This window comes from Homarus americanus, unplaced genomic scaffold (assembly GCF_018991925.1).
Source record: "Homarus americanus isolate GMGI-L3 unplaced genomic scaffold, GMGI_Hamer_2.0 scaffold26351, whole genome shotgun sequence".
NCBI classification, from domain to species: Eukaryota; Metazoa; Arthropoda; class Malacostraca; order Decapoda; family Nephropidae; genus Homarus; species Homarus americanus.
This window is the reverse complement of record NW_024724368.1, coordinates 1,827,498-1,889,108: the sequence shown is the minus strand read 5'-3', so window position 1 is coordinate 1,889,108 and position 61,611 is coordinate 1,827,498. Positions and strand designations below refer to the sequence as shown.

Here is a 61,611-nt window from a genome sequence, read left to right as displayed (position 1 = left end):
CTGTATCTCACGGCTAACTTAATGAAGAAAATGTTCGTTTGTTCTTCAGTTATATTCCGTGAACACCAACCTGGTATTAATTTGACCGAATTGTTTCGAGAGCCGAGCGAGTCCTGAATATTATATGAATTACAAATCGATGAATAACTCTTTGTACTTTAGATATAGTGTAGCCTTCCCGAAAATGAAAACCGCAGTAACGTGGCATTCACTGAGGTCATACAAGGTCAAGAGGTGACACCCACGTCTCGGGTAGACGTAAGATAGAGTGAATCTATGACACTTATTAAGTTTGACTCCTCTGACACTCCAGAGTAAAAATAACATTATGCACTTAACATCACCAACAAATTAAATACATTGAATAAGAGAGAACTGTCATCACTCACACGTACTCTCTAAATCACGAGAAACCATTTTCGTGTTCACTTTTTTTCCTCAGCCACCAGATTTCGCCGCCCAAACCATTAAGGAGACCCCCTACACCGCCTGTATCACCGCCCAGATTACCACTATCGACTCACTCCCCGAGATTTGCTTCAGGGACTACACAAGAACAAAGACAATTTACTTTGCTATTATTCATATCTACCCCAAAGACATCCAGTCACTGCTAGTTTCATTAGATAGGGGTAGTCTGAATAGTTACGGTAGTTTGGATAGTTACGGTAGTTTGGATAGTTACGGTAGTTTGGATAGTTACGGTAGTTTGGATAGTTAGTAGTTTGAACAGTTAAACTGCAGGTAAGTCATCACTCCAGAAATTCATAGTTTATTATTTACTCCTAATTATTATAGATCGTGTTATATTGTACATGGATATCTTATTCTAATTAATAAGTCCTATATCATTCTTAATTTTGATATCCACTATGACAAAGGTATTAACCCCCCCACCCAAGATATTCTTCTGCCACAGCTTTATATGGGATATTTTCTTGTTGAATTAACTTAGTTTCCTATTTTTTCTCTATATTTTCTAAGTATTATTTTACATGTATCTATCTATCTATCTATCTACCACTAGGTACATAATAAACCCTTAAATGCTTGAGTCACTCATTAAAAATTTAGTTTTTTTTCGTTCTTTCTGAGTTTCCGTCTACAGATCATTTTTTTAGGCTCTGCTTTTCAATACGCGATTTTTCGTTTAGTTCATTATTTCTTTCAGTATTATTGAATTTAATAAGCAACATTTAATTTTTTACACTGCACTGAATATTCTGATGGTGCTGAGACTTCTTGGTTGCTAAGCATAACTTAATGATGAACTTCCTTGGGCTAGTTTCTGGATCGACTTACTATTTAGTACGTATTTAGCACTACAGTACTTGTATGCTCATACTGTTATGTACTGCACAAGCTGAGCCATGGTGAATTTGTATGGAGATTTTACTGAAGAAATAAGTTTTCATCTATCTATACGGACGATATTGCCAAGCCTAGCGGTAAGAGTCACTTCCCTCCTTCAAAAGTCTAATAGCGTGTGTGAAGGTTTTTAGGAAGGAGACGCAAAAGCCTAGTAAGAGTTGTGTTGCGGCCGGCGAGAAACATCCTGTACATATGACAAATCCTTCTTAACAATAAAACCAGGATATTTTATTTTCATAAGAATGGAAATCATATCCAAATGGAGCATTTCGAATTGTTCTAGATATTAATTAATGCTAGGAAATGGGGAGGAGTTACTGAATGTGGATGAGCGAGGACTAAGGGGGAGATTGTGCTGATGGAGGGAGTATCGGGGACACGGCCGAGCTGACGCGGAACTTAACGACCTTCTATTTTGAGGTCCCAACATGGATTCGGATTTAATGACGACAGAGTAAAAAATAAATTCTGGAATGAGTGAGTACAGTATCCACAAAGGATACGGAAATGCTGAACCATTACCTTTCATTGGTACTGTACATACGAAATAACTAACTAAATAAATAACTGTTATTTTCGTTAATTCACGCATTTATGTTGTTGATTAGCACATAGAATGACAAAACATACAGTAAATAAACACTAATGATGATACCATGTAGATTCAGTCAGCTATGGCACGGGGTAAGAGAACGCCTGTCAGCCAGGTTGTGATGGGTAAAGCGAGGGACGTTTTTAAAAAAGAGGACTTGATAACGCAAAGCCACCATGATGAAAAAGTCCTGCTATATTTATCATAACACTTGTCTTTCCACATGGACGGTCTTTTATCAAGGTGTAGAGAAAAACTCGTTTAGATTGAAATAAAAAATTTTTCTGGCATTAAAACTCGGTATCCTGGACTCCGAATCATTTACTTGTCCTTCGAAAAAAAGAAATTAGGCATAAAATATGTTTTCCTGACAAAAGAGACCTTTTCTTGGCATAAAAATATCTGGTGTGAGAAAGATTTCCTGGACCACAGAAACGTTTTCCTGACCTAAGAAAAGCTTCCCTGGTACACTGAACGTTTTCCTGGAAAACGAAACATCTACCTGGGATGAGAAACGTTTCGCTGGCATTGAAAGGTTTTCCTCGCATTAGAAATGCTTTCCATGCTTAGAAACGCTTTCCTGGCCTCAGACAAATGTTCATAGCCTCAGCAACATTGTCCTAGCCTCATAAACGCTTTCTTGGTTCCAGAAACGGTTTCCTAGCCTCAGCAACGTTGTCCTAGGTTCAGAAGCTTTTCTGGTCTCAGAGACGTTTTCCTCGCATCAGCAACGTTGTCATAGCCTCAGTCAAGCTTTTCTGGCCTCAGAAACGTTTTCCTAAAGTCAAAACCTTTTTCTGGCCCTAGAAACGTTTTTCTAACATCAGCAACGTTGTTCTAGCCTCAGAAACGCTTCCCTGAAAAAAGCAACGCTTTCCTACCATCGGATAAGTTGTCCTAGCCCCAAGACTGGTTTTCTGGGAGGTCTCAGATGTGTAGCTCCTGGTCTCGTTGGTTTGGACTTTTATGACGTGATTCCCTGGAGCGAGGCCGGCGGATGAGCTACAGGCAGGGGTGAGCTGGAGGGTGTAATGTGCACAGGCAATAAACTGTGATTGATGGAGGGTGGGGAGTGCCATCCCAGGTGGCATCTAGTGGCTCCCCAAGGCTTCTGCTAGGCAGGTCCTCCACGACTACTAAGCTTTTATTGGGCTCTCCACGACGACCAGGCTTTTTATGATTTCTCTACCATGACCAGGCTTTAATTAGATCCTCCATGATGACTAGGCTTTAACTGTGCCTGGGGTAAATCTCAAAAAAGTTCCGCGACCACGACTATGTTGGTGAGTCATTGTTGACCGACACAGCAGCGGGTCACGTCCCTTGAAAGTGAGTCGATGGATAAGTACCTAAGAAGAGGAATTTGCCTTCATTTTAACTGTGTTTAGTTAGTGAATATTTTTCCAGATGTGACACAATTTTTTCCCCCAGTGAGGGATTTTTATTTAATTTTTTTTATGGTCAGTTCTTGTTTATGTTTGATTTAAGGCGTTTCTTTACTAACTAGCAACCTCTTATTGTCTATCTTCCATAAGAGGAGCATTTTGTTTTTTGCGGATTTATCCGTCTTGACCTTCACGTCAGATTACTTCCTTCTTAATGTTACATTCGCGATGTTTATTTTTCTGTCGGAAGAAAATTATGATAGTTTTGCTAAGGTGATTATTATTTCTGAGTAATGTTTTCAAATTATTGATTCAGTATTTTGAAAATGTTAATACCTTAATTTCTCTCTGTACCTTTAGTGTTTTTTTTTTAATTAATGGAATTACAGTAAATGACATGATATGATGACTGTTACCTGTGTGACATGTTATATTACGACCCGAGGACAGTGAGGGTGCCAGCCTCTCCCTCTGTCTCTCACACCTGTATAGCATGACGGAGGGTGAGGACGGCAGGAGAGGCCGTCACTCCCTCTCTCCCTGACACTATGTAACATGATGGAGAGTGAAGGGAGCAGGGGAGAACATCACTCCCTCCCTCCTTCACACTATGTAACATGGTGGAGGGAGGGAGGGAGGGAGGGAGGAGCGAACATCACTCCCTCCCTCACTGGCCAGTTATCTTCCTAAGGTCAATAATTGGTGGCAGCAGCGTGAGATATATTCCCAGGCCATCACAGGAGGTTAAGTATGATTTACACCTGATGTTTCTCGCTCACTTGGCTGCCTCCTCCACCCACGTACTTTGGATCACATGAAGATTAGGCCCCCAGGATAGGATAGGATAGGATAGGTTAGGTTAGGTTGTCTGATAGTCAGGTGAAATAAGTTGGGGTACCAAGCCTTCACGTGATCCGACTGAACTTTTACAGAAAATAAAAACAATTGGTTCACGGGGTAATGAAACTAATCTCTCGGGTTTGAGGCAACTAACTGGATTCTGATATTGGCTCAAACAATAATTGGCCACAAGTAACGCGGTGAAGGACATCTCTCGGTGATGATCGTAATAATTCGCCCACGAAATGTCATCAGGTGAGGACGAAATCTGATTTACGAGATTGAAAAGGTAATAGGATAATGATGGTTACCTCACCCTCTGATCTTTTTGACCTTATGACCTTAACCTTGGACCGACTTAACCAAAATGTAAAAGGTAATCAAGAAAGTCTTCTGTAAACAAACCAAAATGAGACTTAGACACATCGAAGCTTTCATAAGTTTGACTACTACACGACAGGCAACCAGGCGGTAGATCAACACTCCTGGCCAGATATCTCGAAATATATTGTGTGTGGGTGTTTTTTTTCCTCAGTCTATCATGACCTTTCCTGCTATATTGCACGGTGGTTAAAATTAAGGATAAGCATTCACTCTCTCTATATAATGCCGTCCATTCTCTGGGGACAATATCCTCGTTACACGCTCAGTGTTGTGTTATCCTGTCACTCACGCACTCTGATGCTTCCTGGCTAACCAAACCCCTTCTCCATCTTATCATTCTCTCTTCTTCTTGGCCTTGCCCTCTTTCTCTCTTACCATCCGCCTGAATTACATAATCTTCTTATCAATCTTTCAGTACGTCTATGCTGCATTATATTACCGGGAGGCATCCAAGTGAAGTCTTTATTTGAAGGAAAGGATCTGTTTTGAAAGTATGAGTAAACAAAATGACCTTTGAGCCAATGAACGATATATCTTCAAGTTTGCAAGAGTTATTGAGACACATAAAACAACGAACGGAAAACTGACAAACAATAGATAAACTTACATATGTGGAATAGCGTTGAAGATTCGAGAAAATAAAGTTGTATAAACATACATAACCCATCAAAAATATCCGTCATACATTTAATATATGTAAGGACAAGAGGAGAGTATTTGGTATTTAAGCGATCAATAACAAATGTTGGGAAGACTTGTTGATATTGATATTGAAGCAGTTTATTTAACCAGACAAATACAGATACACAGTTGGTAATAATAACAATATTAACATGGCTGTGCCGGGTGAGAGCCTGAGCTCTCCTGGGGCACCTGATAACTGTACATTTATCTCAAGGAATTATTATATAACAATGTTATCCAGATGATACTAAATGTTATACAGTAATAACATTTAGTATCATCTGGATTACAACTTATTACATGGTGTTAGTAAATACATATTGGAATATTACCACGTTTAATACATTTAGTTTTTGTATGTATTTATTTTCATTCTATTATTTATGGTGATATATATATATATATATATATATATATATATATATATATATATATATATATATATATATATATATATATATATATATATATATATATATATATATATATATATATATATATACACTCGTATATATAACAGAGAGAGAGAGAGAGACCCCACACCAGGTACCCCTCATTATCACCTACTATGTCCCAGGGCCCACAACCAGGTAACTGTACTGTAACGAAACTAACTTCTTCTTCCTCTGGGTCTTGAAGTCACCCCTAATGTTCTCCTTCATTCTTACGGACAAAATTACTCTGCAACACACAACTCCCTTAAACCATTGAATACGAAAGACATAAACCTTGAGTATGATAAAACTCTGAGTACGATAACTTAATCCCAATAAATACGATAACTCAACCCCATAAATACGATAATCTAACCCTATAAGTACGATAGTTTAACCCCTTAGATACGAGTGATGACACCGTATTCAAGAGGTTAAGGCGAACGGTGGAACTCAACATCTACAAGTAGTACTACTGTAGACATCCTCGGCGATTGTGATGTTACCAAAAGTTCTCCGAGGAATTATTCGACAAATTTACACATTCCTTCACGGTTTACGTAATCCAGTTCTCACAGACAAGTCCCGTGAAGTGCCGTGTTATCGAATTTTTATTGGGTATCATTGTTTTGTATACCCGCACTGTTAATGTTTATTGATATTGTCTATATATATATACTGAATCAACGTAAACTTGTATGACTATCTATCTATCTACTTCAATGATTATTTTTTAATCTAAACACACACACATACACACGCAGGCACAAGTCATTCTCACCATCTCCCTCGACGGCGACAAGACACCCTCCTACTCCTCCTCCCCATGAGCTCCTCTCTCCCCCCTCCTCCCCCCTTCAACTGGATAATGATGGAAACACCTCACAACTACCTCCTGGGAAATTTGTGAAGAGGGACGTGTGTTACCGAGGTCCATGTATTTCGGAAATGTTTACAGTCTCTCTCTCTCTCTCTCTCTCTCTCTCTCTCTCTCTCTCTCTCTCGGCACACTCTATATTAGTTAGCTTTTACATAATTCTTAAGTGTGTGTGTGTGTGTGTGTGTGTGTGTGTGTGTGTGTGTGTGTGTTGGACTGAATTCGAACGCACAGTATATCCCCGAACACATAATAGGTTTAATGGACTGGTAGAATGAGAGTATCACCTGAAGAAGATTAGACATGTGAGCTTATTAGTTTAAAATACCTAACACTATCTTCGGTTGAGTTAGGTTAGGTTAGGTTAGGGTGTCTATTCTTCAGGTAATCCGAATATGATATATAGTATACTAATATGCATTTAGTATTCTGAGTAAGCTTATTAAACTAGTAAAATAAGGATAAATATCAATACGTACTTAATATTCTAAAAAAATAAGGACAGGTGTGAAGGGTTTTATTACTCTGAGAGAGAGAGAGAGAGAGAGAGAGAGAGAGAGAGAGAGAGAGAGACTATATATGTAAGGGAGATTTGGTCCTATCATAATATGGCTTTATGGGGGGACATACGTGGGGAGGAGGTGCCAGCACACAGGGTGAGGAAGAGGAGTAGGAATAGTAGTAGTAGTAGTAGTAGTAGTAAGGTAGTAGTAGTAGTAGTAGTAGTAGTAGTAGTAGTAGAGTGAGGAAGAGGAGGACGTGTGAAAACTGTGGTAGGGATGTTTGGCACCTCAGTTAGCTAGATGCTGTTTTTCTCTTCTCTCTCTCTCTCTCTCTCTCTCTTTCCTAATCTATCTCTGTCCCTGTTTCTGTCCGTTTGTCTGTCTCTCTTCCCTCATATTCTGGGTTCACACGTTATTTTAGTTAGGTTGTGGATAGGACAGGACCTGTGTGTCATAACTCAGCCCAGCAGAGGAATGTGATAACCCCAGCTGTGCCAGGATAGGACCCGTGTGTCAGTAACCCCAGCTGTGCCAGGATAGGGGACTCATAGGCAACCCAGCTGTGCCAGGATGGGAACCGTGTGTCATAACCCCAGGCTGTGCCGGGATAGGACCGTGTGTCATAAAACCCAGCTGTAGCAGGATAGGACCTGTGTCATAACCCCAGCTGTAGCAGGATAGGACCCTGGTGTGACATAACTCCAGCTGTGGCAGGATAGGACCATGTGTCATAACTCAGCTGAAGCAGGATAGGACCTGTGTGTCATAACCCCAGCTGTGCCAGGATAGGACCTGGTGTGTCATAAATCCCTGTGCGCAGGATAGGGGACCCGACTACATAATCCCAAGCTGAGTCATGTCAACAGAAACACGTCAGTATTATCGCCTTACTATCGACCCTGCCTAGAAGGTGATGAATAAAGATGGTTTGATATATAATGAGAAACGGTTGCGATAATTATTTTGAGAGAGAGAGAGAGAGAGAGAGAGAGAGAGAGAGAGAGAGAGAGAAGAACATTGTAAAAAAAAAACCACTCAAAACAGCACTGATTTGCTTACATACAACAGTATTTGACTTCCTCACATACACAAACAAAAATCCTTCCGACTGACCACTCCACGTCACTATACTCTTGGTCACAGAAAATATCCCACATTACGACTTCGAGGTATATCTCTATTCCCACTCTCTTTCTCGATGGATTGAAAACGTTTGACAATCAGAATACACTATTTATTTCTAGAAACCTGATTGGCTGAGATGTTCGTCATATGTATTGTGCATTGAGCCCTCGTATGTATCGTATCATTACAGCAGTTACGCGACAGATAATGTAATGGTGGATTTTATGTGAAATTATATAATGTTCCTCCTTGTACGAGTAGATTAGGACGTGTTGAGGTAAACATCTTTGACCCGTTGTGGAGGACAGTGAGGAGGAGAGGAGACTTGTGAAGTATGTGTGACGGAATCAGGTCATTACTTCCTCCTCCTCCTCCTCCTCCTCCTCCTCTCCTTTCTCCTCTCTCCCCACCCCTTTCCTCCCTCCTCCTCTTCCCTGCTGCTGAAATCAGTCCTTCTCCCCTCACTCACATAGGCAATGACACTCTCCTCCTCCTTTCTTCTGCCATTGGCAATCAGTTCCCCTCTCCTCTCCTCCCACAGGTAACACTGCCCTCCTCCCTCCCACAACATTGCCCCCCTTCCTCCTACCCAGGTAACATCCCCTCCTCCTCCTCCTCCTCCTCCAACAGGTAACACTGCCTCCTTCCTCTCCCCCACAGGTAACACTGCCCCCTTCCTCCTCCTCCCACAGGTAACACTGCCCTCCTCCTTCTCCCATAACACTGCCCCTTCCTCCTCCTCCCACAGGTAACACCGTCCCTCCTCCTCCTCCTCCTCCTCCTCCTACAGGTAACGTTGCTTCCCCTTCTTTTCCTTCCTCCTTTCCTCCTTCTGCCGAATGGGAATCAGCACCATCCATTTTAAAGATTTAAGGCGGCAACTGAGGTTCTGCTGACAGTGATGGTGGGAGAGGTAGTGTGGATGGTGGTGACGGAGTGGTGGTGATGACGGAGTGGTGGTGATGACGGAGTGGTGGTGATGACGGAGTGGTGGGTGAGGGTGGTGATGACGGAGCGGTGGTGATGACGGAGGTGGTGGATGACGATGGTAGGATGACGGGAGCAGGGTGATGACGGAGTGGTGGTGATGACGGAGGGTGATGACGGAGTGGTGGTGATGACGGGAGGGTGGGATGACGGAGTGGTGGTGATGACGAGTGGTGGTGAGAGTGTGGTGATGACGGAGTGGTGATGAGATGGGTGATGACGGTGGTGGATACTGAGTGGGTGGTGGTGACGAGTGGTGGGGTGACGGAGTGGGTGATGATGGAGTTATGGTGATGGAGTTATGGTGATGGAGTGGTGGTGATGGAGTTATGGTGATCGAGTTCTGGTGATGGAGTGGTGGTGATGGAGTAGGTGATGGAGTTATGGTGATGGAGTTATGGTGATGGAGTGGTGGTGATGGAGTTGTGGTGATGGAGTGGTGGTGAAGGAGTTGTGGTGACGTAGTGGTGTGGATGTAAGTCAGGTGATGGGAGGGTTATAGTGTGGTGATGGAGTGTGTGTGTGTGATGGCGATGGGTGTTACTGGGTGGGTGTTGTCAGGTGATGAGGCGCAGGTGTAACAGGTGTAACAGGTGTCATTATTTTATGTCTACCTGCTTACAATAGACACAATTAAGGAAGGATTGAGACAAGTGTGTTATATCATATGTTAGGACAGCGCCATCTATTGGTTAAGTAAAAGGTTATACTGCCAAGACTCGCCACACTGGACTGTCTTAATGTTTCGACTCATATATTCGAGGTTTGGTGTTGGATTAATCACCCGAGAACAGTCAGTCAGATTGTGGACAGTATGGTTGTCGACCATGAGTCTCGCCTCCTTCTCCTCCATAGTGATGACTACATTGTTATTTGTAATGTGTGAACTGTCTTCACTTGTGTTTTAAGTGTTCCTGCTCCAGTTAGGTTAAGTACTGTATATTGTAATTTATTTAATTGTAGGTTTATTAGTGTTGTTTTGTCACTGACTATATTCTCGACCTGAGCAAACTTTCTATTTAGTTATTTTGTCATTATTGTTTCTTGTATGCATTGTACATAGTATATATTAATTATATTGTTATTTTACTTGTTGGGTTTCCTTCACGGATATCTGAGATTAACCAGTCTTCGAAAACGTTCCATGTAAAAACAGTTATACTAGTCGAGAACCCAACACAAGGAAGAGTTAACGTAACAAGTATCAATTTTCAAGTCCTACAAATGTCCTAACTTTGGTATACTTTTTTCATAGTTTCCTACGACTTAAAGTTTGTTAGATGACTTGAAAACACATAAAAGTTATCTTTTACTTAAAGAAAGAAGGGTCCGAATGCTTTTGTTTTATATGAAAGAGGACAAACTCCTAAAACAATCACAAATCGTTCCTCGTGGTCCACATGTTGGTAATGATGAACGAAAAGCAGAGTCATGGTCTCAAAAACATAGGAATTGGTACGTTTCTTTATTACATCGGAAGAGAGAAAGTTAATCCTGTTTCATCCAGATAAATGTAAAATACTGACTATTGGTAGAACTATAGATACAGAAGTCGAGGAATGTATTACATGGAGGAGGAAGGTGAGATCAAGAGGAGGAAGACGTATCTACTGTAAGCAGTATCTATCAGTTCACCCATGTCTTCTGATGGTGTAAATGATACAGTTGATAAGACCATGGCGAACTGCGTGGGGGCTGTGATCAAGACCTTTAAAATGACGTACGTGATATATATATATATATATATATATATATATATATATATATATATATATATATATATATATATATATATATATATATATATATATATAACATCATACAGAGACAAATAAAAAGAAGCAGGATATACGGACAAACGGTATAGCCATCGTGTAGTAGTATAACGAAATAAGTTAACTAAAAGCATGACATTCCTGGCGGCAGTGATGCTTGGTAGTGGCGCCGTGTGGTGGTGAAACAGTAATGTAATTAAGATAGCAATGTGTTACTCTGAAACAAGACGATAATTGGTGGTGAGAATTAAATATCGTGGCGGGGGTTGTGTAGAGCGCCACTAGGAGTTCATTATGTGTGTGTGTCACACACACACACCACACACACACACACACACACACACACACATCGACAAACAATAAAGATGAGTCAGTTTTGTTGTGAAGGTTCAATTATTCTAACCACCAGAGGCATGTGAAAATAAAACGGTTCCTCATAGTAGTACAGAGCAGGCAGCGTCCTCGAAGGGCAAGAGCGGCAGCTCCTCAAGGTGGAGAGGCAGCGTCCTCAGAACAGAGCAGGCAGCGTCCCCAGGTGCACAACAGGCAGCGCCTCAGGGGCAAGAGAGCAGGCAGCGTCCTCTGATTGCAACAGGGCAGGCAGCTTCCAGGTGCAACAGAGCAGGCAGCGTCCTCAAGGTGCAACAGAACAGGCAGCGTCCCCAAGGGGCAAGAGGCAGGCAGCGTCCTCAAGGTGCAACAGAGCAGGCAGCGTCCTCAGGGGCAAAGAGCAGGCTGCGTCCTCAGAGTGCAACAGAGCAGGCAGCTTCCTCAGGTGCAACAGAGCAGGCAGCGTCCTCAAGGTGCAAGAGAAGGCTGCGTCCTCAAGGCAACAGAGCAGGCGCTTTCGGTGCAACAGAGCGGCAGCGTCTCAAGGTGCAACAAGGCAGCGTCTCAGGGAAGGCAGGCAGCGTCCTCAAGGTGCAACAGAGCAGGCAGCGTCCTCAAGGGCAACAGAACAGGCAGCGTCCTCAGGGGCAACAGAGCAGGCAGCGTCCTCGAAGGTGCAACAGAGCAGGCAGCGTCCTCCAAAGAGCAGAGAAGCGTTCTCAAGGTGCAACAGAGCAGCTTCCTCAAGGTGCAACAGAGCAGGCAGCGTCCTCAAGGGTGCAACAGAGCAGGCAGCGTCCTCGAGGGCGAGGCAGGCAGCGTCCTCGAAGGGGCAAGAGAGCAGGCAGCGTCCTCAAGGTGCAACAGAGCAGGCAGCGTCCTCAAGGGGCAAGAGAGCAGGCTGCGTCCTCAAGGTGCAACAGAGCAGGCAGCGTCCTCAAGGTGCAAGAGAGCAGGCAGCGTCCTCAAGGTGCAACACAGCAGGCAGCGTCCTCAAGGTGCAACACAGTAGGCACCGTCCTCACAGTGCAACACACACGGCAGGCAGCGTCCTCACAGTGCAACACACACGGCAGGCAGCGTCCTCACAGTGCAACACACACAGCAGGAAGCGTCCTCACAGTGCAACACACACAGCAGAAAGCGTCCTCACAGTGCAACACACACAGCAGGAAGCGTCCTCACAGAGCAACACAGCAGGCAGCGTGTTCATAAGTAAAGTGAATAACATAAGAGATCAGTAAAAGTGATGTTTACATAAAACTTCGGAGTGTTATTAAAGTTACAAGTATTCTTAATCTATTTGAACGTTGACTTCCCTCATCCCATTCCTCTTTATTCCCATCATTTCCCTTCTCCTCTTCTTCCTCATCCCATCTCTTCTCATTCATCCTCATTCCCATCTTCTCCCTTTCCTCTTAGCCCCCATTTTCCTCCCCTTCCTCTTTACTCTCATCTTCCTCTCTTTCCTTTTAACTCCACCTCTTTCCTCCTCATTCCCTTCTTCTTCTTCCTCCTCATCCCAATCTCTTCTCATTCCCATCTTCTCCCTTTCCTCTTAGCCCCCATTTTCCCCCTTTCTTCTTAACTCTCATAATCCTCTCTTTCCTTTTAACCCCATCCCTCCCCTTCCTCTTCATTCCCATCCTCCTTCCCTTCCCCCTTCTTCTTCCCCTCCTCTTTTCCCCCCATCTCCTCCCCCCTTCTACCTATCCACCATCCTTCCTCCCGTCCCCGTCACCATAAAACGAGGAAGAATGTAATTATGAGACGAAGGTGAAGGTGTGGCGGGATTCCTTCGTCAGCAACATAAAGTGAATCATCCATCAGTTTTATTCAGGTGTTCGTATTTATTGTATTAATTATAGTAAGATATTGAATACCCTTTAGTAGACTCTTTTTCACATAATCAATCAATATCACATCTATTAATCATTACTATGTATATTCGTTTTACTGATGATAATTACTGAAGAAAATATAAAGCACACACACAAACATAATTTTCATATTTGGTTTGTTCGTTTTACATAACAAGCCCGTAAGTAACTGGTCGGTGGTTTATGAATTTGTTACTGTAATGAATTCAACAGCATCCTCTTTATCACATTACTTAATCATGAATTATGTAAACGTCGGAGAGCTGTCAGCCTCCTGACGCGTGGTGATGTGAGCCGCCCCTTTAGGGCTTCTGTTTTATCACACTTGTTTCTCCCTACCTGATACAGAAAACGAGCATTACCATTGTTCATAGAAAGTGGGTATACAATAACACACAGAAGATGGGAACTTATGGGTTGACACTTATTGATATGGATATTTTGATTCTTTTTATGTTTGAGTGTTGTAGAACTTGACATGTTAGCTGCATAAGATTGTCTTAGAAGGTCCCATTTTCCAGTTGATTTCTAGTGTAGTGAGTGTTTGTTTGTAAACGTTTGTGGTGTGTGGTGTTGGTGGGGTGGGTGTAGTATCGACCAGGGAGCGTGTGCGGAGCTGCCGTCAGTGAGTCAGTGTGTGGTGCCCAGCTCGGACGGCAGCCCGCACCCTCCATCCTCCGCCACGCTGTCTCACACTCGTTCAGCCTCCTCCTCCTCCTCCTCCTCCTCCTCTCCTCTTTCTTCTTTTTCTTCTCCTCTTTCTTTCTTTTCCTCCTTTCCTTCTTCTCTTTTACCACTTACTAAGTCTTATCAACTTGTTCCTACTTCTTGTCCTTTACCTCCGACGTCACCTGAGGCAGCAGGTTCCTCCTCTGTCAGGAGTTCTAGGCAGCCGGCATCCGCGTGGTTGAGTGAGTCATCGGTATCCCCGGATAAGGCTCTGTCTCCACCCCTCACTACCTCGCCCTTCAAATCCAATCCCCGGAAATTGTGCCCGTCGGAATCATCCCCGGACAAACGTCCCCGGAGTGCCTCTATCCCCCAGTCGCCCTCGATCTGCCTGTCTTGGAGTGCCAGTGCACCTGAGATCATCACGGAGCGCTTCCCTCGGAGTGTGTCGCTCCCGGATTCGTCCCTTGAGGAGCAACTTTGGCCGGACTCAGTGCCTGACTCGCCCTCGGGTAAGGCCACCCCCTGGACTAGGCTCCTACCTCGGACGCACTCGTCCCTGGTCTCGCTCTCGGGGTCACCTTCTTACGTGTCCCTGGACTCGAGTCCACCGTCGTCGCCGCCGTCCTCGCCCCCAGGTCACGGAGGGTTCAACATGCCGCGACCCCTGGCACAGAGCGCCCTCATGAGGCCATTCGTGGCCCTGGCGCTGCCCGGGATGTACCTCGTCTATAAGTATAACCAGTACAAGAGGCAGCAGCAAGAAGCCAACCGACGCAAAGCAGCAGAGAGGGAACTTGTGCAGCTCAACCACAAAATCGTAAGTACCCTCGCTGGTCCCTTACTGGCACTGTGTCTCTTATTATGGTGCCCGATGACCTGATGTCACTCTCACTTTATGGCACCGATCCTCGTACTGTGATGCCTGTCACTTCTCCACCAGTTGCCTCCGTACTTTACTATCTTTGTGTTGCCGAGAAACCTGCTGTGGTTTATGTTTTATACAAAAATCTCCAGCATAAACGAGACCTCTGTACATTCTGCGGTGACACAACTGCGGTGACGAGAAGCATTTCAGATCGACAATATTTTACCTATACTGTATATACACTTCATTGCAAGTGTGTGTGTGTATGTGTGTGTGTGTGTATCTGTGTGTGTATTTGTGTGTGTGTGTGTGTGTGTGTGTGTGTGTGTGTGTGTGTGTGTGTGTGTGTGTGTGTGTGTGTGTGTGTGTGTGTGTGTGTGTGTGCATGCATCGCCGTTGGATGACGTGTAGACACAAAGTCAACAGACGGGTATATTTCAAGGTCAGGAGCTACGTCGTTACTCGGTAAATCTCACACCTTATCTTTTTACACCACTCTGGAATTTTTACCGTAAATATTAAGTCATTACTTCTTCAGCAGCAAAAACTGTTTCTCTAAAATCTGTGAGTTTCACTTTTAATTATGCAGCTCATACGACTCTGAGCTATAAATGAGGAGGTAGTAATGTAGCAGCAAGAGGATTAAGCTCGGTGCGTGTGTCGGGGCAGTGTGGTGAGCGGGGGCCACGACGTCTAGTCCCCAGGGCCATGTCAAGCCAACAGCTCAGGTCGCTAAGGAGTGCTCCTGGCACCCTCTTACAGTGAACCATTGTACAAGTTAAGAAAAAACAACAACGTAAATTGCTGAAATATCTTTACCAATTATACCAGAATTAGTGACGCAGTAGTAAAACAGTTATTACGAAGGCTAAGATCTACTGCGTCGAGGACCTTAAATCCGGGTCGTATTTTCTTCCCTTGGGGTCTGTCCGAAGCTTTGACGACTTTAAACTAACGTATATACCTATCTAGTTTGTCTGTCTGTCTGTGTGTGTGTCTGTCTGTCTGTCTGCCCTCAAGTGCAAAAATACTATTTTTAAAATAGACATATACGATCAGCCTACAATACATAACACTTAATCTGAAAGTTTTATTACAGAAAAAACAATTAATAAGACAAAACAGAACGGTAATAACAGAAGCCAGAGAACACACACACACACACACACACACACACACACACACACACACACACACACTTCCCGTATTAAACACCCGTGGAGGAGGTAACGGTGCATAAGGCAGCAAGTGAAGCAAGAGTAGAGGTGAGGTGAGGAGAGAAGGTGTTACGTGTGTCTGGGGCGTTAAGTAAGAGTGAGGGTGAGGCAAGGACGACACACACACACACACAAGTTGGAGATTCAACACTTGTCACTCCTCAACACTCATCAGCGAGGCAGGTGGTAGAAGAGGTAGTGTGGAGTTGGTAGTGGAGGTAGTGTGGAGGTAGTGTGGAGGTGTTAGTGGAGGTAGTGTGGAGGTGTTAGTGGAGGTAGTGTGGAGGTGTTAGTGGAGGTAGTGTGGAGGTGTTAGTGGAGGTAGTGTGGAGGTGTTAGTGGAGGTAGTGTGGAGGTGTTAGTGTGGAGGTGTTAGTGGAGTGTGGAGGTGTTAGTGGAGGTAGTGTGGAGGTGTTAGTGGAGGTAGTGTGGAGGTGTTAGTGGAGGTAGTGTGGAGGTGTTAGTGGAGGTAGTGTGGAGGTGTTAGTGGAAATACAGTAACTACTATATAACTGATGACAATACATCGCCTCGGTACGTTTGAAATATTACAAGACCTGCATATTGTGGCAACTATCTTACTTATGTATACTGTGTCATGTATCTTACTTATGTATATTATATCATGTATCTTAGGTATATTGTGCCATGTATATTTCTTAGTATGCAATGGTTGATGATAAGTGTATTGGAGCGGAGTAATACATTGCAACTTCATCCTCTCGGGCAGACCATATTTATTGACTGTCTTCTTGTCTAGAATGAAAGGTTTTAAGCTTTTCGTTAACATACGTGGCAGTGTAGGGAGTTGATATTGACAATGAGACATAAAGAATTACGCACACACACACACACACGTATCTCAGTAGTTTACCAGTCACTATGAACACTTGGGGAGACAAGAACGCTCCCCAGTATCGCATTAAAGATACGATCAGTGCCCCCTTACACCGTCTCGACCCTCTTCACTAAACTGCACATTGAGTCCCATTTTAACACGTCTAAAAACACAGTCTGCAGTGCCTTTACCCTCGACCATGAAGGAGGGAACGAACTTGTGGATAGATAACAATAAAGTTTTAAGATAAGACATTGCAATATAACCCAAATACTATTAACATGGACGAAAATTACAGCAAATTATTCACCTCCTCTAAAATGAATCTAAAATAATTTGTTTGATGTTTGTGAAAATTATTTAGAAGTGGAAGGCGTTTTAGATCGAGTTAATAAGTTTCTGGGTAGCTTGTTAGGCCACTATATATGGTAATGTAAAGACACTTCCCTGCTGCGACATCTATAAGTGCCCTTCAGTGTTGTTAGTGACGACCATTTGGGAGAAGGTGTGTAGATTTAATAACAGTGCAGGTAGGTTAATGGTCATCTGGTGAAATGGGTCCCAGTTCTTATAGGCTTTTAACTGAACCTACCTTAACCATTAGTACTAGGAGCCAGTTCGAATGGGTTCCAATTCTAATTGATCCTAGTATGAATGAGCTTCAATCTCTATGGGCTTTAGCCCTATTGGGTTATAGATAATGATTAGGTCAAGTTAGGTCAAGTTATGTTATGATATGTTAGGTTATATTAGGTTAGGTTAGATATGAGTCTATTAAAGCTGAAGTTTATTTTAACGTCCACAGCTCCCTGGAACACAGCACACCCTCACTACAGACAGTGTCACGGCACACACACACACACACACACACACACACACACACACACACACACACACACACACACACACACACACACCACACTCTCCCCACACACACATCCCCTCCCACACACACACACTCTCCCCACACACATCCCCTCCACACACACATCCCCTCCCCACACACACACATTCCCCAACACACACATCCCCCCACACACATTCCCCACACACATTCCCCTCCACACTCCCTGCACACACACACACGCTCCCTGCACACACACACACACACTGCCCCCACACACACTGCCCCCACACACACTGCCCCCACACACACTTGCTCTCCCCACACACTCACTTTTACCCCACACTCCCCACCCTCATACACCCCCTACACACATTCTCCACACACGCCTCCCCTACACTCCTCTTGCTCCTTCCACACACACACACACACACTCCCCACACACTACACACTACACCCCCCTCACACACACACACCTCCCCCCCACACACACACACTCCCCCCACACTACACCCCCTCCCCCACACACACACACACTGCACTCCCCCACACACTACACCCCTCCCCCACACACACACACACACACCCACACACACGTCTTCCTTCAGGCGCCATTAGTAAGACTTAGGACGATGCTGGGGTAGTGGGATCAGAATCATTAATGTTATTGGTGAGTCTTTTGATTAAGGAGCTTTTCTATTTTGTCAAATTAGGTGGTTTCTGTGGGTGTGTTGTGGGTGTGGGGAAGTCTCATGTGGGTGTGAAGAGAGGCTATGTTTCAATGAGGTGTGGGTGTCAGGGGAGTGTAGAAGAAGGTATTGTTCAGGGGTGTGTGTGTAATAATAATAATTAACGGTTTTATTGAAAGAAGCGTAGCCAGAGGCTGAAAATATACAGTTACATATTTGGGAATGGATTTTGAATTACAAATAATATACAAGTAACATAAGTGACACAAATAAGACATATAATAACTAGATGGGGAAAAGCTCAAACTACAGTTCATTTCAACATAGTGACAGTGTAAGGAGCAGTGTTTACTGGGAGTGAATATACTGATTTATTACAAGTTATTGATAATTTTTACAATGGTTGGGACTGGGCTGTTCTTATAGCGATCAGTTCGTGCACGTATGGGCTGGATGCGGTTGTGGTGTCGAACAGCAATTCTCGGACAAGGGATCTCAGGTGGTAGTAGGAGCCGGTGTCGGGGATGGTGTAGAAGCTTCTTACCAAATTTGCAGATGAGGTCGTGGTGATGGTCAGTGAGAGTCGAAAGGGTCAGTGTGTTGAGCGCTTCTTGATATGTGGAGTAGGAAGGGGAGAGAATAATCTTGCATGCCCTCTTTTGCACTTTTTCTAGGTGTGTGTGTGTGTGTGTGTGTGTGTGTGTGTGTGTGTGTGTGTGTGTGTGTGTGTGTGTGTGTGTGTGTGTGTGTGTGTGCGTATGTAAATTTCTTATATTTCTTATTTTCTGAACGCTAAATAATGCTGGGTGGCCTCTCCTCCCTACCTAACAATGGCGGGTTTCCTCTGGGCTCTGTACTGGCACCAACTCCCTTTTATAATTACGCATTAAGGATATTCAGTGATAAAAACTGTGTTCAATCCTACACTCTGACTCAACCCTCCACACATCCTACACTCTGACTCAACCCTCCACACATCCTACACTCTGACTCAACCCTCCACACATCCTACACTCTGACTCAACCCTCCACACATCCTACACTCTGACTCAACCCTCCACACATCCTACACTCTGACTCAACCCTCCACACATCCTTCACTCTGACTCAACCCTCCACACATCCTACACTCTGACTCAACCCTCCACACATCCTTCACTCTGACTACCCCCAAACAATCATCCTCATCTGTACAGGAAGGTCTCACCCGTACAGCTGGGTCGGGAACATCAATCTTTGTTTCCTTCAATACTACTACACCAAAATGCTTAGTAATGGGCATGATGTTATACAAGCAACTGAAGATGAGGTCCACTAGCTTGTTTCATCTGGAGTTTAACCACCCTAATGCTTATCTAATCTAACATGACCTTACTTAATCTAACTTAACCTAACATAACCTAAACTAAACCCCTATTTAGGTGGCGTAAGCGTGGTTAATATTCAAGAGAAATAAGCTGGAGTGATTCATCTTTATATGATCCGATTTTGACAGCATCATCGTCCCATCACCACACAACATTGCCATCACCTTTACGTCAAATCTTACCATGACAAATTTCCCAAGATACTGAGCTAAAATTTTACACCCTGGTGGAGCGAGTCTTGTAGATAATGAGTAAGTTTTGACTAATTAAGTCATCCTTCACAACTACGGTGAACGCTGCCAGGCTCTTGAGTCATCCCAGTGTGGTATAGTGAATACTGGAAGGCTCTTAAGTCACCCTTTCATAGCTGCAGTGAATGTTGGAAGGTCCTAGGTCACCCCTAACAGCTGCAGTAAATGTTGGAAGGTCCTAGGTCACCCCTCATAGCTGCAGTGAATGTTGGAAGGTCATAGGTCACCCTTCATAGCTGCAGTTAATGTTGGAAGGTCCTAGGTCACCCTTCATAGCTGCAGTTAATGTTGGAAGGTCCTAGGTCACCCTTCATAGCTGCAGTGAATGTAGGAAGGTCCTAGGCCACACCTTATAGCTGCAGTGAATGTTGGAAGGTACTAGGTCTCCCCTCATAGCTGCAGTGAATGTTGGAAGGTCCTAGGCCACACCTTATAGCTGCAGTGAATGTTGTAAGGTACTAGGTCACCTCATAGCTGCAGTGAATGTTGGAAGGTACTAGGTCACCCCTCATAGCTGCAGTGAATGTTGGAAGGTCCTAGGAAGGCTGCAGTGAATGTTGTAAGGTACTAGGTCACCTGCCCTCATAGCTGCAGTGAATGTTGGAAGGTCCTAGGTCACCTCTCATAGCTGCAGTGAACACACAAAACAGAGAGTGGTGTTCGTTGTCCACCGGCCTGCCAATACTCAATATAAAATCGCTTTATTGGCTAACGTCACGGACCCCGGCACCCCTGAGTATTGCTGTGTGTTACTGTAGTGTGTGTGTGTTGCTGTGCTGAGTGTGTTGCTGTGGTGTGTGTGTGTGTGTGTGTGTGTGTGTGTGTGTGTGTGTTGCTGTGGTGTGTGTTGCTGTGGTGTATGTTGCGTGTTGCTGTGGTGTGTGTTGCGTGTTGCTGTGGTGTGTGTTGCTGTGGTGTGTGTGTGTGTCCCAGCAGGTTATGTCCGGCAGGATATTATCTAATCGTCGGTGATGAAGTATTGAACCTGAACGTCTGTCTGGCAGCGTCCTACCCGTCCTTAGCGACACGTCATATGGCTCCATGTCCTAATTAACCCCAATCTAACCTAAGCTAACCGGACCGGACCTGACCTGACCTGACCTGACCTACCTAACCTAGTCTTACCTAAGACGATCCAATTTAACCAACAAGGAAAGGCCTTAGTTCTAATTGACCCGTGCTTATTTGGACAATGGTCGTATAGCTTTTGTTAGGTTATGTAAAACTGGAGTCCATTAAAACTGAGGTATATTAAAACTGGGGCCAATTTAAACTGGTTCTATTATTTCTGGGGTCTATTTAAATTGGGGTGTATTAAAACTGAGCCTATTAAAATTGTGGCCCATTAAAAACAGGGACTTTTATAAATGAGTCCTATTAAAACTTCGTCCTATTAAAATTGGTACTATTAAAACTAGGGGCTATTAACACTGGGTCTATTAAACAGAAGCTATTAAAAAGTCTTCTTAACGGGCAATGTTCGGTGGATTTGGCATCCTGTGTACCGCCGGCAAGGTCGTAGGCTCGTAACACTCGTCTTGCCCGCGGTGCCCACCATTTCTCTGTGGATATCGGTCACACGAGAATAACCCGTTATAGTACCTCCTTCTGTCCTCACACAGCCAAACTGTTGAATGCTCTGCCTTCTTCTGTGTTCCCATACTCATACAATGTCTCACTTCAAAAAGCTGGTTTTCCGGTTTCTTCGCGGTGTAGATTAATATAACCTTTTCCTTTTTTATTTATAATTTCTTTCTATTCTTATTTTTCGTCCCCCTCCCCCAGGGGATATATTGTATGGTACTGGCTGAGATTCCCGGCTTTATCCGTGTTATTGTATGGCACTATGATCAAGGAGCAACACGATATAACAAGACCATCCCCTCAGCCACCCGCACCTCCCTACCAAATTTTATCTCTTTATCTTGAAAACTGTGTGGAAGTGATACACACACACACACACACACACACACACACACACACACACACACACACACACACACACACACACACACACTGTATCATTTATATGTTTAGTAAGTCATTGAGAGATAATTAAACTATGTATCAGAAGATGGAATTAAAGCGACGAGTTTGGAATAGTTTTTAATATTGAGAAGACATATTTGAATGATGATGAGGCCTGATGTGGATGGATGGATGGATGACTAGAAGGATGGACGGAGGGACGGATGGATGGAGGGAAGGATGGACGGATGGATGGAGGGAAGGATGGATGGATGAACCCTATGCATATAATATACACAACTGTTCTCTTTTACATTCAGTAACCTGGAACGTATACGCAGCGACGCAGTGAATTACTTTTGACAATTATTCATGGGAAAAGGTAACTTACTCGGTCGTGGTAGTACTCAAGGGGAAGAATCTCCAGCCACGCAGCCTCTCTAAGCAGGGCGGATCAGTAGTTTATTTACCGAGAAGGATCACACACACACCATCTGGGAGGGAGTTACTACACCACGTGAGGCCCCTCATAACACCATCTGAGGGAACTACTACACCACGTGAGGTCCCTTCTAACACCATCTGGGAGGGAGTTACTACACTACGTGTTTGCTGTTCAACACCAACATTAATCTGCATGTTCACTGTATGTTCCTTTACCACCAAATGTATGGTTCAGAGAACTTTTTCAATAAACCGTCAATATTATCACACACACACACACACACACACACACACACACACACACACACACACACACACACACACACACACACACACACACACACACACACACACACACACACACACACACACACACACACACACACACACGTTCCAATCATAGGGTCGCTCCTTGACGATAAATTCTTAATACTTCTTCATCATATATAAACAGTGGATGTGATACCGATTTAAGCCAATGATAGTTAACCTTTACGAATATTTTATGCCTGTGGATGGTGGCGGTGTGGGGAGTCAGGGAGAGAGGGTGTGAGGGAGGGAAGGAGTGTGTGAGGGAGGGAGGGAGAGAGGGAGTGAAGGACGGATAGTGTGAGGGTGGGAGGGTGTAAGGGTGGGAGGGTGTGAAGCCTAGGGAAAGGTTATGGTTCGACTGCCTTCAATCTCCCTAATGCTGAATATGAATGGGGACTGACAGTTGCTGATTAAGGCTGACGGAAATTAACAAACTGAGTGAAACTGACTGAGATTGACCGAAACTGAAAGACTGTTAGAAGCTGATTTAGACTGACATAAATTGACAGTTTGACTGAACCTGAATGAAACTAACAAGTAATGAATGATATTGACAGAAGATAACAGACTGATCGTATTTGACAGTGACAGAATCTGATTGAGAATGACAGAAACTGACTGAGATTGACTGAAGCTGACAGACAGTTAGAAGCTGATTTAAACTGACAGAAGTTAATTGAGACTGACAGAAGCTGAATGAGACTGACGGGAAGTAATACATCTGTTGTAACTTGTTGAACCATCGTCACTTTCCACTTATATACAGATTGTCTGACTGCTCGACTGACTAAATGATTGAGATAATTTTTCTCCCCACACCCCCGGCCCGCTCTCCTTACTGCACCCCCGGCCCGCTCTCCTTACTGCACCCCCGGCCCGCTCTCCTTACTGCACCCCGGCACCCTCTCCCTGCTGGCTGCCCCTTACTGCACCCCGCTCTCCTTACTGCACCCCTGGCCCGCTCTCCTTGACTGCACCCCGGCCCGCTCTCCTTACCCCCCCGGCCGCTCTCCTTACTGCACCCTCTCCTGCACAGCTCTCCTTACTGCACCCCTGGCCCGCTCTCCTTACTGCACCCCTGGCCCGCTCTCCTACTGCACCCCTGGCCCGCTCTCCTTCTTGCACCCCCGGCCCGCTCTCCTTACTGCACCCCGGCTCTCGCCTGCACCCTGGCCAGCTCTCCTGCACCAATGGCCCGCTCTCTAACTGCACCCCTGGCCCTGCTTCTCATACTGCACCTGGCCCGCTCTCCTTACTGCACATGCACCCCTGGCCCGCTCTCCTTACTGCACCCCCGGCCCGCTCTCCTTACTGCACCCTGGCCCGCTCTGCACCCCTGGCCCGCTCTCCTTCTGCACCCCGGCCCGCTCTCCTTACTGCACCCCGGCCCGCTCTCCTTACTGCACCCCTGGCCCGCTCTCCCTGCACCCTGGCCCGCTCTCCTTACTGCACCCCCGGCCCTGCTCGCAACTGCACCCCTGGCCCGCTCTCCTTACTGCACCCCTGGCCAGCTCTCCTTACTGCACCCCCGGCCAAGCACACCTTACACCTTTGGTTTTCCCTTCAAAGTCACACAGCGATCTGAAATGTCTTAACGTATCCCAGAATTCATTAACAACAACAGATAACGAATGTAAACACGTAAAAAATAAAAACACAAAATCAGTTACAAAAAAAAAACCCGCAAAAAATCATAAAATTTCTTCCACGGAGTTGTAAGATGTTGTCATTTTTTGTTTCTTGCCTGAGTTTTGTTCCCTTGCAAGATATGAGCCTCTGAAAAGTGGTTTATTTTTTATAGTAATCTTCGCTTTTTTCTGAGTTTTGTTCATGTCAGAAAAAAAAAACTGGTGTAATTTCTAATCAATGCGGTATTTTATTTATGTTTTCATGTAATATTGGAACAGTTAAGCAATTTTGTTTTGCTTCTTGTTTACGGTAAGAAGTTGTTTACAGTGAAGACATAAGACAGGCATATCTTCTAATGTATTTTCTTTTATTAACTCGTGTTATTGTTTACCTAGGAGATGTAAACACTTATTCAGCTCTCGTACATTACCTGCACTACCGCCTCCTCTCACCGCTGTTGTTAACCCCACCAAAGGCTAACATCTTTTACGAGTCTCAGGGTCCATTTTCTCTATTAAGGCCAGAGCTCGGATTCTTAACAGTACGTAATTCTAATCTTTTTATTTCTAACTGGAGATGTGAGAACGCCTTTAACTGGCTCAACTGAATTTAGCATTTTCTTTTCTCTCTAACTGGCGCACCGGAGATGTGAGAACGAACTTAACTGGCGCACCAGAGATGTGAGAACGAATCTAACTGGCGCACCAGAGATGTGAGAACGATCTTAACTGGCGCACCAGAGATGTGAGAACGAATCTAACTGGCGCACCAGAGATGTGAGAACGAATCTTACTGGCGCACCGGTGATGTGAGAACGAATCTAACTTTCAAAACTTTAAATGGATGTTTTTTTCTTCTTTTCGCTGTTCATATTTATGCTCACATTACCAGACAAACTTTTTATATAGATGTATGACAAGAAAATTTAGTTATCAGGTGACGACAGGGCCGGATTAAATGTTGTGGGGCCCTGTCATTAAAACTTTATATATATATATATATATATATATATATATATATATATATATATATATATATATATATATATATATATATATATATATATATATATATATATATATATATATATATCACAGTACAGTTTTTGGATGACGAAAGCATGATCTGCTTCGTTGGGGCCCCTTTTGTGTGGGAGGCCTCCCGAGCTCTGGCCCCGGTTGCCTCCCCCTTTAATCCAGCACTGGGTGACGTAAGTATTCCACACCTACTGTTTATAGAGTCAGGTCTGTTCCACGCCTAGAGTTTAGTAGCGTTAAGGGCAGTATACCACGCCTAGAGTGTTTGGCGATAACACTAAATAACTCAGCTGACTCACTCTGTTATTCTGGGAGGCGGGCGGGCGGGTGCGGGCGACACTCCGTACTGCAGGAAGACTTCGACACACGCTAGATGGTGAGGAGAACGAAGACAAGAGGAGATCGAGTCAACACACCGGAAGTGAAAACAATAACAACAGCAATTAGCATAAAATTTATGCGAGTTTGGTAGAGTCACTTTTTACTGTGCTACCTTTTTTGACTCTCCACCCTAGATGTGGCACAGATGACGTTTGCTAAGGTCAACACAGCAGCCACCATACAAGCAGGTCTGGCAAGGTCTTCTGCTGCGTTACGACCTTCACTTGGTCTTGTTACGTAAGGTCTCCCAGCTTTTGTGATTATGATGTAAATTTCCGAATCAAATACAGCTAGAAAAACCACCATGAGTTATACAGAAGTTGACTTAGTGTATGTAAATGATTACCTCACATCTTACCCTTATCTGTCATGTCTACACTCACCATACTTACAACTGTTATTTGTCCCTTCACCGTACCACAGTCGGCAAGGCAAGTGACTACCCCCCCCTCCCCCACACACGACGCACACTATCCCGTGTCCTGCATATTAAGTGGCGACACAGCGAGTGGATGCGGAGGACAATGGCACGGTTGAGAGGCTCCTGGAGGCCACACTGACACTAGCAATAGTGGCCTCCTGGTGCTGGTCGTGGATGAAGACGTGAGGGTAGAGAACACTTGGGTGACTCGAGGGGGTGTGTGTGTGTGTCCACCACCTGTCTTGTGTTATACAGTCGTCACGTCTCGGGGTTCACGGTTTGTGGCGTTCCGTCGAGGTGTGGTGGTTGTGTCGCTCTATCCACCAACACCACATATTACTGTTAACAACCTTTCAGCGATATGCATAAATCTTTTTACAAATATAACTATTCACATATTTGGCTGCGATATTTGGCCCACAATCCGTCTTTCCTGACCTCAATGAAAATGTTGTACCCTTGTGATGAATTTTTTCAAGTGTACTTCAAGTTTATATTAATATTCAACGACCAGACGTACGAGGGTTTTCTTTGAGTTAAATGTATACTCTTATAATACCAGTAATATATAACAGGCATTTGGCTGCTACTCATCAACTCACTAGATGATGAAATAAATATTAAACACACAAACCAACAACACTAACAACTAACAACGCCTGAAAAAAAAATACTATGAATATCCCAAGAACCAGACACAGCCTCAGAACTTTTCCGCCACATAAATATTTTCATTAAACTTTTTAAGCGGATATATATATTCCGACGCACTCACTCACCTGTCAGCCAGACATGCACACAGTTCCTCATGTAACTATGTTTTCAAGAGGCGTCGCTGCCACTACACAATATCTCTCCCTTTTGAAATATTTTCTTTGTTTATCATCCTTCCTCTGTTCCCACTTAATTTCTAGAGTGGGTCAAAGGAAACAGAACAATCTTTCTTCCCTTTCTCTTCGGCGCAATGTTGCTTCACTCTCTTTTACAGGTACTTTAACGGGCAATGTTCGGTGGATTTGGCATCCTGTGTACCGCCGGCAAGACCGTGGGCTCATAACGCTCGTCTTGCCCGCGGTGCCCACCGTTTCTCTGTGGATGTTGGTCACACTAGAATAACCCTTTATAGTGCATCCTTCTGTCCTCACACAGCCAAACTGTGGAATGCTCTGCCTTCTTCTGTGTTCCCATACTCATACAATCTGTCTCACTTTAAAAAGCTGGTTTTCCGGCATCTTCGCGGTGAAGATTAATATAACCTTTTCCTTTTTTATTTCTTTCTCTTCTTATCCCACCCCCCCCCCCGGCCCCGTTGTGGGTCGTTGACCTGTGCCCAGGTGGGCCAATCCCCGTAAAAAAAAGAAAAAAAAAAGAAAAAATCATGTATGGAAGGAACAAATGAGAGGAGAGATGCACAGACTTACAGTAGAGAGTGACGGGTTATATGAACTCAGACCACCAGTATAAACACTACACCTCCATACAATTACTGCATCATTACTTCTTCGATACTTCAAGGAATGGATTTAACAGAAACATATCGTCGACATTACAGTTATAACCAAAATATACTGCCCCACTACCGTAAACACACCGCTACACAGTGAATTCTTACAGCCCAAACAACTGCTTCTCAAACACTCGCGAATAAGTTAATGTTTTTTTCCGTCTTAACCGTGGACGTGAGAGCGCGTCCAACTGGGTCACTTGAGCAACGACACAAAGACGGCGGTTGAAATTGCACCGAAATTGCACCAAGGTTCTCCTGAAGGTGGGTAAATGTTCTTTCATCTTCAGTTCGCGAGAAAACTCCTTTTACCAATCGCTGGATCTCACTCGGCGGGGTTCATTCTCTGATATTCATAAGCTGAATTTTCTCGCCAACTGAATGTGTGAGGACACGTTTAACCGACCCGCAGAAACAACGATACTGAGATGACAATGTATATGACATCGAAATTGTTCTCAGACTATACTGTGCCTATAATTATCTGCGTTCTTTCAGTTTGTGAGGAAAAATAAAATACGAACTGTTGAGAATCCAGCCTCAAGGTCACGACACTCCCAGGTTTGTGCGGTACATTTCCCCCTTAGAATGACTCACTTTAGCTACGACACAAAGAAGGCGAACAAAATAAATTCGTCAACATTAAGACGAGACCCAAACATGCTTTCTCTCTAGATAAAGTAGGACACAGACAACCAGGAAATGGTCATAGGCTTAAAAACCTCCCTCGAAGGCAGCCAGCCAGGTCAGGACAGGCGGACATTGCAAGGGAGTCTCAGAGAATTTCGTCGCCTCAGGGGTGGGCCGGCCAGCGTGTCAATAGCTCTCTTCAAATTCACAATATATTGGTACTTGGTGTCGACCGCATGACAGCCCAATATAGTGAGTCGTATACCCCGTCCCTCTCACGGCAAGCCTGACCTGGTGAAACGCGGGGCCTGCTGGTGTATACTGGTGACCCTACTCTTGTGTAGCTCAATACGAGTTCTCGTGTTTACTGGTGACCTGCTGCTATCGTGGACTGGTAACCTGCTGCTACCGTGAACTGGCGACCTGCTGCTCTCGTGAACTGGTGACCTGCTGCTATCGTGGACTGGTATCCTGGTGCTATCGTTTACTGGTGACCTGCTGCTCTCGTGAACTGGTGACCTGCTCCTATCGTGTACTGGTGACCTACTGCTATCGTGTACTGGTGACCTGCTACTACCGTGTACTGGTGACCTGCTGCTATTGTGAACTGGTTAACTTCTGCTATCGTGTACTGGTGACACTCTACTATATCTCTCTCTCTCTCTCTCTCTCACACACACACACACACACACACACACACACACACACACACACACACACACACACACACACACACACACACGAGGTCGAGATTCATAGCTTTGTCTCATTAACACAAGACACACGAAGGTAAAAAAAAAAAGAAGCTTAACAACAACACGAGGGAAGAGCGTTGTGTCGACCCTTATTGACGGTATTCTTACTCACATAGTCCAGTAAGTTGATTGACGAGTCCACTAATAAGATCATATTTGTTTTACGGTAAATGTTTGTTGTGGTTTTCTCTTGTGGTAAATACATTATGACTATGTGTGAGAGGCGAGGAGAATAAGAGGAAATGGTGAGAGAAAGAAGTAGGAGAGATAAATGGGAGAAAGGAGAAGAGAGAGGAAGGAGAAGTGAGAGGAAGGAGAAGTGAGAGTAGAGGAAAGGGGTGTTGAGGGAGTGAGAGGTGAGAAAAAGAGAGAGGCCCAAGGGAATGGGAGATAAGAGGTATAAGAGAAAAGGAGAATTAAGGGAGTAGGAAGGGAGGGAAGGGAGGGGAGGGAAGGGGAGGGGCAAAGATAATGAAAATTGAGGATAGAATAACGTTAAGAGCTGATGAGGGTTTAAATGTTTGGATTGAAATTAAACTATTTTGGCAGGACCACACACACACACACACACACACACACACACACACACACACACACACACACACACACACACACACACACACTACACATCTCTAGCTTGCTTACACAACTTTGCCAGACCAGCACCGGCAAGAACCACACAAAGGACTTGACCATGAAGAGGGAATCAATAGATGGCTTTAGAAGTTCACCTCTTAGACTATAGATGTTGCAGGAGGCTAAGAGGAGCCTTTGTTGTTATAATACCTGATAGGTCTTTACTCCTTATTATAGTGGGAGTTCGCTTGTGGCCACTCCTCTACCACCACCATCAAACGTCACTACCACCTCCTACCACCACCCATTACCATCCCCACCACCCACCACTACCCTCACCACACATCACCACCCCTACTACCTCTACCTCTACCACCACCCACCACCATCCCGACTACCACCCACCACCACCACCCCACCACCCGACTACCACCACCATCCCGACTACCACCCACCACCACCACCCCGAGTACCACCCACCACCACCACCCCGACTACCACCCCCACCACTGCCACACTTCACCGTGTATAGCCTCAGCTCATTGTTCTGTGTTGGAAGGTTTCTGGCTGGCCCTCCTCAGTCTCCTGACCCACTGAGCCAACTCAAGCTGGGGGTCCGGAATTGATGATAGCCCTTAACTCAAGCTGGGGGTCTGGAATTTATGACAACCCCTGATTCAAGCTGGGGGTCTGGAATTGATGATAGCCCCTAACTCAAGCTGGGGGTGTGGAATTTATGACAGCCCCTAACTCAAGCTGGGGTCTGGAATTGATGATAGCCTTTAACTTAAGCTGATGATTTGGAAGTGATATCAGCCCCATTACGAGCTAGGGAGGTCTGGAATTCACGACAGCCCCCAACCTAAACTGGAATTAAGGATAGGCCCCCAACCCGAGCTGGAGGTCTGGAATTGATGAGAGTGTCAACCTAACGTGAAGTTTTAGAATTGATGACAGTCCCAACCTGACCTGCAAATCTCTCTCTCTCTCTCTCTCTCTCTCTCTCTCTCTCTCTCTCTCTCTCCCACACACACAATACCTCCAGGCTGACCCCTTTCTCAATGCCCGACACGTTTCCACGCCCACTCTGCTCCCACACTTTTCCAGAAATCCACGTCAACTACACGCACACCAAGAAATCCATGCCAACAGTACGCCTACCTACCCAGAAAACTACGTCATATACACATCCACACAGAAATTCACGTCAACTGTACTCATCCCCAGATATCCACGCTAACTTCACCCTTTCCCAGGTATCCACACCAACCACACTCGGCCCCAGATATCCACAACAACATACGATCCTCCTATTAGTAGTGGATGATAACCCTAGCCAATTTATATATACGTGTAGTTGAATATTGATCGAGGAAGAACAGTAACAGTATACCATCACCAGGAAAACCCTCTGCTCGCACGGGGAAGTTCCAGCGCCTCTTCTCCCCTCTCCCCCCTTCTACACACACACCTCCCCCTCGAGTAGTTCGTATATGAATCAGTGAAATTGTGTCAGTGTGTGTACATCTGTGAGTGTGTGCGTGTATTATTATGTGTACATCTGTGAGTGTGTGCGTGTATTATTATGTGTGTTTGGGTTAAGGTGAGTATGAGTGCTTGTTTATGTGTGTGTGAGTGTATCGAGTGTGTGGGAGGTATGGAACAGATGTGGAACAGGTGAGCAAAAAGTGTTGAGTCAAGTGTGTATCGCGTGTGTGGGAGGTGTGTTGCAGGTATGGATCAATATGTAGAAAGTGTGTAGCAAATATGGAATAAAGTGTAATATATGAATCCAGTGTGTAGAAGGGACTTAGCAGGTGTGTTGCGTGTGTATAGCAGGTGTGCAGGGGGCGTGTAGCAGGTGTGGTAGGTGTGTGTGGCAGGTGTGTAGCGGGTAGTAAGTGCTGTTGGCCAGGTATAAGCGATCTCACCACTATGATCCACCGGCACGCTAAGTTGGAGCCGAATTCTTAACACCTTGAGTACGATGACTTAAGGAGACTTAAGGAGAGTTTCTGATTGCCTATTGTAATGTTCGGTTAGAGAGCTATTTATTTCTGGGTGGAATCATCAACGACAATTAGTTTTTCATTCTCTTTGCGTTAACGGTGACTTTGAAGAGATATGCCAGTGTGTTACGTTGGCTTGTTAATTATGGTGTTATGTTATGCGTGTTATACTGTTTTAAAGCCTATGGTGTTAATTGTTATGTGTGTTACGTTGTCTAGTTGACTATGGTCTTGTGAGAGTGTGTTAACGTGTTGTTGTTGTTTTTATTTGGTATTGTATCATTTATATTTTTGCGGTTTCTTTCATCTATAGTATTTAATTTTTATGGGTTCATATGTTTCTGTCAAGTCCTATCTTCTATTTTGATAGGAGATATATTTTCCTATCTGATTAAACTCACTGAAATCTGAAATACAAATAACTTACACACATACATAAACACTGGTCTATATTTTCCTCTACTTCATATAAAACTTCTTTCATTTCGAACTTTTGTCTCTATTTTTTTTCCTTTCCAATCACCCACACGTATCGGCTTCCTGTCCCCTTTCCCTCAGTGTAGGTAGACAGGGGAGGCGACTCGAACAACCAATATAGTTCATAATATTTTTCAGTGCTCGACAGAGACCTGATTGTATCTCAGATCTTCGATATATTTCAACTATTCAGGACATTTATTTTTTTTCTCTCCTCCCCGAGTTCTTGTCAAACGAGCACCAAAAATAAAATCAGATATTTTTAGTCAGAAATACAAGGACAAACATATGTGAACAGTTAAAGGTAGAATCACAATACTTTACTTTATTCAGAAATATAATTAGTACTACGGATTATTGTCAACAGTAGAAGGAAGTTAACAATAGCTCCTGTATATTGAACAAATAATTGGGTTGGTGGCTTTAATCTTGATGTCAACAGAAAACATCAGTCAAGACCCCTAACAGTCAACATGTATACCTGGATAAGTACAGGTAAATATTTAGTCGAGCACTGTAGGCGAGGCACAGGTGTACAGTACAGGTATACCTTTAACAGATTATTTTAGGGGTTCACAGGTGACACGATGCTTTTTCTGGAGCCATTAGGGGCAGGTGACGTCAAGAGTGCCCTAAGGGGACCATCCTGGTGAGTCTTGAACCTTGGAGGAGGAGATATATTACCCACGGACACAGGTAAACATTACTGCCAGGTCACCTCAAAGGTTCAACAGCTCACATGATGATAATTTTTTTGTAGTCCTTTAGACACACTGTTATTGTCTCCTACCCATATGATCTCTACCTATATGGTCTCCTACCCGCATGGTCTCCTACCCACATGGTCTCCTACCCGCATGGTCTCCTACCCACATGGTCTCCTAAAACAATATGATCACCTCTTTGGACCCCGAAAATAATTCCTTACTCCTTATATTAATTCATTGTAGAAGTTACTCTTCGTGACACACCTCCATAAAAACCTAACCTAACCTAATATGACCCTAACCAATCCTAACCTAACCTAACCAAACCTATCCTAACCTAATATGACCCCAACCAACCCTAACCTAACCTAAAAATGCACAAACTAACCTTAACCTAACCTAATAGACCCCAATTTAATTTAACCTAACCTAACCAAACCACATGAAACCCCCCCGCCCCCCGCCCCCAAAGGATAGGACTGAATAGGATTGGGGCCCATTAGAACTGGGCCCCAATCAATCTCGTTAGGTTAGGTTTGTCATGGAGCCTATTTGTGTGGGGTCCATATGACCAGTCACCCTGTAGCTGTCTCGTAGGTGAAGCGTCTCTCTCTTTAGTGAACCATTAAAAGACGTTTAGCTTTTAATAGTGTAAGTTTGTTGACACTGCCGCCAGCCACGACCTACCGAGGGTGGCGGCGGCTGTTGACACGAAAGGATATATTTCTTTATACACTTTACGCTAGTTTATCCCTATTTAGACTCTTATTTTTTATATAATGGAGTAGAGGGTCACTCCTCATTGGCTGACCCTACACATGACGTCACCCTTCCCTTCCTGGAACCAATGACGTCACGATGGCCATTCAGCCAATTACAGAGTTTTAAAATCACTGTTAAAGGTTCTGAATGCGCGCGAAGACAAGCATGAAAAAGAAACGACATTTTTCCAATTAATAATTTTTTCTAGATGTTTTTTATTTTTATTTTACGAAGAAATGATGAATACAAGGTTCGTTTTCCTTCACGTTAAGTGGGAGTTGAGAGCCTCGGCTGTCAGGACCAGGGCAGAGCCAGCATTCACAGCAAGCAACACAATTAGCACTGTCAGTTAAAGAGAGAGAGAGAGAGAGAGAGAGAGAGAGAGAGAGAGAGAGAGGATGAATCACGGTAATTCCAGGTAAGGTTAAGCAGTAATCGTCCATCACACGAAGAGTTCCTAGTACTGTACTCATCTGAACTTTATACAGTGATAAAAACTGTATTCTACGTATTGTACTTTAGTTCATGTAACCAATAAAGTACGATATAAATACTTTCTCTCTCCCCCAACACACACACACACACACACACACACACACGCACCCACGCACACACACACACACACACACTTCCCCCTTTCCCTTCTTACACACACACACGGAACTCATGATGTCACCTCATTCATTATTTTGGTAAGTAAAGGTTATGGTAGTGTGGCGCCTCCCTGTACCAACACACCGCCGCCATCACCTTCCGTTCTCAGGATCTGCATTCAAAGTTAGATTTATAGCGCCTTAGTTAGCTTTGGTTATACTGTAGGTCGTACGTTTTAGGTTAGGTTAAGTTCAGTGACAAAATGAAGATATACTTGAAGAATAAAATGATCGAATACACATTACACAATTTTTGGTGTTTATAGAAGATATAGAGATACAGAAATACAATAAAATGAAACGAAAATACAGGAAGACATAAATACAGCATAAAGAGACAAAATACAGGAAGATACGAATGCGATAAAGAGATAAACGAAACGGTACCAAAACATAGGACTCATTTTTCTATGGACACAGCCTCAGTAGCTTCTAAGCAGCTGTTTATGGACACAGCCTCAGTAGCTTTTAAGCAGCTGTTTATGGACCCAGCCACAGTAGCTTTTAAGCCTGGTAGTTAATAGCCTCTAGGTAGGGACTGTTCTCTACTGGTTTCAATGGAGTCTGGCTCTGACCTCGTAACCTCTGTGTTTGATTTTCAACGGCGTCTGACCCTGACCTCAATTGCCTCACACCCTGGCCTCAGTAGCCCTCAAGACCAGGAGGCAGTCAACAGCTTGTAGGAGTGACGTGGTCTCTTGCACCCACTAAACACGGCCCAGCCAACCTTTACTGCCTGGGTTTACTGGCCACAGGAATCAAGGTGGAGAGCCGGCCGTCTTAGCATTGCTCCCACACCTGCCACTGAGCCGCTCACACTTGACCGATTCTCACACTTGGTTACCTCCTCTCCCTCTTCTTCCTCGTCCTCCTCCTCTTCTCCCTCTCCCTCCTCCTCCTCCTCCTCTTCTTCTCTCTCTCCCTCCTCCTCCTCTTCTCCCTCTCCCTCCTCTTCTCCCTCTCACACGTTCTCCTCTTCTTCTCACCCCTTCTCTTCCAGTTCAGAGTTCCAGATTCCTAGACAGTCTTACGGTAAATCTTCTTTCTGAAATTTTGCTGTGAAGGCGTATCTAACTCGCTTCTTTTAAACAACGGCATAAAAGAGGAATTGTTTGTGAGTCGTCTAAACTGCTCTGACACTATACCGGTATTCTTTTATAAATCCCCACGACTATAAAATACGTCACACATACACGAAATTAACATGGTTGGTCAGCTAGTCAGTCAGTACGGAAGGAAGGAAGGAAGGAAGGAAGGAAGGAAGGAAAGCAGGGAAGAAGGGAGGAACGAAGGAAGGGGGGGGGGAAATAAAGACATCCATTGAGCTAACTAACGCAGCCACAATGCCCCACTGCTCCAATACCTCCACCTCATTATATCAACGTGACGACACAGGGAATTGAAAGGTAATTAGACAGCGCCACTACCCCGCAGCGGCAATGGGGAAAAACAGCTTAAATTGACGTCCACTTTATATAATGGTGCCTGGTTCCTGCCGCCGCCTCCACCAGCACAGTATTACCTCCCACTCCAGATGAATTATTAAATTATCCGAGTGAGACAACTACCTAATGGTGAATTTATACATGGGATTAATAGCTGAAGATTTATATATTGGAGGAGGTGGAATTTTAATACCTGGAGTAAAGGGTTTGCATTGTTTATATAAATGATTTAAGGTTTATATTATATATATATATGTCGTAAATGAGTTATTCCTGTTCACGTGAGGTATATGGATTAAAATATATATCTGATGTTAATGGGATTTTGAAATTTATATAGCCAAGTACTGCAGAGTTTTTTAGTAAATTTCTTAACATTTATAAGTGGGATATACTGTATATATGAAACAAAATAATCACTTAAAATGTCATAGAATTTATCATTAAATTATATGACTAAAACGTAAATCAACACAGGTGGAAAAATTATTAATTTATATAAACCTGAATTGTGTGGATTTTACACATGGATTAAAGTAAATGGTTTTGGTAGCTGGTTGGGCGCAGGGGGAGAGGGGGGAGGGGTAGAGGGGGAGGGAGGGGAGGAGAGAGGAGGTAGGGGAGGAGAGGAGAGGAAAAGCAGAAAGAGGGAGTGGTGGTGGTGGAAGGAAGGAGGTGGGGGAATTGGTGAGAGTTGGTGAGAGGAAAGGGGTAGGGGAGGAAAGTGGTGGAGTTGGGGGATGTGGGGGAGAGAGGAGGGGGGAAGATAGCGGCAGAAAGTAGTGTGGGGGAGGTGAAGTGGTTAGAGTAAATGGCAGGGAAATTACACGTGTTTTATGGTACGTGTCAAGTAGTTAATAATACCTGTGTAAGTAGCAGTAATGGGTTTAACCCTTTGAGGACGATGGTTTAACTCTTTGAAGACGGTGGTTTAACCCTTTGAGGACGATCATTTAATTATCTTAGGACGATGATTTAACCCTTTGAGGACGATGGTTTAACCCTTTGAGGACGATGGTTTAACCCTTTGAGGATGATGATTTAACCCTTTGTATGACGCTGTCAACCCTTTTCGTCCTCAAAGGGTTAAGAGGGTATAACACAACCCTGCTTATCATTTCAATATTCATGAAGGAAATTTGGGAACACTGCCCACAGTTTTATGTGAACAATTTATCAACCATGAGTCGTAAAAGAAGATGATTACAATGGTCGATTTGTTTTTCATTCAGCGCTGCAGGATTATTTTATATTTCTTACCCGAGGCATTTCCATCAGTGTAGCCGTTTGGTGTTTTAATTTTAGCAGTTTTGCCTTTTCGCAGTTTAGAATTTTAGCAGTTTAGCCTTTTTGCAGTTTAGAATTTTAGCAGTTTAGCCTTTTAGCAGTTTAGAATTTTAGCAGTTTTGCCTTTTCGCAGTTTAGAATTTTAGCAGTTTAGCCTTTTCGCAGTTTAGAATTTTATCAGCTTAGCCTTTTCGCTGTTTAGTCTTTCGGCAGTTTTGAATTTTAGAAGTTTAGTCTTTTCGCAACTCAGTATTTTAGCAATTAGCCTTTTCGCAGTTCAGAATTTTAGCAGTTTAGTCTTTTCGCAGTTTAGAATTTTTGCAGTTTGGTATTCAAATAGCTCAACATTTCAGCACTTTATCAATTCAACATACCAAGAATATAGTCTTTTTAGTGTAGTATTATTTAGCATTTCAAGAATTCATGTATTTTTCGCTGTTTGTTATACTAACTTGTTCAAATCTACAATATTGGGTTGACGCCAAAACCTTTAGTTTATCAGGATGCAAAAAAAACTCACTGAACATTTTAAATATTCTCTGAGGCGCGCGAGTTAACCTTTGTGTATTATAGGAACATTTAAAATACAAGAGAGATGTGAGCAGCTGGTTCTGGCTCGCTGGTACAAACACAGTGACCTTCATGCTAATTCTAATTATTTTGTATTATCTAATTATGTGAAAGCGTATATTTCAAATCCAGAATTTATTCCTATTGTAGAAATGTTAATTTTTATCATGACGGTATTTTTTTTTTATCACTTTAGTATTGTTTTGACGTAGAATTTATTATTATTATTATTATTATTATTAGTAGTAGTAGTAGTAGTAGTAGTAGTATTAGTAGTAGACTGAAGAAACAAAATTAGTAAGGTAATGGCGACACCACCACCACCACCACCATTGTGTTACTACCATTACCACCATTCTATTATAACCATCACCACCATTACCCATCACCATAATAACCACTACTGCCACAACCACCAACAACAACGCTACCACCATTACCAACACTACCACCACTACTACCACTATTACTACCATCACCACAAATACTACCACAACTACCAACACTACCTCAAACATCTCCACTACCACCATCACAAATATCACCACAACCACCAAAACTACCACAGCTACCAACACCACAACTACTACCAACACTACCACCATCACTACACAATCCAGGAATTCAGGAAATAAATAGTTTGAAAATTTCTATAAAAATGTCTTGAATTTTGTACGAGGTCAGAGAATTAAGGTGTTGGTGTCATTATACAGATGTCATCATACAGTAGTTATCATTATAGAGTAGTTATCATTATAGAGTAGTTATCATTATAGAGTAGTTGTCATTATACAGTAGTTGTCAACCTACAGTAGTTGTCATTATACAGTTGTCAACCTACAGTAGTTGTCATTATAGAATAGTTGTCATTATAGAGTAGTCGCCATTATAGAGTAGCTGTCATCATACATTAGTTGTCGCCATACAGTAGTTGTCATTATATAGCAGTTGTCAGTATACAGTAGTTGTCATTATAGAGTAGTTGTCATTATAGAGGAGTTGCCATTATACAGTAGTTGTCATTATAGAGTAGTTATCATTATAGAGTAGTTGTCATTATACAGTAGTTGTCATGACACAGTAGATGTCATTATAGAATAGGTGACATTATAGAGTAGTTTTTATTATAGTGTAGGAATTATACAGTAGTCATTACACAGTAGGTATTATAGGTATTATACCTGCACACCCTCATTATACAATAGATCATTATACAACACCCTTCATTATACAACCCTCATAATACAAGCCATCATTATACAACTTTCACAATACAACACCCTTCGTAATACAACAGACCATTATACAACACCCATCATTGTAGAAAAGACCATTTACAACCCCTCAATATGCAACCCCCATAATACAACACCCCTCATTATACAGCCATCATAATACAACACCCCTCATAATCCACCTTCATAATACGACACCCTTCATTATACGACCCTCACAACACCCCTCATTATACAATAAGCCAATATATAACACCCCTCATAATATAACAGGCCATTATACAACATCCCTCATTATACGACAGTGCTCATTATATTTACATGCGCTAGCTGGCTGTCACTAGTACGCTGCTCGGTTCAAATTAATAACTTTGTATATGAGAATATAACTGTGGGATAACTTTTGCATTGTAACATTAAACTGCTGTATATTTCACCAAGAGAGAGAGAGAGAGAGAGAGAGAGAGAGAGAGAGAGAGAGAGAGAGAGAGAGAGAGAGAGAGACACTTTAAAGCAGCGCCCACATGAGTGATGATCAGGTGTCAATCTAACCTAACCTTCACTTTCGTAATGTTACACTCTTAATAGTCGGTGTTCACACAAGATAAATTACAATATTGTTTAGTAACTGAAACAACAAACACAAGTTTAAGGTAAGTGACACCATTTTGCTGACCTTACATGTATTATTGTACTGTACTTCTACTTCAAACATGTAGGGGATTCATTAGAGTTAAGTAAAGGCACTGATAACTTGTTTTATGTTTACTTCAGTGTTGTGAATAGAAAAACCAACTAAATCACTAAACTTGGATACAACATGGCGTTTAATATTTATAAAATCTAATTCTAACAACTCTTTAATTTTGCTACATCACACATTGCAAACAAGTTATGATTTAATAACGCATCTTCGTAACCATGACCAGTGTCTGCGTTCAAAGACTTAAAAAGAAAGACAAGTTTTGCTGCTTTTCCTGAACAAGTCGATAGGAGTAGAGTCGTTCAACACCTGAAGCTGAGGCTACTGCTGACAGGAATTGATGTACTGTTGACAAATTAGATTGAAATAGAAAAATCCAGTTTAAATCAAATAAATTAGATTTGTTAATTTTTAATAAAAAACAAACAAAAATCAATAACCCAGATTTAGTTTATGTACAATCAAAGACAAAAGTCGTGTCGTGGTTTTGTCCGAGGATTAAATATAACTCGTGAAACATTATGAGAGCCCCACCACAAGGCAGAGCGCACCAAAAGTTTAACCATATGTTTTCACCAAATTTCACGACACGAATTTAGTTTTTCATTGTACATGATTACTGCTGTGTACACAAAAGTTCAATTATTTTTAGTTATCGATGAACAACTGTGAATTGATCTAGTTGTGGGGAAGAGAAAACCTTGCTGTGTGCACCATCGGTGAGTAAAGAAACACAACCACAGCTACACACCAAATGTACAAGGAACATAAACAAAGGTACACACTAAGTACACAAGGAATACCGTCACAGGTACACACCACTAGTAAAAAGAATACAGCCACAGGTACACGCTAAGTGCACAAAGAACACCGCCAAAAGTACACACCAAGTGGGCAAGAAAGGGGCTCCAGGTACACACTAATTACATATAAGAGCTGTCACAAGTACACACTTAAATGTACTTAAATCACCAGAGCCGTGAAGTGTGTCCTCCAAGAGTGGAGGACAAGTTACTACCTGACAACACCCACCAACAGCCTGGAGGAGGAGGGTGACCTGACCTGACCACTATGAGACACACACAGGAACTCCAGAGACACGACATAAACAAACTTCTGACATATACACTCAGCTGGACTCGGAGGCTTCATCACTCTCATATAACCTGATAAAAAACCCAACTCGCTTACACACCTGTCCTTTTTATTTTTTTAGGTTGGCAGCGCTAAAAAACCTGGACCCCAGTTTTGTTTGGGGGGGGGGGAGGGGGAGGGGCATTGGTACTAAGTGAGGAGGTTATGTTGTTAAGTGAGGTCATATTACAGTTGGGTTAGGGTAAGTTAGGCCAAGTTAGGGCTTGGCTAAGTTAAATCATATTAAGATTGGGTTAGGTTAAGTTGAATCATGTTACGGATGTGTTAGGCTAAGTTATTCTAAGTTAATGGCGACCTGTGGTGTAATGGTCAGCATGCTCGCCTCGCAAGCGAGTGTACCCGGGTTCGATCCCCGGGCAGGGTGAAACTATGGGCAAGTTTCTTTACACCATTTGCCTCTGTCTACCCAACAGTAATTGAGAACCCGAATGCTAATCGATTTGCGGATCGTGTTCCGGGGTAATAGTTAGCCAGTGCAGTTGGCGAGTTGTCCGGTCTTCACGGACTATTCCTTAACACTGGGTCATGCAGCTCGTTAACTCAGGGTGTGGTTGTTGTGTTGGCGACAGCTTCTACACCTTAAACAAACTCACGCCTAGGTGGCCCTTGGGCCGGCCATCCTCGTTACACGAGGGGCAACCATTATTTATTTACATTCTAGGTTAGGATGATACAGGACTAAGTACAGTTAGGTTGAGATTCGGTTAGGTTAGGTTAGGTTAGGTTAGGTTAAGTTCGTTTTGGTTGGGTTTTGTTAGGTTGAATTAGATTAGGTTCTGGTAAGTTAAATTACTTTATGTTAAGGGGTAGAGTAGGTTACACTAGGGGTAGATTATGTTACACTAGGGGTAGATTAGGTTATACTAGGGGTAGATTATGTTACACTAGGGGTAGATTAGGTTATACAAGGGGTAGATTAGGTTACACTAGGGGTAGATTAGGTTATACTAGGGGTAGATTAGGTTACACTAGGGGTAGATTATGTTACACTAGGGGTAGATTATGTTACACTAGGGGTAGATTAGGTTACACTAGGTGTAGATTATGATACACTAGGGGTAGATTATGTTACACTAGGGGTAGATTAGGTTACACTAGGGGTAGATTAGGTTAAGCAAGGTGTAGATAGGGCACTGTTGACTTGGTTTTAACTTAAGTTAGTTTGGGATAACTTTGACTAATCTAACTCAAGTAACGGGTTCAGGTTTCGGATTCAAGTAACGGGTTCAGGTTTCGGGTTCAAGTAACGGGTTCAGGTTTCGGGTTCATGTTTCGGCTTCGGGTCCGGGGTTCAGGGACTCGCTGGGCTAGAGGATTATTGTTCTATTTTCCATAAAGACAAACGTGATGAATACCAAGTAAGGTCTCTCGTCTTTGATATGTGAGGCGTAGCACCATAACACCTCTAATTCTGTCCTACATGACGCCCCCACACATCTGACTCTGTCCTTCATGACGCCCCCACACATCTGACTCTTTTATTGTTGTTGTTATTAAGTTCACTGTTTTATTAAACGTTGAAATGATAGTGAAGATGTCAACAATAATAACACAGGAAGCATCACACAGACGAACTAAACTTTTAACCAATCTTCGACTTGTTAGTTCCAAAGTTAACTAAAGAAACGCTAAAATTTTTGCCATGGTAATAAATTTCTTTAAGCGTTGAATTAAGATGAGGGAAAAACGTCGAGATTCTTTAGTACCGTGATGAAAATACATTGAGTAAACGAGGGAGATTTGGGGAACACGACGAAACACTGAGAAAAAAAAAAGACTCGCTCCAAATACAATTCTTTAAACACTTTTCTCGATATCTTTTAAGGGGTTGTATCAGGGGTTCAGAGTTGGCACGATACTGTTTATGGTTTTAATGTATTTATGTCCGTGTATGTGTATAAATAAGACGTTTATATAGCAGGTTTATAGGTTTAAAATCAGTACTAGGGAAACATTAAACCCTTGAACTGATCTTAAACCATCCACTGTACATATACTAATTTCTGTACGTGGTTTAAGTTAATAATTTCAAGTTTGGTATAAAACTAATATTTTGCTCCTTAAACACACCATTAACGTCTCCTTCACACACACACACACACACACGTATCCCTAAAGACGATATTGGATTAACATTACTATAACCTCTAATACACTTTACCGATACTCTTAAAGCATTGAAGCAGTTGGCATGACTTCACTGGAAGGTATGAGAGCTATATAAAGCACTATACTACACTACACTACACTACACTACACTACTTTCTTGTCATCTCTTTGTCACGACTTTTAAATAAATTGTATAAACCGGTATATAACTCTTCATGTCAAGCTCTATGGAAAATTACCGTCAAGAGAGCGGGAAAGAGTCAGATGCACTAACAGACAATTCAGCTTTATAGACGACAGAACAGGAAGGTTAGGTCAAGAGAATATTGTTGTTGTATAGGTCAGCTGTGACTCCTAACAATCCCCCCCCCCCCACCACTACCTTCACTACCCTGTTATGTAAATACTGAAGGTGAACTGAGAGAGAGGACGACTCACGTTCCTTGTACAGCTGCTTGACCTTTGACCTTCATGACCGTGTTGAAGTGGTGTATTTTCCACACTCCATCATCACACACACACACACACACACACACACACACACACACACACACACACCAAGATAGACAGACTAACGGGCACACACACACAGAGGTAGACAGATAGACAGACAGAGAGACAGACAGATAGACAGTCAGACTAAGACTAAACCAAGTCTTCCATCATGATTTTCAGGTGTGTATATAATTCGTAAACTGACACCACACACGACACAGGTAATTAAGAGCGTAAGTACCTATTAGCGTATACCTGCACAGTGAGTCGCCTCTTAATATAGTCTTAATTAAGGCAAATGTCTTGGTTGAATATAATTAACAATAACGACGTAGATTCTGGTTTGGTTAGATACAATTAATGATAATGAGATGGGGTCCTAGTTTGTTTGAAATTAATTTGTGAAGTAATGAGCATTTATGAGAGAAAGATGGAGCTGGGTTGGGTTAAGAAGGTTAGTTGGGCTAAGGATTAGGTTATGTTGGGTTAAGTTAGGTTGACTTGGATTGGGCTAGGTTAGTTTAGTTTTGATTAAATTTGGTTAGGTTGGGTTAGGTTGCTAGATTATTGTAGGTTGGGGCTAATTTAGGTTAGGTTAGTTAAAGTTGGTTTAATTTGCTTCCAGTAACCAAACCAAAACAACAATAACACTGATGAGTCTAAAGTTCGAGCCTCCTGGGAAATACTGAATTAATGAACCAATAGCAAGAGTAGGAAGGCGGCGACTGTCCTGGGGTTAAGATATATCCTTCACCAATTTGAGGAGCTTTAATTATATCCCGATGCCATAGTGAAGGGGGAACAGGGGGAGGCAGGGGAACAGGAGGAGGGGAGGCAGAGGGAGCAGGGGGACAGGAGCAGAGGGGGAGGGCAGAGGGAGGCAGGGGGACAGGAGCGAGAGGGGGAGAGGGTGTGGTGTGAAACAGGAGCGAGGGGGGAGGCAGAGGGCCAACTGGGGACGGTGGGGGAGGAGGAGTGGTGAGGAGGCCCAACATCCACGACACTGTTGGCTTACCGAAGAGCTGTACACACACACACACACACACACACACACACACACACACACACACACACACACACACATACACACACACCAAACTGAACAGAATAAATAATAATAAACAAATAAATAACACTAACTAGAATCTTCATGAAAAACAACAACAACTTTTCAACTTACGAATAAATAACTTGGGTAATATACAATAACAAGTGTGAATAAGTGATGAAATAGCCGTCATCGTATATACTATTTCTGCGGGAGTGAGTGTATACCCCACTTTGAACACCAGAAATGTAGCGAAATATGAGTAGAGTCAACAGTGGCGTGGATATGTTCATATATATCTAAATTATGTGATATATTCTCTATTTAAGCTTTCAGAGCATTTAATAATTCCCTCCCTCACCATTTTGGCTGCGTTCGTCGGCTCAAACGCTCGACTATAATGCTTGACTGGCCAACAATTTTTCTCCGCCTCCGGGAGTGTTTTGTAATTCGTTTCATTATATGCATGATGATTGGCGTACGATTAGTTCCCTCATTAACACTACGGTGAATCATTCATTGTCTTCCTTGGATTCAGTAGGCTTAGGCTAAGTCTTCTTCTTCTTGTTGATTGGTGGAGCATAGAGTATTACATAACTCAGAGAGGAAAAATATCAACAAAAGAATTGAGAATGTCGGGAAAATGTAAAGAAACAGGGTAGGCGGCACCATTGAAGCTGTCATTCCGTACTTCACTTTCTGTCTGTCAATAAGTGGAATTCCATCAATGGGAATGCCATTAGTTTATTGCCTCGTCCTTCCATTGGCTGAGGTTTTTAGCTAGTGGCGATGATGGGGAGTTTTATTTTGATGTTGTCAGCGAGTGTCAAGACCCAGAGGTATTAATGTCAGTCAACCAAGACACCCACACCTGACCCATCACCACCACCCACACCAAACCCAACACACCCCTAGCCACCCACACCTGATCCACCACCACCCCCACCCACACCTGACCCACCACCACCCACACCTGACCCACCACCACCCACACCTGACCCACCACCACACCTTTCCGATCATCACCCCTTCAATATACAGGGACCAAACACACATACAGTATACACAGAGGACAGATATATAACCCCACATTAGGATATACGACCCTCATATACCCGACTGTACTTCGATATATATTCAAATGCCACGTATATATTATAATATTTTATATCGTGGTATATAAATTACAGTACTTATATGTATTGAGGCAGGAGATATCTCGTAAAGGTGTATTTCAGTGTATCTTTGAAAATACTCTTGGTAAGGTGTATTACAGAGCTGTATTTATTTGACCTATTTTGGTATGGGAGTGGAATATTCAAATTTTTTCTAGGTTATGAATGGATCTCGTAAAATAGGGCATTTCGATATAATTTGAGAAATATAGTAGTTATTTATATAATTGTACCGATATTCTTGGAAATTCTTGTATGACTGTATTTGTTTTAAAATTTCGAGCAATATAAAGGTAGACTATTAATATACACTATTCTTTAATGTATTTTTACGTGTATACAAACAACAGCAATAATAATAATAATAATAATAATAATAATAATAATAATAATAATAATAATAATAATAATGATAATAATAATAATAATAATAATAATAATATTCATAATGATAATAATAATAACAATAATAATAATAACAATAATAACAATAATAATAAAAATAAAAATAATAATACTTCTTTATGAAACATTTTATACTACATTAGTTTTTCCATTTACAAAGAATAAATAATTTTTCTCATGAATAAGTTTTGTCAAGATATTTTACTGTAAAACCAAAATAAATCTTTGACACGAATTTAATACAAACAATATTGTATTATTTTGTTTCAAGACAGATAGACAGATGTGGAAGTGTGTAAGCGGTAGTGTGTATGTGGTAACGTGTATGTGGTAACGTGTATGTGGTAACGTGTATGTGGTAACGTGAATGTGGTAGTGTGTATGTGGTAACGTGATTGTGGCAGCGTGTATGTGGTAGTGTATGTGTGGTAGTGTATGTGTGTTAGTGTATATGGCAGTGTGTAGCGTATGTGTGTGAGTGTGTGTCGCAGGTGGTGTTCTAGGCTTGGCAGTGCACCAGCTGTCACCAGCTTTCCCGTTCCCGTAATATTGACTCGTTCTGCTGCAGTCTGGGCCAACCCTGGACCTCTATTGCATTGTTCCCTGGTCCACCTAGCGCAGGGGTGGACCGCACTGGAACACCTTAAACTGGAGTGGACCGCTGTGGACCACCTATTACTGGGGTGGACCGCCGTGGACCACCTATTACTGGGGTGGACCGTCCTGGACCGTACCTGGACCACCAAAAAGCCAGTCTGTATTGTATTTTTTTCTGGTGGAATATTGTCCAATGGGAAATTGTCTGGTGGGATTCTGTCCTCTGTGGAAATGTCCGATGACATACTGTCCGGCACCTTGTTGACCTACGCTGTGATGTTTATTGCTTTGGGTATGACGCGGCTCTCTCTCTCTCTCTCTCTCTCTCTCTCTCTCTCAGACACACACACACACACACACACATTTTCATTTTTTTTCTCCTTTTCTCTCTTTGTGTCCGTCTGTCTCAGTCTTCCTCTCACGTAACACAAAGACACCCACCCACAAACACACTCTTTCTCTGCCTCACATATACACACATATAGACAGACAGACAGACAGACAGACAGACATTCCCCGCACGCACACATGACAACTTCCTAAAATTGACAAAACTTCAGCCCGGCAGACAGCATTACGGAGGAGCTACAGCTGATGGTCCTCTCCCTGCTGTATACCTAACTCTATCTCTCACCGTTATGGAGGGAAAAAAGTTATATTTATGTATTTTACTCTCCATTTATGCCCGGAAATTTGGGTCACATGAAGATTAGACACCCGAGCTTATTCCATCTACAGAATAACCATCCTAATGCTAACGTAATGCTAACCTAAACTAAACTAGCACTAAGTTAACGCCTACCCAACCCAACCCAACCCAACCCAACCCAACCCTAACTTGACGCTAGCTTAATCTAACCTAACTCCTCGAGGTAGCGTTAGGGTGATTAATTTTGAAGTACAATAAGCTGGGGTGTCTAATCTTCAGGTAGAGAGAGAGAGAGAGAGAGGGGGTGTTGCGGTAGGTTGAGACACAAAGGCAGGTCTCCAGTCCATACCTATCAATGGGGACTTTGGATTTTTAGAGGGAGGTCCCCTAACTCTCCGGTGGTGCTGCCTTTGTTATGAGGGAATATATTATCCAATCAAAGGAAGTGATTGTTCTTGTCTCAACCAATCAGAGGTAGTGACTGTATCAGGTCATCCAATCGAGGACGGTGTTTGTACTCGTCTCGACCAACCAAAGACAGTGTTTGTACTCGTCTCGACCAACCAAAGATAGTGTTTGTACTCGTCTCGACCAACCAAAGATAGTGTTTGTACTCGTCTCGACCAACCAATGACAGTGTTTGTAGTCGTCTCGACCAACCAAAGACAGTGTTTGTGCTCGTCTCGACCAACCAAAGATAGTGTTTGTGCTCGTCTCGACCAGCCAAAGACAGTGTTTGTACTCGTCTCGACCAACCACATCAACGCCGACTGGAATGAGAAGAAAATCCCACTTGTTCTCAGCGGATCCCTTCCCTCGCTAGTACCACGGCCGTCACGGTTAGGAGTACCTTCGCTTAACTCTCCTTATCAGCGCTTCGTTACTGCCTGGCTGAGGACCGTACACACGATCCCTGAATATTATTGTGACCCAACCACCATCGTCAACCACCATCTTTAACTACCATCGTCAACCACCATCGTCAACCACCACCTTTAACCAGCATCGTCAACCACCATCTGGAACTGAACATGAACTATCACCACTATTACTACGACGTGAACTATCATCACTACCACCACATCCACCACCATTACCATCACTAGCGTTATTAACACCACCACCACCACCACTACGAGCGTTACTACCACCATCACTAGCGTTACTAACACCACTATAACTACTACTGCAAAAACCATTACCACTATCACTACCGTTACAACTTCTGTCACCATCACTGCCACCACCAATACCATCACTGTCACCACCAATTCACTACCACCACCACCACATCAACCACTACCACCACCACTACAACTACTACCACCATCACTACCACCACCAGGACAACACGTCACTCTAAGATTCCATTAAGATTGTAACATGAGACAGTTTTGTTTCCTGTGTCCACTTGATTCTCTCTCTCTCTCTCTCTCTCTCTCTCTCTCTCTCTCTCCGTCTCTCCGTTTATCCCTGCAGTCTCTATCTCTCGTTCCCTTGAGAGATACTCCAGTGGTCTCTTTGTCTCTCTAGCCTACGTACCTACCTGGCTCTTCCCCTCACCCGTTTCCCCTCGCTAACAGGTCTTGCCCTCACGCCTCCTCCTCCTCCTCCCCCATCTCTTCCTATCCCCTCATTAACTGTTCGTGTCTTCCCTACTCTTCTTCTTCTTCCTCCTCCTCCTTTCTCCTCCTCCCCTGCTTCCACTTACTGGACGGCTTCCCCTCGTCCTCCTCCTCTCCCCCTCACTAAATGACCGGTTTTCCCCTTATTCTCCTTCTTCTTTCCCCTCTGACTTGCTTCCCTACTCCTCACTTCTCTCCCCTCACTCTCACTTCCTCCCCTCACTCTCACTTCCTCCCCTACCTCTTTCATCCTTCCATTCCCTTTCACAATTTCTCCCCTTTCTCTCACTTCCCCCCCCTCCTCCCTCTCTCTCTCTCTCTGTCTCGTTCTCGCTCTTCCTCCCCTCGCTTTCACTCCCTTCCATATCTCTCTTATTCTCTCGTTTCTCTCTCATTTCTATCTTCTCACTTAACTGACGTCAATTAAGCGCTTCTAGTAAAGGTTGAGTCTTAACCAAATTTAGACGTTATTGCTCAGGTCCTGCCAGTCAGTTATCGTCCTCAACGTTATTGGTCAGGTCCTACAAGTCAGTTATCGTCCTCAACGCTATTGGTCAGGTCCTACCAGTCAGTTATCGTCCTCAACGCTATTGGTCAGGTCCTACTAGTCAGCTATCGTCCTCAACGCTATTGGTCAGGTCCTGCCAGTCAGCTATCGTCCTCAACGCTATTGGTCAGGTCCTGCCAGTTAACTATCGTCCTCAACGCCATATTGGTCAGATCTTGCTAGTTAACTATCGTCCTCAACGCTATTGGTCAGGTTTTGCCAGTTAACTATCGCCCTCGATGCTATTGGTCAAGTCCTACAAGTTAATTAGCCTCTTTACATATATCCAGTTAGTTATACGAGGAAATTTAACGTAAGATAATTTGAGAATCAGAGTTCTGGTAGGATCATAAAACCGACACCTAGGTAGCAGTAAAGGTGGTCTAGTTTCCCGCCCCGCCCCGCCCTGCCCCGCCCCGCCCCGCCCCGACCCGCCCCGCCCCGCCCCGCCCCACCAAGGTCCAGGGGGTTCATAACTCACCCCCATGTCGACAGAATCTGCTGATCACTCAACTCGTCTCAGATCTCGACGTGATATATCCACATTTCAAGGTTGGGTTAAAATACTACATTTTCTGTTCGAGTTTGCCCTTATTTACAAACTCCTGACTGTATGGATGAATGGATGTAGGGAGGGCATGGATGTATGGCATGGATGTATGGAGGCATGGATGTATGGAGGCATGGATGTATGGATGTATGGAGGCATGTAATCCTTAAACAATATGTGCTTCTGCTGGGATGACGGAAGGCTGAACTATAGTGTAGAATATGAGGCGACATCTGTGTGGGTCTTCCATTTTGTATTACGTGAGTTTTGAAGAAGTGGTACTCTCTCTCTCTCTCTCTCTCTCTCTCTCTCTCTCTCTCTCTCTCTCTCTCTAAGAACCTCTTTCCCCTTCCCCTTACAAGCTCCCCTCTTCCCCTTACCCTCGCAAAAACTCCTTCCCTTTCCCCTTACTAGAATTCCCCTCATCTCCGTCCCTTCATAATTTCTACTCTCCCACAGTAGAAGGTCAAAATAAATCTCTAAGTGAAAGCATTATAAAAATAGAAATAAATGTATGATATAAAAAAGCAAACAGGACCGTTAAGACAGTATTGTAAAAGATAATGAAGACATGAAAGAAAACAAGAGTGAAATAATCGTCCGTCCAGAGGAAAACTAGATGGTCCATAGTGAATAAAAAGTGATCGCGGGCACGTTCATGCCCTTGTGAGAGTTTGAACGCTCGCGACAGCGTACAGCGAATGAGGGTGTGCCAAGTCCGTAGACTTGCATGGTTAATTAGGGTGCGCCAAGTCCATAGACTTACATCGTTTTCCATCGTAAATATAATTGTTAACTAATGCCTTCCTAAAGAAACCATCGACATGGGACCAGGTTTGTTCCACTCTACGAATTTTTTGCGATTTTTCCACCAAGTTTGATGAAAAACGATTGTGCCGTTTCGGCTGCCCAGAGCAGACACACACACACAAACACACACACACACGCCTAGTGCTATAGTAATTTAGATATATTGCTTCAGTGACTATCATATAAGAATATAACCTTGGCACCATTAAGGTTAGATTAGGTTAGATTAGGTCAGGTTTGGTTCGGTTAGGACCCACACAAACAAACAGGCAAACAGAGACAACGACTTTATCGTTCCTGCGGGCGATAAAAACGGGGACTATAAACCTCGAAGGTCTGACTGATATATCCCTCACACATTAATGTAACACACACAAAGGTTCCCCGTACAGTCTAATGCTTTTACTACACAATGAACGATGTACAGTGTGTGTTGTGTGGCACTCTAACAAAGGAGCTAGTATGATGATGGCACAGCGGCATTGTCCAGCTGTTGGATGATGAGGGTGATGCCGCTGACCACTAGCTGGTGGATAACGCAGTTGATGCCACAGTCCAATTGGTGGATGATAAGTGTGGCTACTGGATGAGTGGATGTGTGTGAACTCAGCTGTGATAGCGGCCAGTAACTTCCTTTTGTTTCGTAACACTTCCTGACGTCTCACCTTTGTTGACGCCACAAGACATTATTGAACATGGAGGTCTATCTGAAGGTCTCGCCAGGTGTACCTTATTGATTCTCAACCTACTCTTTTCGGCTGCTGGAACAGATTTCCTCATCGTAATAATATTTTATAGCAATTTGTTCCCGATCAGCTGATGCTTGTTTTCCTACGACATAAAGGCAATGAGAAGTCCCCGATCAATTGATGGTGTTTACATGTTATTCACCCAGCGTCTGAAACTAACAGGAATTACGCACATGGAGGTATGGTGAACAAAGAAGCCGTCCTTCACGCATATCTCCTGATCGCTGACCATAAAGATAAAACTGGTGACAGAACATCGCATAAACAAGAGTGACATGAGTATTAGGCTATAAATCCTGGCTAGGGAATTCCTTATACATCCTCCGCCTCCCTCCCTCCCTCTAGACTCACTCAAGTAGGATGTTACGTTTGTTCTCCTGTCTACAACACTGCTTGTATGTTGTGTAGAACCATGCAACCCTTAATGGCATCTGAGGGTACCGGTAAACAGGGCCACAACAACCCTAGCCTCTCACATCCTGCCGACAAAGCGACAAAGAAAGTGAGTGCAAATGGGGCGAGCAGTCGTCGCCTCGAGGTGATTTCTAGGCCAAGGGCGGCTGTGTGTGTGTGTGTGTGTGTGTGTGTGTGTGTGTGTGTGTGTGTGTGTGTGTGTGTGTGTGCCATCGGGCACTAATGTAATTGTGTGGAGGAGCTACTCCCTTAGGGCCGTCGTCAGGCGGACTCTTATTGCTGCTGTTGCTGTTACTGCTGCTTTGATGCTGTTGCTGCTCACCTCACACAGCCAGTCAGGATCACTTGTACCATGCGTCCCGGGTCTTGGTCTCTGTGTGTGGGATGACTCGCTGGCTCGGGTTCATCCAGTTGTATACATCTTAAGACTTGAGCCTCTCAGACGATGTACATCAACCCCGCCGAGAGCTTCTTCGCCGGGACTCTAAGAACCAATACCCCGGTGTGCTGTTCAACATTTCAACACTACAACACTAGAAAACCTGTTCATTGAAAAGTCTGACCATGAAAGTGTATGCAGTGCTATCCATTCTATACTTGCCTTGTATGTTTAAGTATGAATGAACTTACGTAATAGCTTTCCCTGTATCATGTGTATGTACTATGATTTCTAAGTTGTATATTTTAGTGTCTTTTTTCTCTTTAATGAAGTCATTGTTTTATTGGTCCAGAGATTTTATGAAACATTTTAATGATGGACGATAATGTATATTGTTTATATTCAAAGACACTTATTTTTGTGGTCAATAAAATATCTACATCTATTAAATCACTTGAATATTAACCCCACACCTTAGTTCACCTTAAGATTAACCACCCCACGCTAACCTAACCTAACCAAACCTAACTCTAACGTAGACTTATCTAACCTAACCTAACCTTACCTAACCTAACTCTAACTTAACGCTAACCTGATGTGGAGCTGTGTGATGCAGCTGTGTGGTAGAGTTGTGTGGTGGAATTGTGTGGTGGAGCTGTCTGGTGGAGCTGCCTGGTAAAACTGTGTGGTATAACTGTGTGGTAGAGCTGTGTGGTAGAGCTGTGTGGTATAACTGTGTGGTAGAGCTGTGTGGTGCTGCTGTGTGGTGGTGCTGTGTGGTGGTGCTGTGTGGTAGAGCTGTGTGGTATAGCTTCAGTGTATAATGACGACAAGAGCGATAGTTCTCCATCTGAACAATTAAGAGCATCGGAAATCCCATTACGGAGCTTCCGCCCTTGTGCCCAGGAGGGAGGCGGGCAACACCACAACCCAGGAGGGAGGCGGGCAACACCACAACCTAGGAGGGAGGAGGGCAGCACTACAACCCAGGAGGGAGGCAGGCAGCACCACAACCCAGGAGGGAGGCAGGCAGCACCACAACCCAGGAGGGAGGCAGGCAGCACCACACCCAGGAGGGAGGCGGGCAGCACCACAACCAGGAGGGAGGCGGGCAGCACCACAACCCAGGAGGGAGGCAGGCAGCACCACAACCCAGGAGGGAGGCGGGCAGCACCACAACCCAGGAGGGAGGCAGGCAGCACCACAACCCAGGAGGGAGGCGGGCAGCACCACAACCTAGGAGGGAGGCAGGCAACACCACACCCCACCACGGTCAAGGGTTATTATGACGGGCAGCTGAACTAAATACGTTCTACTGACGGGAACTATACCAAATGCGTTACGACAATTCACCAAAGTGACAGAAGAAGACGTAAGACATTTTGAAGGTGAGGATACTCTCTACCTGCAGGAGGTACTATACTGTCGGTCACCTGTAGGCAGTACTCGCTGACCTTGGTACTACCATGACGGTACTCGCTATTCTCTGAGGCTTGGGGAGAGAGGAGGAGGAGGGGGAAGACTTAGACGGAAGAGGAGTTGTAATCTGGAGGAGGAGAGGGAGAAGAGGAGGAGGAGGGGGAAGACTTAGACGGAAGAGGAGTTGTAATCTGGAGGAGGAGAGGGAGAGGAGGAGGAGAGGGAGAAGAGGAGGAGGAGGAGGGGGAAGACGTAGACGGAAGAGGAGTTGTAATCTGGAGGAGGAGGAGAGGGAGAGGAAGAGGAAGAGGAGGAGGAGGAGGAGGAGGAGGAGGAAGAGGAGGAGTTAATGATAAATAATCCTTAACCACGCCCCCTATCCCTCCCCAAAAGTAAACAATAACAATAACAAAATAAAATACCAATAAATCATAAACTCCTCACTGGTACCTAAAAAAGATTCAACCAATAAGAGCGTCCAGAAGAAACAACTGACTCTCCTGTCTCTATATTCCTCACGACACACACCATCACCTGGAGGTCTGAGGGAAGAGTCCAGTTACACCCCCGAGAAGTATTGATTCACTTGAAGGTTAGTTTAGGTTAGGTTAGTTTAGGTTAGGTTAGGTAAGGCTAGGTTAGGTTAGGTTTGGTTTGGTTAGTTTAGGTTAGGTTAGGTTTGGTTAGGTTTGTTTAGTTTAGGTTAGGTTAGGTTAGGTTAGGTTTGGTTTGGTTAGTTTAATTTAGTTTAGGTTAGGCTAGGTTAGGCTAGGTTTGGTTTGGTTAGGTTAGTTTAGTTTAGGTTAGGTTAGGCTAAGTTTGGTTTGGTTAGGTTAGTTTAGTTTAGTTTAGGTTAGGTTAGGCTAAGTTTGGTTAGGTTAGGTTAGTTTAGTTTAGGTTAGGTTAGACTAGGTTTGGTTAGGTTAGGTTAGGGTTGTTAAGCTTTAGGTGAAGGTGAAATAAGGTGGCATCAAATCCTCAGGTGATCCACTAGACACCCTTCGTGTTGCTCCTCAGACACAGGTGAGCACCAACAGGTGAGACTCTCCCTCCCCCTCCTCTTGGACACGAGACACAGTGAACACAGCGTTTATTTCACGTCAAAATTGAACAACCTAACCTAACCAAACCTATTCCCTATCGTATCCAATCCTCCTCATTAAATTAAGTTAACACGAAGCTTAATATGGTTTGGAGGCTATTTAACCCACAAGCCATTTCAATATTAACTTATCTACATTATCCTTACGTTAAATATATACGGTATCTTAAGATAATATATAACAAACAATTACTTTCCAAAACCTCGCTATCGTGTTTAATTCTTTACGGAAATTATTTTGATATAAGCACCCCCCTCCTCCTCCCCCCTCTCAAAAAAATTATATATATCATAGCGAGTTAAAATTAATCTGTGAGTGGAATGTATTTTGATTGGTGGATTTTTTCTGATAACATACAAGACCTGTGAGGAAAAGGACTATTGAAGGGCTTTTTTGTGTTCCGAGAATTATTTATCGGAATTATATGTTTTTCCTGGGAATATTCACCAGAATCAAGAGTATTTATAATTGGAGAAATATTCAATAAACTCTAGTTCTAATATTACCAGAAATATTTACTGGGATGAAGAGTCTTGCAGTGTGTAGCGGTGAGGGAAGCCGCGTCCTCACACTCTAGACAGCAAAGTCAGATTACAGGTTTATAATGAATCGCCGTGAGTATATAGAATGCAGGTAAACAAACAATGGTAAACTGTGTGTATATAAACAATGGTAAACAGTAAGTCTATTTGTCCAATGATAATTAACACGACCATCATAATTTGTCCTTTAAACTACACGAGACACTCTGAAGACGTCGACCAGATACTCGTATATCAATATTAGATTTTTGGGGGTACTCGGGGCGGTATTCGGGGCGGTATTCGGGGCGGTATCCTGGTTTTTATTAATATGTTCTGAAGGTTAGTCTGGGTACACACTCATCCACGACACACCAATAACTTACTACCTCAGAGTTAATGCAATATCGTATCTTCCTCCTCCCCTTTCTCCTCTCCTCCCATTCCCTCCTTCTATTCTCCTCACCTACCGCCCTCCTCTCCTCCCCTTCCCTCTTCCTCACCCCTCCTCTCCTTCCCTTCCCTCTTCCTCCTCTCCTCCCCCTCCTTCTGCTGGCTCGACCCAAATCTGTTTGCGATTCTGAAAAGATGGAAGGTTTTTAGAAAATGTTCTTACTTGAGAAATCATGAAGAAAAAATTTAGTAAAAGTATATTTGTAAATGAAAAATGAAAAATGTGAGAAGTTGATTTAAAAGACTGATCATTGCCGTCTTGACTGGTATATGTTTGAGACTCCGAAACAAGTTACTTTGGGTAGACTTGAATGTTTGCCCACTTATGTAAGAGCAAAGTTTACGCAAGATACTTTTTAGTTCAATGTTCGTAAAAATAAAGTTTGAGAAATTATATACTTTTAATTAACAGATAATACATAAATAGAAGGAAGTTAATGGCACAAACATATACAGTAATCTATTGTTTTATTTATTCTTTTTATTTTGCATTTTAAAGACGTTAAACTAATACACGTAGGCTACTACTAATATACTTTTATAATAATAATAATAATAATAATAATAATAATAATAATAATAAACGGTAGCTGGGTCATTCCAAAATAAATAAATACTCTCTAATGGTCAGAATCATATAGCCCAGCGGGACACATAAACACAAGCATACCGCTGAGTCAGACCAACCTAACTCACGCCGCCTCCTACTATATTAGGTGGTGATGGTGCGGCTACAGCAAGATGGTGGTGCTGTGTGGGGGTGCAGTAGCAGGCACAGCAAGATGGTAGTAGTGGTGCTGTGGTGCTGTGAGGGAGAAGCAGCATAAACAGCAAGATGTAGGGTAGTGATGCAATGTTGGAGGCCGGCAGCTACAACAAGAACGTCAGTCATAACGGTAGTAGCAACAGTTAAAACAGGAGTAACAACAGGAATAACAGCAGTCGCATCCGTAGAAACAGCAGCAGCAACAAAAGGGGACGACAGCAAACACAGCAGCAGGGGCAGGGCAAGTGTCAGGAGGGCGCCTCACTACTGTAGGAGTTTTACGAGCGTGAGGACGGTCTTAAATGGGTTTTGGTTTAGAGAAAAGTGGCCACTACAACGAATGGCTACTATATCCAGATGGTCGCTGTGGGGAGGGGTGGGGTGAGGGGTGAGGGAGAGGAAGAGGGGTGAGGGAGAGGAGATGGGGTGAGGGGAGTGGTAGGAGAGGGGATGAGAGGAGAAGGGGTGAGGGGTGAGGGAGAGGAAGAGGGGTGAGGGAGAGGAGATGGGGTGAGGGGAGTGGTAGGAGAGGGGATGAGAGGAGAAGGGTGAGGGGAGGGAGAGGAAGAGGGGTGAGGGAGAGGAGATGGGGTGAGGGGAGGGGTAGGGAGGGGATGAGAGAATGGTGGGGGTGAGGGATGAGGGTGGGGGAGAGGAGAAGGGGTAAAGGAAAGGAAGGTAGGGGTAAAGGGGAGGGAGGAAGGAATGGTGAGGGAATTAATGGGTGAACGAAGAAGAGAAAGATGGAGTGAGGAAATGAGAGTGAATGGATGAAGGGGGGGAAGAAGGGGGGGGGGAGAAGGGGGAGGGGATGGGGTAGATGTAAAACCCAAGGAAGGATTTAGAGTGAAGGATGTTAAGTAAATTACTATTATTATTATTATTATTATTATTATTATTATTATTATTATTATTTTGCCTACAATTACGAGGTTGAGTATTGTCTTCTCTGTCTGTCTGTCTGTCTGTCTGTCTTCAAAATAACTCAAGATCGAGTTTGAAGACTTGTACTAAACTTGATAAATTTGATCAACATGTGACAAGATCCACACCATAAACTTTAACTGCAAATTCTACCTAATATGACCCAAGTTTTCCCATGACAATACAGTTTTTCGGAGGTTAAAGAAAACGATGATATGAGACAGTTTCCAGCGGTGACTACGTTAATTTATAGGAACAGTTTCATTGGTTCTATATCTATCGTGCTACAGTGACGACTTAATTATTGTCATTATTTTCATCATCATAATCTAATATAACCTTGACCTAACTTAACAAGGTCTTAGTTATTCTAAGTAAATCAAACTATACTTATGACCTAAACTATCACCATATAAACACACACATTACCTAACCTAACATAAACCAACCTATCCACACGTATCCCAGGTCACCCAAAAATAAACCTATCCCATCCACCTGTACCTCAGCTCACCTTATCTAAACTTAAACCAACCTATCCACACGTATCTGAGCCCCATCCACACGTATCCACATCCCAGCTCACTCACAACACTCAACAATATACAATTCTTGCAATTTACTTTCAATTTTAACGTGACGTTGATGAGTCATGACCCACTGAAATAAAATGCTGTTAAACTTTTTTTTGGGCCGAGGGGGAGGAGGTGGGAGGGGGGGGGCAGTGCCAGGTACAACAATGGTCGACACTGAGTCTTTGTCTGGCTGTCTGTCTGTCTGTCTGTCTGTCTGTCTGTGCCCATGGCTGTCTCTGTCTATATATCTCTATGTCTCTCGGTCTTTCTGTCTGACTGTCTCACTTTCTGTCCCTATTTCTCTTTGTTTGTCTGTCTACCAGTACCTATCTGTCTAACCTATTTCCCTGTCTATCTATGTCTTTCTGCATCATCTATCTGTCTCTCTCTCTGTCTATCACTCGGCAAAAACAAACATATTTATTAGTATTTCACAAGTATCAAAAAACACTGGAACTCTCTCCCCGTTCATGGCCACTCTGATATTGACTTGTATTCACCTGAAGGACAAAGCCAGGACACACACACACACACACACACACACACACACACACACACACACACACACACACACACACACACACACACACACACACACACACACACACACACTCACCCTGACCTGTTGACACCCAAGGCTGCCCCTCAAACACTGCATCTGTTCCTGTAAGGAGCAGGCCTGGAGGCTACTGCCGGGCTTGGGGGATGAATCTGACTGAAAATTTGTCAAAGTTGGATGGATTTTTCCCCATTGGTGGCGTGGGTGAGGGGGAGAGGGGGTGAGAGGGTGAGAGGGGTGAGAGGTGAGAGGGGGTGAGGAGGGGCAGAGAGGGTGAGGCAAAACTGACCTCAATCCCAACAACCACTGGAGTGACACTGGAGACACATTGTCTTTCACACCGAGACACAAAGTGTATTATCTTTATTTTGGTGATGTTATAGGCCACTCCGCCGACCTCAGTGCTACAACCATGTCCTCTTCTCTGGCATCCATCCATCCGCTTCTCATTCCTCTCTTGCCTTTCCTCCTTATCTTTCTCCTCTTTCTCTCATACCTGAATTTCCTTCCTTTCCTTCCCATTTCCTTCAATTTTCCCTCCCTCCCTCCCTCTTCTTTTCCTCTCTCACTTATCTGTTCCTCCTTCCTTCCCACCTCCTCTCAATCCCTCTAATCCCCTCCTCCTCTTCCTCAGTTGTCCCCTACCCCCTGTTCTCCCTCCCTCCTGCCACTTCTCTTTCTTCCTCACCCCGTCCTCTTCCACCCCCTCCTCACTTGCCCCCTCTCTCCCTCCTTTCCATTTTCCTCCTTTCTCCCCCCTCCTTCTCTTTCCCTCCTTCTCTTCTTTTCTCCTTTCCCTTCCTTTCCTCCCCTCCTTCTCTCCCTCTTTTCCTCCTCCCATCCCCCTCTCCCTCACCTACCCCAGGGGGAATGGATTAATTTCATGGAATGTGAAGTTATTGGCGATCATTCTAATGGGCGAACGTAATTGCCAGCCAACATGGTCGTTGTTCCACACATCAGCGATATTGCCTGCGTAATGTTTGACCCATACAAATGTCATCATGCAAACGTCAACATCATGGCCCGGGTAATGATTTGAGCTATAAAACATCCTCAATCCGATGTTATTATGGTTTATGTGAGGTTTGAGCTATTAAAACATCCACATTATGGTCTATGTGTGATGTTTGAGCTATTAAAACATCCACATTATGGTTTATGTGTGATGTTTGAGCTATTAAAACATTCACATTATGGTCTATGTGTGATGTTTGAGCTATTAAAACATCCACATTATGGTCTATGTGAGGTTTGAGCTATTAAACATCAACATTATGGTCTGTGTGTGATGTTTGAGCTATTAAACATCAACATTATGGTCTGTGTGTGATGTTTGAGCTATTAAAACATCAACATTATGGTCTGTGTGTGATGTTTGAGCTATTAAAACATCCACATTATGGTCTGTGTGTGATGTTTGAGCTATTAAAACATCCACATTATGGTCTGTGTGTGATGTTTGAGCTATTAAAACATCATAAATTAGTGGAGGATGTGGAAGGGATGAAGAGGCGGGTAGGGAAAGAAAGGGACAGGTAGGGGAAGAATGGGACAGGGGGGACACAGGAAGGGGGAGAAAGGACAGGGGAACAGAAGGGAAGAATGGGACAGGGGAAAAGAAGGGGGAGAAAGGGATGATAAGAGAAGGAGGGGACAGGTAAGGGAAGGGGACAGGATAGGAGAAGAAAGGGACAGGTAAGGAAGGAGGGGATAGGAAGGGAAGAAAGGGACAGGTAAGGGAAGGAGAGGACGGTAGGGGAAGGGACAGAGAGGAGAAGAAAGGGACAGTAAGGAAGGAGGGGACAGGGGAATGAAAGGAACAGGTAAGGGAAGGAGGGAATAGGTAAGGGAAGGGGACAGATAGGAGAAGAAAGGGACAGGTAAGGGAAGGAGGGGACAGGAATGTAAGAAAGGGAGCAGGTAAGGGAAGGAGAGGACGGGTAGGGAAGGGGGACGGTAGGGAATGGCGATTCGTAAACTAATCCCAATCCTAGCTGGACAGTAACTTTGTGCATGCTAATCCCATTGCAAATGTGAGCTGGGGGGAGGAGGAGGAGGAGGAGGGGGAGGAGGAGGAGGAGGAGGAGGAGGGGAGGAGGAGGGAAGAGCCTGGCGATGACAGTTCTGACGAAGTCTTCCTGCCCTGATACAGCTGCACACGGATAAACAAATACGCACATGTCGAGACAGAGACAGACAGACAAATAGATACTAGGACTTGGGCCAGTAGTATGGTTTAAGGACAGCAGGTAAGACTGGTGTGAGGAGGTGTTAACTGTGAACCTTGTATACCTATGCCAACAATGTGTGTGTGTGTGTGTGTTACTGTACTACACAATGGGAGTGATTACAGAGTCCCTATAGTCGGTATTAGCGTTTACTACAAAATAATGTTGATGATGATGATGATGATTGATGATGATTGATGATGATTGATGATTGATGATGATGATGATGATTGATGATGATGATAATGTCAACTCCACCATCACCCAGGTAGATACGATATCCCACTACCACCACAATAACAACAACACAACAACAATAACAGCAAAACAAGACAACCACTGCCACCAACTCAACAATGACACCACAACACCCGTCACCATCAACACTCTCACCCTTTAACCCTTTGAGTCCTGGAGGGTTAAATCATCGTTCTCAAAGGGATATATTTTCGTCCTCAAAGGGTTAAATCATCGTCCTCAAAGGGTTAAAATCTGTCACAACACCTGCACCCCAACACCCTAATTAGACTCTGTGATATTGGTTCCTCGTGACAAGACAGTTATAAACGATATACCACTGAGTTTATGATCAAACTTTCTTCGTCACTTGGACATACTTCCTAGGAGGCCGCCAGTACAACTTCTCAGCCACGAAGTTTGGTAATATTGCTTGTTCTCTGCCAACACGCGCGGCCGGGAGTATAGGGGGGGGGGGGGCTGACATCTGCACGAAATTGATTTTCATGTCCCATACAACTAAAGATGGCGCGTGTGTGTGTGATAAAGCGCGTTATTTTAATTTTCTTTCTGTATCTCTCTTAATCTTCGCCTGTCTTTCTCTTGCTGTACATTATCACTGATTCACTACTTCAACAACTACTACAAATTATCGTAGCATTATTGGAGAATGTCACCCGTGGTGTTCTTGTCCGTCCTTC

The 61,611-nt window shown here is 43.6% G+C and overlaps 1 protein-coding gene and 1 non-coding gene across 2 annotated transcripts; both read left to right on the top strand.

Annotated features, from left to right (window-relative positions):
- Positions 1-10,582: 10,582 nt before the first annotated feature.
- On the top strand, positions 10,583-24,219 carry LOC121864268 (proline-rich protein 36-like). Its single transcript, XM_042363355.1, has 4 exons — positions 10,583-10,637; positions 11,367-12,295; positions 14,024-14,656; positions 23,671-24,219. Exons 1-4 carry the CDS (start codon positions 10,583-10,585, stop codon positions 24,217-24,219), a joined length of 2,166 nt encoding a protein of 721 aa, XP_042219289.1.
- A 16,642-nt stretch (positions 24,220-40,861) lies between these two features.
- Positions 40,862-40,935, top strand: Trnaa-cgc. The gene has a single exon. It is a non-coding gene; the product is annotated as a tRNA-Ala (tRNA).
- Positions 40,936-61,611: the final 20,676 nt, after the last annotated feature.

Coding starts and splice junctions, on each gene's coding strand:
- LOC121864268 (XM_042363355.1), top strand. CDS start 10,583: ATGTTGGTAATGATGAACGAAAAGCAGAGTCATGGTCTCAAAAACATA. Junction 10,638..11,366: donor TCTCAAAAACATAGGAATTG/GTACGTTTCTTT, acceptor TCTAACCACCAG/AGGCATGTGAAAATAAAACG. Junction 12,296..14,023: donor CGTCCTCAAGGTGCAACACA/GTAGGCACCGTC, acceptor ACGTCACCTGAG/GCAGCAGGTTCCTCCTCTGT.